Source organism: Bidens hawaiensis, unplaced genomic scaffold, assembly GCF_021521415.1.
Source record: "Bidens hawaiensis isolate Kalapana, Puna unplaced genomic scaffold, B.hawaiensis_p1.1 tig00025975_1, whole genome shotgun sequence".
NCBI lineage: Eukaryota > Viridiplantae > Streptophyta > Magnoliopsida > Asterales > Asteraceae > Bidens > Bidens hawaiensis.
Window position 1 is genome coordinate 75,441 of NW_027494172.1, and position 72,089 is coordinate 147,529.

The following is a 72,089-nucleotide window of genomic DNA, read 5'->3' on the forward strand; positions in this document are numbered from 1 at the left end:
TAAGAGTTGCAGAAGATGGATTATTTACGTGAGCACCTCCAATTAAACTCTCTTTAACAACTCCGCACTTTTCAACATATCTCACAACTATAGCCATTTGTTCTTTTTGAGACACATCACTAGACTCATCGGTTAACAACCCAAACACATCATCTTTAATTTCTTCACAAAGCATTTTAGTTACTTCTTTCTCAAAGAAATTGATAATCTCTTTATATATTTATGGAGCTGGTAACTTATTATTCTTTTTTGCATTCCCTAAACAATATTTACCAATATCCGGGTTGTTCTCACAAATCAACTTTAAAACTTCAAGAAAGAGACCTTTCGAAAAAGAGTCTTCAGATTCATTATGACCACGAAATGATAAAGTATTTTCTAACAAGAATCTAGAACTACAAACATAACCCAATAATCGCTACCAATTTGCAATCTTTTCTTCATTACTACGCTTAATGACATTCGCCTCATAGGATCGCTTTTGTTTCAAAAGATTTCCACATTTTTGCACCGAATTATTATGAAAACTATTAACTTCCCCAACATGTTCCTTTAAGGCACCTGGTTTACTCTAATTACAAAAGCCTCCACTAACAAAAGCCTCTCTTCCACCTTGATTACCAACACTTCCATTAAATAAGTAACAGCATAAGCAATATGTTTTTATGTTGTTACTTGTTTAGTGATATACTCCAACCAATCATATTTATCAAACCATTTGACACTAAAATGTCTCCAGCCAATAGAATATTTTTTCCATTTAAAGTCATGACCTCGTGGTTGAAAAGCCTTTCTTAACAAGATATGCTCTTCTTATGTCACCTATTTGATTAGGTTGATAACTAGAAATATGTGATCTATCAGCGGATCCGAAGAAAGATCATCCAAATTGATTTTTGAATGTATTGAAAGACTTGAAGCCGAAGAATATTTGAACTTGGACCGATATCTTCATTTTCTTGCAAATCACCAACCATGTTAGAGTATTTAAACTTGGTGACGAACCGATGTCATCGTTTTCTTTTCTTTGACGTTTAAAAGGTTGCTAATTTGTTTACTCATCTTCAAAGTTCCCTAAATAAAATTTGAACCACAAACCTAATATCAATTCCAATTTACACATAACACTAAAATCTAAATCCATAATTAATTCAAATTTAAACATAACCCTAAATACCTAATCAATTCCAATTTACACATAAAACTAAAATCTAAATCCATAATTAATTCAAATTTAAACATAACCCTAAATACCTAGCCAATTCCAATTTAAACATAAACCCAAAATCCCAAGTTAATTCCAATTTAAACATAACCCTAAATCCCTAAATACAAGAAATCTTACCTAAAAGATGGAGAGGCGAGAGGTGGAGTGGCCGAGTGAACTGGTGGTGGCTGGAGGTGGAGGTGGCTGGTGGTGGACTGGCGATATGTGGCGGTAGCCGTGCTACCGTGGTGTCGTGGTGAACTAGTGGTGTGTTGCACTGTTATGAACCGTGAGCAGAGTACCAGATCCGGTCTTTTTTTGTTTTATTTTTAACTTAAAAAGATTATTAGGGTTATTGAGTTCTTTGGTTTGGGCTAATTTAAGTGGGCTTTTGTTGGATTTAAGTATTAAATTGGTTGGGCTTAAAATAAAGCGAAAATTCTCAAAATAGGCCAAAAGAGGAGAGATAGTCTGAAAATAATCCAAAAGAAGTGAGAGATTCCTACAATAGTCCTTGAAAATCTATTATTCCATAAATAGTCCACCAAATCAATCGGAGGCGATAGAATTGGGACCAAATCCGATGGTTTTCGCCAGCCAATAAGGAAATGCCAAGTGTCCCACTACCCACCTACCCCAGATGATTTTCCCCTCAAACTAATTTGTCCAGATGGTGTTCTTATGAAAACAATCTCCCACCCACCTACCCCAGATGATTTTCCCCTCAAACTAATCTGTCCAGATGGTGTTCTTGTGAAAACAATCTCCCCAGCTTTCTTTCCACTATTTTGCAAACCCCACACACACTCACACACTCTGTGCTCTGCCACTCTCATCTCTTTCAAATCAGGCGCCACTTCGCCGGAAATCCATCTCCGGCCACCATGGGTTGCACCGCCTTCAAGCTAGGTAACGAAGACTCTGTTCGCCGCTACAAAGAACTCCGCCGTCTCATCAAAGAATCCGTCTACGCCCGCCACCACCTGGCCGCCGCCCACTCCGACTACCTCCACTTACTCAAAACCACCCTCTAGAAACCAAACCCTCAACGCCGCCCACTCCGACTACGAATGAAGGAATACCGTCTTCAACAAGTGGTGGCTTAATGATTGAACACTATAACACAAACCATCATCATCATATTTCAAATTCATCGAATCTTTGTGTTGTTTCTTTGAAAGAGGAAATGGGGGGAAATCTAACACTCTCTTGGCTTAGGAAGACATGTTTGGTGTGTGGAAAAGTTTAATCATTAAAACTCGCCGAAAACCGCCGCCACCGGCGGCGGACATGTTTGAGGGGAAAGGAAGCTGGGGAGATGGTTTTAAGAGGAGATTATTTTCACAAGAACACGATCTGGACAGATTAGTTTGAGGAGAAAATCATCTGGGGTAGGTGGGTAGTGGGACACTTGGCATTTCCTTACTGGCTGGCGAAAACGATCGGATTTGGTCCCAATTCTATCGCCTCCGTTGATTTGGTGGACTATTTATGGAATAATAGATTTTCAAGGACTATTGTTGGAATCTCTCACTTCTTTTGGATCATTTTCAGACTATCTCTCCTCTTTTGGCCTATTTTGGGAATTTTCCCTAAAATAAATAGGGGTAACATTATTTTATTCATGGGTAACAAAACACGAAAACTGACCAAAACTTTTTTTTTACACTACCGACAAAACGTTGAGGGGTGGCGGAGGCGACCCCTCCTCCTAAGCTATGTCCGCCACTCATCACAACTAAAGCTATTATAATAATTTTTTAAGCTATATTTTTCTTGTTATTATATAAATCGGTTATTTCTTGAATGGTGTGGGTATGGGTTTGGGTGTGTGGGGGGTGGGATGGGTTATATGGTCGTGTTAGCCAGCTGTAGAACCGACATGTTTCCATTCACCTACTTAGGACTTTCTATTGGTGTTAATATAAAAAAAAGATACTCTGGAAACGGATTGTTAACTGTTTCAATGCTAGGCTGTCGAATAAGAAGGCTAAGTTGCCTACGTTTGCGGGGCGAGTCACGCTTGTCAAATCAGTGCTTGGTAGTCAATCAGTGTACTTTCTCTCTTTATATAAGGCTCCTAGTCTTGAAGGTAGTAAGAGGAATTTCCTATGGGGTTCTTCCCAATAAACTAGGAAAACTAAGTGGGTTGCGTGGTAAAAAAATATATCATAACCGCAAAGGTAAATGGTGTTATAAGGGAAGCAAACTCGGCACTTCATGCAAAGTGGCGGTGGAGACTGAAGTCACATCCCTCACATCTTTGATCTACGGTGTTTACCGTCATACACGGCTCCGGCCATTGGTTTAAAACAATTCTAGTTAAAAGTGATGTCCAGGTTGTGTGGAAGGACATAACGAGTATAGAATAGGAGATGACCAAGGTTATCCATCACAAGCTTGTGGTGAATATCGAGCTAGAAACAGATGCTTTTTTTTACTTGATAACTTCCAAAGGCTGTTTAGTATTTGTAATTCCAAAAAGGCAACAGTGACAGTGTTGTGAGAAGTTTGGATCGACTATTTTATGGTCATTGAAGTGGAAAAAAAAACACGTTTTTAGAGCTAGAATGGAGTATTTAATGGATGTAGCGTGGTCTCGAGGAAAAACAAATGGAAGTGGCTAAGAGGTGGAGTAAATTATGAGTTCTACACTGTCACACCCCGACCATGACGGAAACGTCGGGGCACAACCGATTGTTCATCGCACACGACACTATTAAGTGACAACATTTAATCAACTCATTTAAATTCATAAAAACACAAAGAGTCACATAACTTGTTCATACAATAACCGAATTCAAATTATAGTAAATAATATAATGTTCGTTTTGCTAATATCCTAATAGCCTCGATAACGTTTTTTCTTCAAGTCCTCGAGTCAACCTAAAGTCAAACCTGTAACATTGCATAAATAGATTTTGTCAACACAAAGGTTGGTGAGCAATTTCATAGTTTTTGAACAATAGATATATAATATGAAATTCCACAACTTGTATACAAAACAATAAATAGTAGCAACAATTTAGGTAAATGAAATCGTTAATAAGAATACATTAACGACACCTTTCTATAAGGGGATGCCAAATATACTCGAATTTTGTATGAAATCGTTAATAAGAATACATTAACGACACCTTTCTATAAGGGGATGCCAGATATACTCGGATTTATGAATCAACCATCCAAAAGCGGTAAACACATTAGTATTCAAGCACATAAGCATATAATCACCAAATCGAGCATTTATTTAAGTAAAGTATACAATAAAGTTTGTGGTTTAAGACTCAAGTATAAATCATTTGGATTTGAATAAGTTTGCAATGTCACCCCCAAAATATAAAAGAGTGAAAACGGGGGATGAAAGTACTCACATTTAAGTAATAAACTTGAAAGATTTGATGATTTGGAGATTAACCGGAACGATGAGTTTAACGAACGAAGCCTAAAGGAGAAGAAGTCTTGTATTAGAAAAGTTGTCTTGGAAGTCTTTAAACGAAAATAAATGATAAGAAATGTAAACAATTTAAAGTTTAAGGTTTAAAATGTAAATATTTAAGAAATTATAATAATAGTCCTTTAAAAATGTAAGTTTGCTCGAAATCGGGTTAAAGTATCTAGCTCTTAATTTTCCTCAACCAATGTTAAGTAATAAGGTGGGTAAAAATGCAAGAAAGCAAGTCCCTTTATAATATAGATACTAAAACGGGTTTTAATGAGTGTTCGGGTGGTCGGTTCTTGACCAAACCCAAAGTCAACTTTCCCAAAATATAAATGTACGAGATAACTCAATAAATCTTAAAGAGACTTAACCAAGTATGTAGTTCTATTGTTTAAGAACTAACAACGTCCGTTAAGCGAGTGTTCGGTTTAATCGGTCCAAACTTTGTTATAAGATCAAGTTGGATTCAACATTCCGAGTACTTTGTGAAAATAATTAAAATCAGTTTATAAAGTATTTTTAAAGAAATATATAAGCTTTAATGGTTGAAAACACACTTGTGTGTCTTAAGCGAGTAAACTTGGTTTAGTTCGGTTTGGTTCGGTTTTTATCTTGGAATAAGGCCAAGAATGGTTACCACATGTCCAAACATCATAGAACTTGTAAAATAATTTATAAATAATAATACCAAAGTTTTACATACAAAAAGCCAACAACAAAGTCTTTAAACGAAAGTTCGGTTTCCGGTTCGGATCTTGTTTCGAGATAAGACCGAGGTTAGATTCTACAAACCCATAACCATGGAACTAATTAAAATGATTTTAGAAACTCAAATCTTACATAAAACATGTTTATACAACTATTTAAACAAACTAGTAAACAAGAGTTCGGCTTCCGGTTTGGAGCTATTTACGGAATAACCGAGGCTAGTCTCTACAAACCCATAACCATGGAACTCAAAATGTAAAATAGAACTAAGATGAGCAGAAGTTAAACAAGTATAACAAGTTTGATAATTAGATGCGAAAAATATATATAATCAAGGACTACTACGAGTCCTCCATATAGCTTTGTCTTATGGGCCGGACACTTAACCGACCGAGACCGGAGAAATGCCCACCGAAGGTACAAATGGTGCTATTATATATATATTGTATAACAATCTTCAAGTATAAATAAGTGTTAACAAGTTGATTATAATGTAAGACTATGGTCAGTTTGACTTTGGAAAGTCAAACTGCCAAAAAAATATGAAGAACACATTTGAATGCTTGAGAATTGAAAGAGAAAGAGATGAATGAGCAAAGATTAATGAAGGGGATAAGGGTGTATATATAGGGTGGGTTGAAAGGGTCAAGCATGGAGTGTGATATCAAGGTTTGCATGCAAGAGGGGTCAAGACAAGTCACAAAACAACAAAAAAAAAAAAAAAACAAAAATGGGGCTGCTGCTGATCTGCTGCTGGTCAGCACGTCGGTTCGCGTCCAGAATTTCGTTTTTGATGTATCTTGAGCGTTTTAAGTCCGTTTTCGAATCCGTAAAAGGGGTATTTCAAATTAGACAAGCGGGAATGTTTTAGTAACATAAAATCCAATATTGTATATATTTGAAATGTTCAGGATATAAATCGGGTCGGTTTACAACATAAAAACAAATACAAAATAAATACAATTTGACCCGAAATCGAGGGATGTCACATACACAGAACTGGTACAACTAGAATTGGATACGTGGGTTGCCGGGAATTATGGAGCTATTTGGAGTTTTTTGTGGAACAATTGGGCACCCTTAAAGGTCAACTGTTTTGCTTGTCAGCCGGAATTAAATATGATTGCTTTAAAACAAGCGTTATCTTGGCCGGGTGAGTATATTGAAAACATAGAGTTCATTAATGTAGTCCTATGTAGGATTCTACGGGTCACTTTCTGATCATGTGTCCGGAGGCTAAAGCAATTAGTGGTGGGTGTGCAGTTGGCTCAAGATTTCAGGCCTAATGGGAGCACATTCCATTCGAGATATATTAGAGTTTGTTGTTAAGCAAGGAAGTATGGATTGTTTGAGGAAAAGGATTGGTGCTGTGATCATGGTTACCATTTGGAACATTTGGAAGTAGCGAAATGGAGATGTATAACAATCAGTAAGTCTAGTTATATGGTGATGGATGAGATAAAGGAGGATCCCCTTCTTTGGCTATCCGTTCGTTCTTACTTAAACCTTTTCAGTATACATGTATAGGTATTGGTCACTCTAGGCTCTGGCTATTTATATTTCCTTGTAAGTGTGTTGCTTTGACTCCTTTGGTTCTCCGCTATGGCGCGCCTTGATTGTCTGTTTTAATAAAGTTATAGTTTCAAAGAATATATCTAAAAAATAATTATATCGTAAAATATATTAATCAAGACAGGAAATTTGTTTCCACAACTTACAAATGTTAAACTTTATTAATTACACAATAAATGAGAATATTTTTCTAAGTCATCCTCATTTCAGACGAAGAATCATTTCCTTAACTTTTCTTTTTCTTTACAATAAAAGAAATCTTAAATCATGAGCGAATTAAAAGTTGCATTTTACAGATTTGTCGTACGTGAGCATAACCATAATACCAAAGATACCTTAAGAGTAAATGGTATTTTGATTTAAATCACCTAACATTAAAAGTTAACTCCCATTCAAGCTATGGACCAGGTGTGTTACTTTCGTGCATACTATGTGGACAAAACTTGTAGTTTTCAATAAATGATGATCCAATCCTTAATTTTGTTATATCAGAGAGACCTTTCTAGTAATTTACTCATATTTTTAACAGCTGTGTTGCTAAACGTATCTCTACCCCAGGAAAAACTATTTCAGATTGCTTCAGATCAGAGTTTAGCGAGAGGTATGTAGGATTTGAGCATATCAGCAATCGTTGTTTTGGTCTTCCTATTTTGTGTTGATAAACTCGGATCAGTACTGGTCTTCCTATTTTGTGTTGGTACCCTGATAGTAGAACACATTAACGAGCAACACCCAATTGACCTTTCTCCTAATTTTACCATATAGTTCCCAAACACTAGAATCTTGTGAAAACGAGAAAAACCAAGATGAAAAATCTCATACTTTTGTACTTATTGAACCAAAACATGATGAGGGAATGTGAGGTACATTGTTTCTTTAATGACAGACACAGAGATGTTCGAGTGCGATGGTGGTGGTCGCCAAAGGCGATGCTGGCAAAGGAAAAGGATTAACGAAGATAAACCATACACTTACCGCCGTGGTGAATGAAGTAACACATCCTTTCATAATATCGTCAACGTACATAGCCGATCTTATTGTTCCCTGAAACATTGTTTTCGATATTCCTTGCAAAAATATTTTGGCTAAACGAGAAATAAGCCATGTTGCCATAAATTGTGGAGAACCTTGATCTGATTATGGCTAACTCATAAATGTATCAATCAAGCAACTACAGAATGTGAAACAATATTGTTGGTGTTGCTTGAGAGAACTTCGCATAGTGATTTACAAATGGTTTTGAGAAGGTATGTGCCAAATGAGGTAGTTACCTAACAAATTAAACAACTAAGATCTGCTCACATCAACGGTCTATATCGATTGTCTAGAACTCTTTTACTTATGTACAACTTTCTATGAACTTCCATGTAAGTCTACCTATCTCTCCAAAGAGCTATTTAGTGTCTTTCTGTATGGGCCTTCGGTTGTTAGTATTTTTGTATATTTTTCTAGAAGTTCTAAGCATTTCGATTGCATTTTCAGACGGGTTTGTTGTTCTTCACACCTAAGTCGTGACACCTTCATGTCATATTCATGATACTTATTGATCTTGTCCTTGACCCACTACAACATGTATTCGACATCCCAACACACTTCACTATCGGGCACGATCTTACATTTGACCAATTATTTTTTTATAGCGCCGTACATTTTGTTGTTGTATATCTGAAATGGCAGGACTCCTCGTTAAATAGTTCTGTTTCGTTTCCATAATCTTAGTTCTTAAATAACTTTGTATAGAATTTTCCATGAAACGGTGATTAAATATCAACAATACTTAAGTGAAATTTTAACAAAATTTGCAACAATTATATTAACTACAGAAAATAAGTTAAAAATATGGCTAGTTGGGCTGGAACCCTGCTACATGACCAATATTGTCTATTTATACATGAGTTTTGTCACACACATGCTTTCTGTGTATATTTTTTATATAAAGTAGGTTAAACTTATAAACATTTATAATGATAAGTGAAGACAAATTAAATAAGCAAACTTACTTCACATAACACATAAAATTAGAGTTTAATTTAGAATTTTTATGTATATACAGCATTCTATGATCTTTCATGTAAGTCTAATTCCAAGAAGATTTTGCGTCTTTCTTTATGGGTCTTTGATCATTGGTAGTTATGTATATCTTTTAAGAATTTCTTAGCATCTTGATTACATTTTTCGATAAGTTGTTAATAATAAAACCCAATCCCAGGAGGCAATCGTTAAAGAGTCAAAGGCAAATGCATTCCTTAACGTCAAAGGTAAATGCATTCCTATGGTGCAAATATAGGGGGAAACATTCAATCATTCAAATGCAACTTTCGGTGTAACTTTGATTATTTCTCATTAACTCTTTCCGCTAGCTCCTTGCTACTTTTGGTTTTTATATATATCTCAAACCGTTCTTAAAAATAAGCTCGTGAAGTCCTCATCATTTCGTATTCACGACACTTACTAAACTTGTCCTTGACCCACTAGAACATGTATTAGATGTCCCAACTCACTTCACTATTGTGCAATTTCTTCCATTCGGCCAATTATTCTTTATAGCTCAATGACTCGTCGTTGTATTGCTTGATATAATTGGGCACCTAGTAGAGTAGTTCAAACTGGTTTTCGTGATCTTAATTCTTGAATAACTTTGTCTAGCATTAACCATGAAACGAGGACTCAAAACTAATAGTATTTATGAAAAAAGTTAAATTAGCAATAATAAATATTGATAATTGTAGGAAATAAATTAAACATTCATGGGCTCACTCGGCTAGTCGGATTGGAAACCGGCTATATAACCGGTCTGACTTATTTATACATGATTTTTGTCGCATACATGCTTTCTTTGAGTCACTTTACACTAATCTACTTTATTTTCTTAAAAAAAAGATTAATTAGTAAATTTTAAGGCATTTTCTAATGATAGGTGAAGATGTTAAAAGTATATATTTGTATCAATTCGATTCTAACTTTGAATGTGGTTAATGTTTTATAGTTTGGAGTTAATTCTACCTTAAAGAATCTTGGAGGACTAGATTGTATGATAATAAGGTGAACATTTAGCAGCTTTGAACTTAAGAGACTGGAGACACATATTGTTTAATTTGGAAGTGCTATATAACTATAACTAAGTGTCGCGACTAAGATTTTACTAGTCTCATCTTCATATCTCAGCATCATATTTAGAGCTATCACAAATCTCTCATTCTTCATATCTCTCACAAATCTCTCATTCTTCAAATCCACTCTCATCATGCTCTCACAAATCTCTCATTCTTCATATCTCAGCATCATATTTAGAGCTATCACAAATCTCTCATTCTTCAAATCCACTCTCATCGTGCTCTCACAAATCTCTCATTCTTCATATCTCAGCATCATATTTAGAGCTATCGATTGAGACACCGTAATCTAGTATCTTCTTGTGTTTTAGTTGTAGATTTTATTCAACAAGGTCTATACTGATTGAGTACTTTTCTGTCGAAATAAATTGTGGTTGATGGATCGTTGAGTTTAAGTTCTAGTGTTTTATAGGTAATAAAGAAGCCTTTTGATATGTGGAGACATAGTCTATATCTATATCTATATCTATATCTATATCTATACTCTCTAATAAAAAGTTATAAGTTTTGTCATTTGTCACTCCCTTATTAAACCTCATCATTTTTCACAAATTTTAATAGTAAAATAATATTCATCATTCTTAAAATTAGTGCTTCAAAATTTGTTAATTTAATATTTACTTCATATTTTTTTTCAGATATTTGATATTTATAATAATCTTTTACTTTAAAGCTGTTTTAAAGACTATTGTATAACGATTGTGTATTAATAAATTTATTTTTTATTGTATATCGATTATTTATTAAATATTGTATTTTCAAAATATACTTATATAATACACGTGTCATAAACTAGTATGATATAAAATTACCTATCTAATAAATCGGAGAACCTCATCTCATCTTAGTGGATTAACACCTTACGAAAAAAAAACTCTATAACGGCAAACCTCATCTTTTAAATCTTAGGAACAAAAGAAGGATTATTTTCAAGAGATGTTAAATTTTAGGTTTATTGGATTTTAATAATCCCTATTTACTGTTATTGGCCGATAATAATCCCTATTTATTTTATCACCACTGTCGGTCCCAAATTTAAAAAAGTTGGCCCACAATGGTCCCCCGTTAAAAATGACTTAAAGCCCCCGTTAAAAATGACTTAACGATGTTATACTTTTTTCCGAATTTCAAACTAATATTTTAGGGCTTTTGATCGGAAGGACGATACGAGTCGATTGATGTAAAACTTCGTTCGAAATGGTGCTCCAAAACGACGAAACAATGCTACAATTCGGGTGTTTGAACTTATAATTAACAAAAATCAAGTCGTCTGGATCACCGTTTCGAGCTAAGTTTTACATCAATCGACCCGTACCCTACTTCCAATCAAAAGCCCTAAAACATTAGTTTGAAATTCGGAAAAAAGTATAACGCTGTTAAGTCATTTTTAACGGGGGACTATTGGGAGCCAACTTTTTTAAATCTGGGACTGCCAGTGGTGATAAAATGAATAGAGATTATTATCGGCCAATACCAGTCAATAGGGATTATTAAAATCCAATAAACCTAAATTTTATGAAACTTTGTTTTCTTTTATAACCAAAATATTAGAAAACACACTTAAGAAAAATATCGAATTGTAGTTGTTGTCAACCAAACTTTACATTTTGGCTAAAGTAGATTATTTTATATTGAGATTGTTATTTGACCGTATTATAACTAGAGGTGCGTTATCTTTGAGAGGCATAGTTTTGGGTAATTTGAATTGTGTATTTTGTGGTAACAGTATTGAAACGTCCAAGCATTTGTTTGTGAATTGCAAGGTTATTAAGGTAATTTGGTAGATAATACATGATTGGCTGAAATTACCTATCTGGGTTAATTTTGATTAAGTGGAAGAAATTCATGAATATCCAAGTAAGAACGCAAAGAACAAGGAGATGTGTCTTCCGGTGCAATCTATATCGGTGATTAGGGATGAGCGTTTTTTGTACGGGTACCGATTGGTACCGATACCGGAATCGGTACCAAGTTTTAAGTTTTTGGTATCGGTACGGTACCGGTATTTCCCGAATTTTTCATGAAATACCGGTACCGAACCGATACCGGTACCGAACCGAACATTTCGGTATCGGTACCAGTACCAACAATTTCCGAATTTCGGGATCGGGATTTTCGGGATCGGTACCGGTACCATCCCAATCTCATCCCTATTGGTGATAACGTGATGGATGATATGGGCCATATGGCTATGTAAAAACGAACGTATTTTCAATAATATTCCATTTGTATTATCAAAGTTGGTGAACTACATCAAATCGGCATCCTTCATGTGGGTGAAACAAAGAAGCAAAAGAACGTGCTCGGGTATTCGACGTCTAGATCAGTGACTAATCTTAAATGAAAAAGTGGATGGACGTAGTGTTCATCCCCGTGGCAATAGACAGAACGGTTCGTATAGCGACAGGTTTAGCCATTCGCCCCTCTAACAACCCTTCAATCTCAAGTATATTAAGATTCTTGAAGCCCGTCCCATCAAACCAATAGGTTATTTCGGTTTTGCTTTTTGCAATTTTGATATTCCAATTGAAAGTTTTTAACAAACAAGTTGAATCAGTTGTAGTTTCCATGATTCGAACGAGCATGTAAAATCAATTTTTGTTTCAATGATTAGAATAAACAGGTAAACCAATTTTAATTTCTGCGATTTAAACGAACATGTTTTTACCCAAATCATTTTGGCCTGATTCGTTTTCTGCCCCTACTTACAAAACTCCTGGATCTGCCATTGTCTCCATTCGGTTTAGATTAAAACTATAGACTAATCGCTCCAACGTTCGGCTTTAGAAGATGGATTTTGCCATTTGGGATTTCTTTCGATGTTGATGAGTGTTTATTCTCGGTTGTGTTGATACATTTCTATAGCTAATAATTAATCATATATAACCACATTATGAACCATAATCACTTTCAGAGCAACACATATAACACGACTACTGTTACCACTTGTAACTTCATCTTTTAATGAGGCAGCCAACACTTTGCGTTGCGACGATGGCACGACACGAATTCGGTTTGTATTGGTAAGATTCGTTGCAATACGTGCATTACATCAAGGTTACGTTCGTCATGTGAACAACACTCAACCTAAAAAATAAACTAGAAAACCCCGGAAACAGTACCAGCGTTCATACAATTTATAGGCTTGTTAGGGTACCGAGTACCAACATTAAATCCAAAAAATAAATTGGTAAACACCATAATATTATAATGACATTCCTACAACTTATGTTACAAAAAATAATATATTTAATATGACGTTAGTTCTAACGGTAAAACACGGGCATTGTAGTGACGAGTCGACACTAATTCAGTTGATACCGATTAGGTTCTTTATGGTTCCAAAACTAAACCCAATTAGGGGTGTTCGCGGTCCAGTTTTGACCGTTTTTAGGTTAAACCATGAACCAAACCTTTGATAACGATTTTTGATATCCAAAACCGAAACCAAAACGTAGAAAATAAAGCTGAGCTGTTAGTAACGATTTGGTTTTACAGTTTGAGCTTACTGAGCCTTTATAAAAACTAAATTAATATTAAATGGAAAAGATAATGTAATACACTTATACCTATTCAAAATAACCAGAAAATACAATTGATTTATAGTATCCATATAAATATACAAGTTTCCATATAATCTTTATCCAGAATAACCAAGTTTCCATATAATGACATGGAAGATAAAATACTGTAATATAAATATATAAAAACCAAAATCATATGTTGTAAAATCTAACGGTTTGGTTCGGCTTAATATGACTGGTTTTCAATATGGCTTAGGATCCTCCCACACCATTTGGGATTCTCACATACCATTTTTTTTCTATACGGCTCGTATAGGGCAATACTGTCGTATAGCACCTGAATCATTTAAGTTTGTATCGGAGCTTGTCGGTCATCGTTTGTAGTGCCTCGTATAGCCCTATACGGGCTATACGGGCGTATAGACAATTTTTTGGACACGATTTTAAATATTAATGCGTTAATATGTTACATTTTAATGTATTAAGTACATAACATACTTGGCTAAATATGATATTTTAGAATAGAATAAATTGTCTATTAACATTTACATAACATACTCGGCTAAATAATTTGTAGTTGTACCCCGAGAACATTCGTTTAAGATTATCTTATGTTACATTTTATAATAGTCTATACACAATAATTAATCAATGATTAAGCAAACAAGAAAACATTTGGCCAAAACATACTGATGGTCCACATCCATAAAAATAAAAGAGCACCCCAAACATTTGGAAAAAGTTTTCTATACGGTCGTATAGCCCTATATGACCGTATAGGTTTTATGGTGTGTCAACTAGCAATGCGAGCCATTTAACACCTATACGGCTCGTATAGGCCTATACAAAAAAACAGCTTTTTTCAACCTATACGAGCCGTGTAGGCATATGAGGGTGGTGTATGAGGATCACATCCCTTTTAATATAAACTGAAAACCAAATCGTTCACTATGGTTTATAAATTTTGAAACCAACCAACCAACCAACCAAGAATTAAAAAAAAACCCGGACGTGAACCAAATCATGAATGATTGGTTTAAACAAACACCCCAATAAATAAAAAGTCTCACGTCACGTGGCATACCTCCCAAATAATAACGGTAACGAAAGAAAGAAAGAAGACACCAACAATATATTTATTTCAGGTTTTCTTCTTCTTCTTCTTCTTCTTCTGAATTCGAGAATGAGCCTGTACCTTCCACCGACACCCACCCAAAACCCTCTACCGTCACCGGATCAGCTTCCATCAACGGCCGCCGAATACGCATCCGACGGTTACGAAACGGCAAGCGAGACACAAGTCCAAGACGATGCCGATCGTACGGATAAACCGGAAGCCGTTGAATCCGAAGTACTGTTAAAGGATCCGATGTATGAAGATGCTTTAAATGATGATGAACTTAAGCAGGTTAGGGTTTGTGTGATAGTTAAGGTTATGATTTTGTGATTACTGGTTATAGGTCACTTGTATTTGTTGTATATTGATGATGTGATAATATATGTATATACTGTTGAAGCATTTCCAGGATTAGGTTTTCACAATTGCCGCGTTTAAGCTCGTATTGTCATTTCCGGACATTTGGGATTAATTTATCTAGGAAATGATCCTTTATGTCTAAAAGCACATCTGCAGAGTGTTGTAGAGCTCGCTAGGCGCTAGTCGGTCGGTGGTGTGCTGACTAGGGATTAATTGGATTGGAACTTTATTTTCAAATGTACATATGTATGCCAATTTTTATATATATTAATTTTCGTTTTTGACCGATTTTGATTAATAGCGATTAATTGGCAATTAGTCGAAGGGTTTACCGACGATTAATTTACCTATGCGCGATTTTTACAATCATGCACATTTGACGGATTCTAGGTTTTCTAAACACGTTTGACATCTAGGTGTCATTCAACTCGAAGTTGACTTATTTGCGGCTAGCTCATAGGGATTAATAGGACGAAGAAGAATTTCAGGCACCTTATTTGATTAAGTTGAAAACAAATATGAGGCGAGTTGCGCAGGGTTCCTGTTGGATTTATTAAAGAGGTTCTTTCTAGAATGAAAAAATAAGTTTACTTAAGAGATATGTAATTAAGTATTTGGATTCATGAGAACCATGGATTTTGTTTTATTTATTTTTTCAGTGTCTAATGGAAAGCGTAGGCTGTAGGGTGTGCACTTTTTTCAGTGTCTTCATATGTGTCAACACAGTTTCATCAAGCGATGGATCATTGATGTCTTAACTGATTGCTAGATTTTGCCATTTGGTATGCTGATTGCTAGATGTCTAGGAGCTACTTAAGTATCACTGAATGTATGCTCCAGGTGTGCTCAATTGTATAACATTTAAGAGGCATTAAGATCTATAGGAGCTGTAGTTATGTTTGACAATTTGATTATGAAATTCAGATTTTCATCATATGATTGATGACTTCATGTAGATTCACACTGATGGTTGTTGTTGGATTAAGCATGTATTCATGATTTTGCTTATCTGGAACAATCTTTTAAAAGCATAAGAGAACTTGACCTTGTATGATTCTTCTAGTAGTGCTTTTGGGTTGTGGGCATGCTGGTTTGTAAAGCTTCTTGGGACATCATTTCATTACAGATTTAAAGAGCTTGTATCTCTGCTTGGAAAGTTAAAACTTTCTGATTCAATTCATTTCAAACTCTTTGATGATCTTTCTTCCAACATATTTAATGATTTAGTCAATTGGAAGTTTACTCCTAGTTTTGGTTTAAAAAGTCACATGAGGTGTTGCTGTATTTACTATCAAATAAGTTTTTATTTATAACCAGAAACTGCGTCTCTTTCATATGTTGTACACACCAACCTTTTTATCACGTAAGCTTTTACAATTTCTTCAACTTTACTATCATAAGTTTTTATTTATAACCAGAAACTGCGTCTCTTTCATATGTTGTACACATCAACCTTTTTATCACATAAGCTTTTACAATTTCTTCAACCCTTTGGTTTCTCTTACATATCAGCCTCATACAGACTCTACTTTCTACTTAAAAGTAGCCCCTGAGGTTTTTTCCAGCTTTTCTTTTACTTAAACCAAGGTCACCCATTCTTTTAAGCTCAATAAGGACACTAACTTTGCCTTGAATGAAGAAAATAAAGAGAGGGGAAAAAGTACTCTTACAAGAGTAGAAGGCATCTGAGTATTGCATCTTTTAGGTCACTTTGTGCGGAACATTAATGGCGGCTACATGGCTGAGTGGAACATTATATTTGGTCCATGTACTTACCGTTTGTGAAATTGGCTCAGGCAGTTATACACAATAGAGTTAGCTGAAAGGAAATTGTAGGAAGAGTCTTTCACCTGATTATGTCATTATACTGAACTTCTGGTGTTCGTTTAGCCTCCTATTTATCTTTATTCTTTCCACATGCAGAAAGTTTTGGCACAAATGAATGAAGCAAAAGTTGAAGGAAATAAGTTATTTGCAGATGGACTGTATGAAGAGGCATTATTGAAGTATGATTATGCAATCCAACTTGCACCTGAAATGCCATCCTCTTCCGAAATTAGGTCAATATGTCATAATAATCGTGCTACATGTTTCTTTAAGCTGGTAAGTTATTTAACTTCTCGATATCTTAATTTTAGTATATTATGAATGTTAAATTTTAAGCTCCGCATCTGCCAAAAATGTCCTAAACATTTAAATCAGAAATTCACAAATAAAAACCGTAACATAAACTTCTTTGATGCTTAAATGCCATGACTTTAGGATTGCATCCGTTGTAACATTAAAGAATTTATTGTCACGACTCACGTAAACATCTGTAAAAATGGTTTCCAGCATGCAATCACTTAATAATCCTTTTGTTGTACTTTCTTCTCGTAGATCCATGTCAAAATCAGTGTAATGATATGTAAGTCATGTTTTTGCTTATGATAGTAAAATTATCTATGCTATAAAGTAGCTTAATTAATTATATATATGTATATGTGCATGTGCGCATATCATTCAACACATAAATCAATTTTAAGTAGAGAGCTTTGAGAATCACATGAACAAATGTACTTGTTGCTTTAATTATGATAGTGATTTATATAAGCTAAATCCTGTAATCGATAATTAAGCCAAAAAACAGAACTTTAATTTAATTAATTCATTTTGTTGTGTCAAAATTTTCACTTTCATCCAAAAATTGACGTTTTTTTAATCTTGTTTTCCTTGCAAAATAATTTATATCTATGCACATTATATTGATTCTTTAAATTGAAAGAAATTAGGTGGCTATGCAACTGCATTACTGCTTCCCCGTTTCTCTCACTCTATGTAGATAAAACTACATACAAGTTCTTATGCGATTCTCACTATGTTGATATACACATTTTATAGGGCAAGTATGAGGACACAGTTAAAGAATGTACGAAAGCATTGGAATTAAATCCTTCATACATGAAAGCTTTAATCAGACGAGGAGAAGCCCATGAAAAGCTTGAAAACTACGATGAAGCTATCACTGGTGAGCACTCCTAGTCCTGTTTCTAAAGTATAATGTAGACCTAAGTTTGCTATATTTTTTCTAGAATAATAGTAAATTGCCTAAAAATGAGATCCCTTATAAGTCAACTCTATATTTATTGGGCAGATATGAAGAAAATCTTGGAACTGGATCCTTCAAACGTCCAATCTAGGAGAACCATTTTCCGTTTAGAACCATTGGCTATAGAAAAGCGTGAAAAAATGAAGGAAGAAATGCTCGGTAAGCCTTTTTCAGACATCCTTTTCTAATATTAATATTTTATCGTGTCAACTTATTGGTAACCGTGAGAACCGTTAGGAAAAACTCACAGGACCCAGGAAACTAGTGGAAGCTAGATTCGAACCCGAGGCCTGTGCTAATCATAATCTAAGTTTTGATTTATGTTTGCGCAGGGAAGTTGAAAGATATGGGGAACTCAATCATGGGACGATTCGGGATGAGCGTGGACAACTTTAAAGCAGTCAAAGATCCAAATACTGGCTCGTATTCTATCTCGTTCCAAAGATAAATAAAACTCGCTTGCTTGTAAACCGCTCACAATATTAAAATGCGAAAATAGCATCTGCGGTTGGTTTCCACTTATATTTTGCTCTTTAAATGCCACTGGCGCGAAGTAGTTGGCAGCTTTTAAGCATGCAAATTTTGTACTCAGAATATTTGCAACTTGATTAATCAAAACTTTTTCAGCTGTGTATATTTTTCTCTGTTAATTTCACATGGTTGCCGCCCTTTGACGGCCACACCACGCTGCCGCCCCATGACCACCGTTGACTAAGGTGTTGAAGGGCACTCTTAACTAAAAAAACCACTTAAAATTGTAATATTATATTCTGTTGTGAGTTTTTTATGAACATTAAAACCAAGTGACCCAATGGAACACACGAAACATGGTTACTATTCATGATATCATATAAACAAGATGGACGCTCGAGCCAACTGGTCTACCTTCTAAATGAGAACACACGCTGGCCCGACTTATGACTGATACTTTTAGTTGACCTCACCATGTAAGCACCACTCGGGTTCAAGCAAGCACCACGTTCTCATCTATGGTTTCATCCCTTGAAACTTGAAACAATTTGTTTGCTATCATTTCACTATGCTGCTCCAGATACTCTTTGCTGTTCATTTCTGTTAATCTGCATACGCAAACGATTACTAGATCACATAGATGCATAAAACTCAATCCTTTATAAAAGCTGGACCATTTACTAAACGGCTCGTGTTTGAGTTGAATTGTTTTGCCCGCTTAGTTATTGCAACATGCCAACCCGTTTATTACCTGGCTCGCAATTTCCAACATGACTCGAACTTGAAACAGAGATGACCAGGCTTTGGGTTGAGGCATATCTATCTATCCCATTCAGAAAACAGGTCGTGTTTGGGTTAACCTGTTTAGCGCATTTAGTTAAACAGGCCGACTCAATGAACCGTTTGTGACCCATTTTTTTTTACAATCCACTAACCTGATTAACACGCTTATAACTTGATTATTGCCCGCCAACTGGTTTCACATGTTTGAATAAAATGGGTTAAACGGGTCATGTTCGGGCTGAGCAAAGATACCCCTATGGCCCGTTCACAACTTGATTACAACGAGTTTGACTCGCTTAGGCAAATGAGTTAAAATGGATCATGTTTTTGGTTACCAATGAAACATACCTACTAATGGTACGATCTTTCGCAAACCCCAGTTCGTTATCGACGCAGAGGTCAAAATCGTCATTTTTCCTTGATCGCGAGGAGGTTCTAGGTACTCTATTCTGTGCATCCGCGATTGTTGTTATTCTTTCAAGGAGTTCAAAAGGAGTTCCCTCAGCAGTACACATCAACCTAGCTTTGTTTTCATACATAACCTATAATTGCAAAATGATAATATTATTTCACAAAGTGGGCCCTACACACGTGTGCATGAGTCACAAGAAACGAAACTAACATCAACCAACGTGACAAACCGATACGCTGCTGTTCTGTTGTGTAGCCCGAATATCGGGACGCCATCCAAAGCCAGGGTGTGAAAATTTTCTGCCATTGCAAATATGTTACTTTTGACTTTTTTAGTGCAAACATTTTGAATTTCAACTTTAAATTTCATATGCATTTTTTTAATATATTTATAATCGACATGAATATGCGTATACTATACACTAATATTCCGATGCTTGCATGTTTTAAGTTTAAACCTCAAGATTTTAAATGTCTCTCGAGTTTTGTGTCGGAGATAGTTTGTTTGACCTCAAAAGTCAAGAGCTTTCACTGGTTCCATCATATACTTTGACTTTTGAGGTCAACCTTTTGACTTTCAACTTCAAATTTTATAGAGATTTCCAACATTTAATAAATCAGCATTTCTCTGTTATGTAGGTTTAATTTGAAACTTTTGACGTGCCAAGCTATTTTAGTCTTCGCATGTCGATAATCCTCATCGATTTTATGGTAAAAAATAACTTGCTGGACCTCAATAGTCAAAACAAATTCTCATAGCATATTGATTTACTTACTACATAATCCAAAATAGTCTGCAGCACCAAGAGGCTTGTCACAAAGATCCTCAAACGGAAAATAGGCACATCCATTAGCACCCAAAGGTACCTATCCATCATTGCATAATAAAAACAAACTGAAAATATTCATCTACTATCAATAAAACTTGCGTGTTGATACTTTCACATACCTCTAGTGTTCTTCCCATAACAACTTCCACCTCTCGAGGGCAGGCTGTATGTTCGCCTATCAACTCTTTAAACCTTTGCATAAGGAAATCAGATGTACCATTTTGTATGAAGTAGAAACCTTCTTCGGCCTACAAGAAGATAATTTAGAAAAAAAAATGACAGAGGTGACAATTTCGACCCATTTGCTTATGAATTTATAGGTTTGTGTTATTTTTTCAATCTAGAACTCGCAGGTAAAATAAAAATCTTTAGCCCAGAGGAACATATAACCTCCTAAATCGCTTTATTTAAGACATTATATTAGTATTTTAGTATGTTTTAGCAAACTAATTACTTTTAAAGAAATAAAAAAATGATTAGAAAAAAAAAGGTATTCTTGTTCAATCCAAACCGTTTTGACCGACACCAGATATACCTGTTTCGAACCATTGCCCGACCCGCCCATTTTTTCACCTCCATAATATAAGGTATAATATGAGTTTTAAGGTTTGAAAAAGTTGGCATTACCGAGGTCTTTCGTCTATAGTCTACAGACGAACCAATTTCATGTGTGGTGCATCTTTCCTGCATCCATGAAAATTTCAACATTTCACATTTTGACTTAAAAACAGACAACATTAAACTACATTTCTCATTGTTAAAGGGTCTCTTTAGACATTTATATTGTTTAACTAGTCAAAGGGTGAGATTACCTTGAGTGTGGAGATGAAGGGTAGGAAAAGATCTCTTTGCAATCCGCGTTCGTAAAGATTATCTGGAGCACGGTTTGATGTAGCAACAAGTATCTATACTCGCACCATAAATACATGAAAACAACAACATTTAGTTACATTTAAACATTTGGTATGTTTATAAAATAAATGAATCTAACTTTTCATAAAATTATTTCACTTACAACACCATTAGAAAAAAGATGTTTAAATAAGCGGTTTAATATTAAAGCATCGGCTACATCATTAACCTGACAAAAAACAAAATAATAAATAAATATGTCGATACGAAACAAAATAACTAAAGTGTAGTTTAGAGTTTAGACATTATAACGTACCATGAACTCATCTAAACATAGCAAAATAGATTCATGTGAAATCTCGCCTGCAACGACTTCAAGGGGATCGGATACTCCTTTATGCTTCTACATCACAAAAGAATTTAAGGTCAAAACTTATTAACTTTTTTTATTGAAATTTAAAATCCCAGCATATTTTTACATGTAATATTATTTGAAAAAATCCATTAAACTTATTACGTATGTTGAAGTCAAAATCTGTTGGTTTGACTTCAAAAGTCAAACTTGTGTCTAACCGAGTACAAGCAAATAAAAATGAACTTGTTTGACTTACCTGCAAGCGGCTGTGAACATTCAACATAAAGTCATGAAAATGAATCCTCTTTTTCCTCCAGTTACAAGGCCTGTGGACGGAAGTACATGTCAGGTTAGCTTTTATCACTGTCGGGTCAAAATGGTAAAATAAAAGAAATAGTCAAAAGAAAGGTGAAATGATCAAACAAGAGTAAACTATAATAACAATTTTTATTCTTACAACTGATCAAAAAATAAGTCCATCAACATTGTTTTTCCGGTGCCAACTCCGCCATAAAGATAAAGTCCTTTGACCGGTGAGACCAAAGATTCAGGCATAAAACGAGACCATAACCACCTACTCCTGAAATTAATTGAAACGCCCGTTAGTTGACTATATGTTTGACTTTTGAGTCAATGTTTGACTTTTTAGTGTCAAGTGACTAACAAGATAAAGTGTTAAAATTTACTTACCTACTGGTTTTTACCAGGATCCGAATCATGATCCAAGTGACACGCGTGAACCGAGTTACCGAGCTCATCGTATAGTCTTTGAATTTCTCTTAAGGTTCCTATCTACAAAAGAATTGCAACATTTGACTTGACACTTAACTCATTAAAGATGTTTGGCCACCTTTTTCAAATACCCTTCAACCACATAAAGAGGAATCTCTTGGACCATAACAACAACATATAGTTAGTTAGAATATTAATAATTGGCAATAGATAATGCTTGGAATCATTCCAGAAAAGAAAATATCTCAGTTTCTTTTTATTTATTTTGCATTTTTATAAAAGGGAAATGAGTTAAGTTAAAGATGAAAACTTTGACCTATTTACTTATGAACAAGTTAGATTTTGGTTATACTTTACATCTAATAGGTCAAACAAGTAAGAAACAACTAAAAGTAAACGGGCCAAACAGGTCAAAAGAGAAATAAAAAGTGTAATTTTTATGCAAAACCTCCTAAGATCATTTTATTTAAAAATTTATACGATTACAGAAATAATATAAATTTTTGTAATTATCAGCTAAAAGGGAAACGAGTCAAATGGGGTTAAAAATATAAAGAGTGTATAATGTTTTGTTTGCATAAACCTCGTAAAAGGATATTTTTTAATAAATTATTAGCTAAAATGGAAACGGGTCAGTCGAAAGCCAACTAAAGCGTGGTTTTTATGCATAAGACCTCCTAAAATCAATTTATTTTAAATATATATATTATACCAAAATAATACAAATTTTTTGTAATCATCTTTGGAATTAAAACACAAAAAATTAGGACAGAAAGTGTTTCGGGTCAACCCAAGTGCCCAACCCCTGTACCTAAAACTCAAATGTTTCGACGGTTACTAGAAAATACTAGGTAGTAATATGCACCTGAAAGTCATCACCATCTTCGAGTTCACCAATGCTTATTCTACGCTCATACTCAACAAGTGGGCCCGCTCGTTTAACTTCTGTTCATGACACATAACACATTTAAATCGATATGAAGCAACAAATAAATAAATAAAGTAGAAAATATTCAAAATTTTACAACCTTCGTAGTTTACTTTTGCTGCACCAGCAGATAAAGCTCTTGACAACATATATGATGAATTTCCATAATTACACGCACCATATAAGACCGCGTTGAAGTCAATAACGGTCTTCTTGATTCAAAATGGCGAAAAGCCGAGTGAATGTTGACTAAAGATTTGACCAAAGCTCTCCTCATCTTTGATCCAATGTTGTAATGTTGATTTACAAATTTAAATGTCGATTTAGAACCTTTAAATACCTCCAAATTCTGAAACAAGTTGGAAATAAATATATATAGACAATAGTTAAGAAAATATTAAAGTAAATGATACCAAAGCAACAATGCAGGTTTGACTTTTGAAGTCAAATATATTGATCTATAACTTCAAAATTAGTAAGATTGAGTTGATTATCGACATCGAAATTTAGAACTGTATTATCGTACGAAAAATGTATTACACTAGAAATTATTATGAGCCAAGAAGCACCAAAATATAATTGTTAATTTCGATTTTCCGGAGTCAGATGCTGACTCTACTTTTAATCAATCCAATAGTTTTTATATTTTAAAACTTTGATGTACCATTTAGATGAATGCTACCAAATTCTGAAAACAAGTTGCAAATAAGATATTAATTAGGAATACTTACATTAACTGATTTACAAAACTAGACTTCAATTTTGACTTTTGGAGTCAAACCAATGGATTTGTTATTTCAAAATTGTTAAGGATTGAGTTGATTTTTGACAAAGAAATTTAGCAATGCATTAGCATACAATAATATTACTATGCTGCTATAAGATATTATGAGCAACACATCTAAATATATCAGTGTAAATATTAAAATTTTGAAGTCAAAGGTGGACTCTAAACTGCATAGAAGGGAGAATTTGGTAAATTTCATATGTTTTATTCTTTACTTCAAGAAGAAAAAGAAAACATAACTTTCAGAAATTGACAGAGAATCATGTTTTAACTTTATTTTATGTGTAGCATTCATTGTTTTCATCATTTTATTTATGTTGCTTGGAAAACATGATAATTTAACCTTTTCCTAAATTCCAAGATAAATCACCATCAAGTATTATTATTAAATCTTGAATAAATGGAGGGTTTTGGTAACTTAATTGATGGAAATTAGTGTGATCATCAAAACATCATGAATCATGCACATTGATAGATTGATTAAATTTGCAGAATTTTCAAATTTGACCCCTGAAAATTCATGATTTTAACAAAATTAAGGATAGTTGTAAAGATTAAAAGAAATGTTTTTTTAATCAGTTGCCTCACTTTACCAACTTTTAACAATAAAATATTGACACCAAAAAGTTATGTAAAAAGTAAGAATTATAATATACTTGAACCAAATAAATTATAGACCATACCTAATTTTTGTATGATTAAATTAACTTATAGCTCAGAAACTGCAACTCCTAGAATCAGGGAAGATCAAACAGCAAAAGGTTGACATTTTGACCCGATTTTCAAGAACCTTGACCACTAAGAGTCAACATTATTGACTAAAAAATGAAATATTGATACAAGCATTAAACAAATAATCCTAGATATTTAAGAACAAACCTAGAGAAGGTGATTGATCAAATTAAATCAGGGAAGATCAAATAGCAAGTAGTTGACTTTTGTTCACCTAGTTTTCAAGAAATTTAATAACCAAAAAGTCAACAATTTTGACTTTGCAAACAGGAAAAAATAAATTCTTGAAATTCAACAACAAGACTATATTTTTAAGAAAAAAATAGTGATTACAAATTAAGTGAAGAAAATTGACAAAAACAAACAAGGAAAAAAAAAATCATATTTTAAAAAAAAAAAGTGTTTGCAATATTGGGAATTATTAAAAGAAAAATCAAAAAGCAATCTCAAATGTCTGATTGATAGAAATATTTAAAAAAATTCTAAAAATGTCTATGCATGCAAGAAACCATGTATTGCATAAAATTCAAGATCAAATCTTGATCCTAGTAAATTAAACATTTTTTAAAACTAAATTTACAAAAGTTATAGGATAAGGATGCAAGTAACCAAAAAGTAAAGAAATTAAAAAACAGAGCTTAATTAGGCAATCAAATCAAACTAACCAAAATTTTCAACATTTTTAAACACCAAATTTAAAGATTTTTATCACCATAAAATTAATAACAAAAAACCCAATTGAAATACCAAATTTTTAATAAAACCAATCAATAAAAATTCTTAATTTTAAAAAATTCTGCATGTTGAAAACAGAGCTAAATTGGGCACTCAACCAAAATGACCAAAATTTTCAAGAATTCAAACACCAAATTTTAAAGATTTTTTCAGAATATCACTAATAACAAAAAACCCAATTGGTATACCAAATTTTAGTAAAACAAATCAATAAAAATTATTAATTTTCACAATTTACTAACTTTAATAATATTTTCAAGAACAAACCTGAAGTGGGTTATCAAGCAGTCCACCACCCAGAATTCATCATATGAACTCTGCAAGATTCATCTTTATGAATATTCTGAAGAACCCTGAATTATGGATGATAATGTGTGAATTCTTTATTCAAATTGTGTGGGCTATTGGATGAAGAAGTAGATGATGATATTGGTGAATTTATTAAAGTTGAAAGATGATCAAGACCCATTTTGCCACGTCATGTGAAGTGAAAATGACAGAGGATTTATCATTAAATAATGATGGTAAATTGATAATAAATATTTTCATTATTCTTGTTTGAATGAGTTTTAATGGCAATGGCTTTGGTTTCCAATGATAAAAGAAGACAGTGGTTTCCTAGTCAACTATCTACGTGTCAAAATCTTTAAATAATAAATGCAACATAAGAAAAGTTAGTTATGTTTATTTTATTTTAATTATTTATTAGGTTAAACATCCATATATTACACGTGTTGGATAATGACAACTTTATAATTGATAAATCTCTAAATACTCTATAGTTTACATGACTAAAAGTTATGTACTACATATAATAATAAAAACTCAAAAGTTATTATTCACAATCTCTTAAAATACAAATAAGTTGCAAAGTTTTATATGTACAAAATAAATTGATGAAACATGAACAGGTCATATGTTACACGGCAACAAAGCATACGCAAATCTAACATACTTTTTATTTTATTTTAATCCACGTAACATATTCATTTATATGGTCTGAGATACTTGTTTAACTAATTGCTAGCTTCCTGAACCATTGATGACATCATTTAATGCCCAATTACACGTGCATCTCACAACAAAATATTGACCCAACTAACCATGATTCTGTAGCCAACACTCGTCTGATTCAATCCGGTTCGGTTTGTACATTCGTCATCAGCCAAATAGGTTAAAGGGACAAATATTTTTTTTTGTGACATGAATTGCTAATCGAAATGCTGGACACGGAGTGTTTCGGTTCCAACAATCCATACGAAATTAGTCATTTTAACCTGCTACACAACCCCGCTCATGTTTCTGATCTTGTAAATAAGATTTGCATGTTTTAATTATGGTAACATCCAAATATGTCATTGGGCAACGAGGATCTACTACATGCAACTTGAAACAAAATACGAATCAACAGTCAATATATTTCAGATCTGTAAGAAGGGTAGATTGGGCATTTGACCAATCAAAATCAATAAGATGGGTGGTTGAGCGGGACCTTATAGAATGAATCGAACTCCATTGCCAAACCACGAGCTAACATGTCTCAAATCCGGGTCACAAAATTTCAAAATATATTTCTTTTATTATACATCTTGAAGCTACTAGTACCAATTTTTTTTAGAAAGTAGTTAGGACAATGATAGTCTAAATAAATGTCAAGTGACACAATAAAACTTTTATTTATTAGAATATGAATATGATTTCATAATTTTTTGTATACAAAATAAAGTTATAGAATATAAATATATGTTTGAATATTAAATGCAGTATACTATTATTTAATTAAAGAAATGTATTTAAAATTTTATTTTTATTCCATATTTATTAGTTTGTATTTATTATACATTAGTAATTATTAGTTGTAAGTAGGGGATTAGAAAGACTCATGTGGTCCACATAGGATGTAAAGGAGTTAGAAGAGACCATGTAACATTAGATGTTTTTTTTTATTAGTATAGTAAGATAAGATCAGATTTTTGAAATAACAAATTTTATTATAAAAAACTAGCAAGATGCTAGAGAACAAACAACAAAATCACAAATTGCAACATGAAATTACACAAATCTTTCTATAAAAAACTTTTCCATAGATATCCCAACAACTTAATGTCTATCACCTTTTTCGAAAAACAAGCTCGTTTGCTTGAGAATATAGCCTAGTTCCTAGCTTTCCAGATACACCAACAGACCGTAAGAATAATTCCATAGCTCGTTTGCTTGACACCGATTTCTAACACATTGCCAAACTAATGTGCGAAGTAACAAGCAGTAAGAAGGTGGTGGTTGGTCTCCTCATATTCCCCACACAATCTACAGGTAACGGAACCCACTTCCACATTTTGTTACATAAGGTTATAAGAGTTGAAAGCCTATCAATTTCCGCTTTTCAAGCAAACATGTTTTATTTCTTATAAACCCAATTATTCACTTCGAAATGAACATGGAGGTCTGTAAGAATTTGAACACAAGAGATTTCATATATAGACGTGGGCGAAAACTTGCCTGGCGGGTCCTTGGTCCACCCGCAACGGTCCAAGTGTGAACCATAGAAGAAACTATTTAGTAAATTCAACCAGCTAGAAAGCTCATTGATTTCAGTTTGATTCAAGAAGACTTTTTTCCATATCCATTTCCGCCTTCTAAGATTCCATGTCGTCTCGTAACACGACTACACCAAACAAGATCCTTTTGCGCTGACAAAAAGGTTAGGAAAGATACTAGTAAAGGTTCCTGAGCTAAAAACGGGTCAAACCAGAAACAGGTGTCGTCACCCAACCCAATTTCTCACTAAATCAGATTTAACACATTTAGATTGGAAGTAGCGGAATAATTTTCCAATTTGGCAATAGAGCTCCAGGCCCCGGGTTGGTTTTTAGCATGAAATTAGCCAAGAACAATTAGACGAGTGCTTCAACATGATAACTTTTCTTCACAAACTATTTGGTTCGTTCTTAACTCTCCACCATCATTTCATGAGAAGAAATTTGCCTTTTAAAAAAAAGAAATATGAAAAAAGTATATTGGTTTATAATATAACTAGCTTTAGAAACGATATAAGTTAATGTATAAATTACAATGAATAATTTAATACAAATAAATAAAAGATAATTAAGTATCTTTATATTATGTAAAAAATGTATTACAAATATAGTCGCTTTATATCATCAAATGCATTTGAATTTAAAATCGAGAATGAGTTGTTTTACCATCGGTAAACAATAATGAAGCAATGTCACTGAAAGCAACATTTAAAACAATGAGGCATTTAGATATGAAAGATGTAGTTAAAGTCTTTCAAAACATGTTTTTCACTGCATACCCTAAACCTAAAACTAAACCCTAAACCATAAACCATACAGACATCAAATTTTCCTTTTTGAATAGCTTTCATGATGTCTCTTATACCAAATATAAAAAATAGAAAATTTGCGTATAATTTTTAAGACTTATTAAACATTGAATATTTGTAAAAAGTAAACAAAATTATTATAGTTTTCTTCAATATGAAGATGTCTAAAAAATTAAATGTTAATGTACTCTTTAAACATAAACTCTTTTATTACATTTTAATTTTAAAGAAAATATCTTTATGTCACGTAATTATTATATATATTAATATTTTTTTATATTAAGTATGTTTACAATATAATTTATAGCATTAATAATTCAATCAATGGAGATTGACCGATTAATACGGTATATTGAATTTATAATCAATACTATATTTAGAACCAAGATTTTTTTTCTTTTCCATAAATAGAAGAGAAGTGATTTGGGCAGGAATTTCATAGTGATAATTAACCTCAGAATGCCATGTATTCAGAATTATTTTCTTTTATTAGTATAGGTAGATATGACGTTTGCTATGTGTATTTGCTTGTATTGTGTGTGAATGCTAAAAATCAATTATTAGTTTTATTATGACTTAATTTTGAAAACGTTTACAAAAATTTTACAAAACTAGTTTGAATCCTCCATGCTGCGAGGGTTTATTTATGCTTTGGTTTTTTAATCGTTTTGTTATTTTATATTTTGTAATGATTTATTTTACCTTTTATCGTAATTTTGTTTTGATTTAATACACATATATAGTTTGTTACATTATTATATTTTTTAACGTTTTGGCTCTTTCAATTGAGATGTGTAGGTTTTCTTTTTTAGATTTTAACGAACGAACATAAACTAACATGTTGATTTTTTTAAACGAACAAACGTGAACACAAATATTTGTCTTATGAAAAAGAGGGTGTCGATGTATGTGACCACAATGGTTGATGCGTGAGAGGGGATGTTGACAATGCTTGGTGGTAATCAGAAGTTAGCCGGTTATAGAGAGGATAGACCGGTGACGGAGAATATGTAGATGATAGAAATTAAATTAGGGTTTAATGATGAAATAGAGTTTACATATAAGCGAGATATTATAACCCGTTTAAGGACTATCCGGATTTGGTGAGACTCATGACCCACGAAAATTATTGTTTGATGATAGAGAGGCTATTTCATACATAAATGAGATGCTATAGCCCGTTTAAGAGCTATCGGAGTTTTGTGAGACCCATGGCCTACAAAAATTATTGTTTGATGATGAAAGAGTTTTACAAATAAATGAGATGTTATAACCTATTTAAGGACTATATAGGTTTTGTGAGACTCATATCCACGAATTCAGGTCAAATGCATGAGAAACCTCAAATCATAAATCAAGCAATCTGATGGCTTAAAAGGGGTGGAGATCAACCAAAGAGTAACACATAAGATTTCTTGGTAAACATTTATATAGATCGATTATCTCGCATACCTAAAACGCAAATGATGTAAACACAAAATTAAATCTTCTCAACATGAACTGAATACATCTTTAAGATAAAAAACAACAAACAATCTATCATCATCCTCCAAGTATCCAAAGCTATTTATTCTTTTTCAAAGTATTATATATACTAAAATAATAAAAATAAAAAATAAAAACTCAATTAATAACCAATAAAACTATACCTCTCAATTATAACGTTGCAGCACGTAAAAGGAACACTTTCGTACTTGTTAGTTCTGGTATTTACATGGTGATCTTCATCTATTAGAAAAGTGTATTTGCACAAGCATATCACTTGTCGAGAGTTGTGGTTGTTCCCATGATAAGTCTACCGCAAAACATAAGTGAAGAAACGTGGATCTACTCACTGGTAGCAGATCTACTTTCCTCGGGTTTTGATTGTACTATTTCACCGATGGCTCTTCTGGATCCGTGTTCTTCCACCTACAAAATGAACAACGCCGTTAACTTACCCCTCAGAAAGGGACAGAGGGGTCCTCTTTGGGGTAACCCTCCGGCGTGAGAATAAGTATATGGTGGAGAAGATAATAATGTGTGTAAGGGAATCTCAAGAGTATTGCTTAATAGCTGAATACTCTTTGATTGTGAGACTGTGTGTTTGTATGTAACTGACTGTGAGTGAATGTAATTCAATATGATTGAATGTGATATCACTGCCTGTAACTGTCAATGATTGAGTATGAATGTCCCCATCAAAGTGGAGTTGATGCTGTATTTATAGTGCTAGGGTTTCCACTAATTGAGCTGAGATCAGATTAGGGTTTTGTTGGCCTCCTCCAATCGATTTGCGCCACGTGTCCTCGGAGACACCTGGTGCTTTTTCATTGGTTATAATCACGTGGTAACCCATGAGTCATGCTGAGCTGTCCACCTTTCATTTAGCAGCTGTCAACATCAGCATATCCTTATTCCTTAAAAAGATGCCTTCTGGAAGGTTGTCTGACGTGCACAATCAAGGTTGCCCTAATCCTGATTTGGATAAGGACGAGGTTGATTATGTGCACGTGTGATATGCGCCCATCCTGAGGATGCGCGAGGTCTTCTCTTTATTCTCACGCGCAGATATTTCATGCGCAGATGTGATATGCACGAGCATGTGATATGCGCCGCGCGCTGATGCGCTGCGCGCATATGTGATGCGCGAGCATATGTGTGCCTGGGCAGATGTGATATGCACTGTGCCTGGGCATATGATGCCTGAGCATGTTTTGTATGCGCCATGCGCATAGGTTTTGGCTTTGTGCCTTCATAATGTCTTTATCTTGTGGGTTGACCCGCCTTGCTCGGTGTTGAGGCGGGTACATACCTCTTCAAGCCCCCCCAGTCTAATGTGTATCTTATCTCGCGCTAGCGCGGTAAGATAGATATTAGACTTACTGATTTGGTCTTTTTAATGTGGTATTGTCGTTTTCTTGGTTGTTTCCATCGTTGCGCGAAGTTCTATCCATTTGGTTGAAACGAAGGGTCCAAACACGTGGTTAGTTGGTGGTGACGTGCGCCGTAAACGTGTCAGACGTTTCGTGTGCTCGAGGTGCTACAGTTGCCTTTCATGTCCCCTCACACAACTGTCTTGAACACGTGTCGCGCTCGCATTGGTTAGCACCTGCGAGTGGGCGCGCGTCTCTGCTCCGTGGCAGGTCGGTTACATTTTTATGTCCCCTCAACAGTGTTAGGGACACGTGCCGCGCCCTCGTTGGCTTGCACCTGCGAGTGGGGGCGCGTGAAATCCGATCAGTTGCCACATTTCTCTCTCCTGGGCCTATAAAAGCAGGCCCTTAGGAAATTTTTTATCTTCATCTTCATTGTTGCTAATTTTCGAGTTTCTGCCTTTCATATTCTGATTTGAGTGTATTCATCGTTTCGAATCCTCGATTATCTGCTGTTGCAATTGTATGTCTGATAGTTCAGACTCGTCTAGCCCCTCAATCACCTCTATTGCCTCTCGAAGACGCCGTGTGAAATCTGTGGTGATGTCGACATTGAAGCAAAAGGGGAAGGGGAAGAGGGTTGTTGAGACCACATCGGAGGAAGTAGGGAGGACCAAGGCCACAAAAAGGTGGAATGAAATCCCCTGCAAATTGAGGCAGGCCGATCTCGACAGCCTCATCGCCTCTCAGGGCTTTCCCACCCTGTTTGGCTGCATGTTGCCTGGGGCCGGGCAATCGGCGGCGGACCCGCCTGCCGGCTATATTTCATTGTACACCCATTTTTTCACCCACTGCAACCTTCGTCTTCCGATGACAAGGTTTGTAGGCGCGGTGTTACGTTTTTTCGGGATTCATATATCCCAAGTCCATCCGTTTGGACTTGTGCGCATGACTCATTTCGAGTTCATGTGCAAATCACAGCGCGAGGAGCCCACCCCTCGGCGCTTTCAATTTTTTTACAAGCCCAAGATCCAAGATTCTTGGATCTCCTTTATTCCTCGCAGTCAGAAGGTTAAGTGCAGCACCGTGTCATTCAAGAGCCTTCATGACTGGTCTGAGAGGTTCTTCTACATCAGGGCTGGTGTAATCCCCATCCGCATGACGATGCGCGCGATCAATTCTGCGCCCGCGGATGCGGATGTTATTAAGAACCCAACCGGCGCCTGGGTTAAGAAACTGACCGCCGAACCATCCCCCGCGAAGAAAATTCGCGAGGAGGCGCTGGTGGGGGTCGGCATGAGTAAGCTATGGGCCGACAGCGCGCTTGAGCCCGTTATCCAAGTCGACGGGTTGTGTAAGTTTATTTCATTGCTTTATTTCTTTTTCTGCGCGAACATAATTCTTTTGCTGATATCACTTGACTTGTTTTTGCGCAGTCACCAAGGATTATATCCACGCCGCTTATGATGATCAAGTGGAGGGTGGCTCCGTCGCGCTTGGCGCTGGGGAGGTTGGTTTCCCAGATCGCTTCGATGACATGTTCATCCCAGTGGATCTGGAATTTGACTTTGATAGCGATGCGCCTGGTAAGCCTTCGCACTTATGCTTATTCCTTTAGAATACCAAAGTTTATTAACAGTTCTGTTGCTTGTATTTGCAGATGCGCTCGAAAACTATGAGCTGGAGCTCGCGGAAGAGGAGGAGGAGGAAGAGGAGGCGCCCCTACTAAAACGCAAAGCTAAGGGGAAATCTGGCGCAGGGGCCAGTAAGAAACAGAAGAAAGATGACACCCCTGTCGTTCATCCCCATGCTCAAACGAAGGGACCTAAGGAAACCCAGGTGTTTACCACCAAGGTTTCTTTAGCTTCCCTGCCTGTGAGAGTGGGCAAACCTCCTGTCCACTTGAGGTATGGTGGCGTCACCTCCTCCGTTCGCGCGGCTGAAGAGAGAAGCAGTGCCGCGCCTGCAACAGGTATACTTTGCTTATCTTCATCTGATTGAATTGTTATTAAACCTTTGCTCCTTTGAATGTTTGCAGGACCGGCGACGGTAGCAGATCAGCCGCAGGCGCCACAAGGTGCTGAGGCTGCGCCGGGGGCTGCTTCGAAGTCCCCTGTTCTACCCTCTGAAAAGGGTAGAATGAACTTTATGGCGATGTTCGCCGCTGCGAACAGAATTGCGCCAAGGTATGTTTTGCACATTTGTCTTCTGAATTTTTTCTTTTGGATTCAGTCATAAACCATTTTTCCTTGTTGATTTGTTCATAGGAGTTGTAGCTGGCGCACAAGTTGCTGGTGACACTCCTGGCGCCGTTGCCGGCGCCGCTGGTTCTGCTCCTACTCCTGCTAGTGCTGAGTCTCCCCTTATTGGGATTACCAAGGAGCAGGAAACCGTATTGCGCGCCGAAATGGCGACGCCGAGATCTCCCTCTCCTCCTCCTACACGCAGCCCTCCCCGCGAAACTGGTTTGGAGCCCTCCAGGTCGCAGGAGAAGAGGCCTATTGAAGAAGATGAGGAGGATGAGGGGGCTCAAGCTGAGGACTCCTTGGGAGACCGCGCCAGCCCTGCGATGCCACAAGACTTCGCAGCGCAGACTTCAGGTGGGGCTGGCGCTGACTTTTCTGCTTCATCCCCGCAGGTATGTTTTAATTTGTTGCTTCGCTGCGCGTACCTCCATATAAATATGTTTATGACTTGGAACATTTCTTGTGTTTTGCAGGGAAGTTTCCACGTTTACCGCCCGAGATGGAATATTAATGAAGACAGTTCCTTCCAATCCATGGGCGTATGCGAGGACTTCTGGGCTCATGCCGTGCCTCCTACTGAAAGGAGGTATCAGGAGGAGCGCACCCGCGCGGACTTGCTGAATGACCATATTTTCGCTGGGTCGGCTTTCTTTGCTGCCTCCCAGGAGCTTCGTCGTGATTATATTAAAGTACGCGATGCTCTTGTGGAAGCCCAGCGAGAGGCTAAGGTGGCCGCTTGGAACCTTTCTGATGCTCGCGCACGAGCTGAGAAACTCCAGGCGGAGCTCAACGAAAACCGAGCAAGTGCCAACACCGCCTTTATTAAGCGCGGGCATGAGCTCCAAGCTGCGCAGGAGAAGCAGCAGGTGGCGGAGGCCGAAGTTGCCAAGTACGCGCGGAGAGTGCGTGTCTTGGAACAGCAGGCGGAGGCGCGTGACCAAGCTATCGTCCAGAGTATCACTGAGAAATCATCACTGGAGAGCGAGGTTGCGCGCCTGAAGAAGGAGTTGGCGGCCGCGCAGACCGATAGAGATGAGGCCTTGGCGACGGCAGCGTCCAGCCAGGAAGCACTTGATGCTGCGCAGGCGGAGAAAGAAAAAATTTTGGCGGCAGCAGCGTCTGATAAAGAGGAGCTAAAAAAGACCAAGGAAACTGTTGAGTTATTAAACTCGCAGGTTCCTGCCCTCGAGACGTCTGTTGCTGGCCTCGCGCAGGATCGCCAATGGCTGGTGTCACAGGGCATGACTCGTTGCGCTTTGGCGATGAAATATTCCGCCGAGTTTCAGGCCCTTGTGATGGACTGCAATGCTGCCGCGCGCTTGGTGGGTCGAGCTGAAGGGTTTACGGATGGGTATGAATACGGCATGTTGAAGAAGAACCCATCCGAGTACCCTTACAAGAGCGACGCGGCCTGCGCGGACATGGCCGCGGCGGGGGAGAAGTATATGAATACTCCCATCCCCATCCTTATGCAGGTACCTCGACCTTAATGAGTTTTTCTTGATTAATTTTCCAAGTGTTTTGTACTCAATACTTTTTTAATGATTTGCAGATAGCTGCGCTTGCTGACCAGCCCGACCTCGGCGCGCTAAAGAAGCTGCTCGATGAATGCGAGAGGGCTGGTGGCGATGATGGTGGCGCGGGGGATGTTGCCCCTGCCAGCGGCTCTGGCGCTGCGAAAGAATCTGCTCCTGACACCGTCGTGATAGAAAACTCCAATGAGGAGGAAGAACTTGACTATGGTCAGTTCGGAGATGAGGAGCAGGCCGCGCCAGATGCTGAGGGAGATGATGAGGGTGATGAAGCGGCTGACGTCGACGTGGAGACTTGAGAAGCCCTTCATCAAATTTTATATATATATATATATTTTTTGTACTTGTAATTTGTAACTCATCATACTTGTAAATTTCAATTGTATGGAATGAAACTTGTTTTCTCTTTTTCACATCTTGCGCATTTCCATTCATCTCTTCATGTTTGCTTGTATAGATATAAGATATGCTTGCACGTTAAAATAAGAACAAGGTTGTAAGGAAATTATTCACTTAACCATAGTCCTATTTTGTAAATGGTTTCGCAGTATCTTGTTTATGCTGACATGCGCGATATCTTTTCTCAATTCCTTTTTTGCGCGTCGTTGTCGCGCGGTTTTTATATGGAAGTATGAGTTTTAGCCATTACATGTCAGCATGTGTTACTCAGATATCCACTATGATTCCGCGCGCGACCTCGACCCGAGACCTTAACAACTATGATATGGCATGTACTTTGCCTTAGTTGTGCTTAAGGATTTTTATGATCAGGCTGCGCGGGATGTAAGATGGATGTTTGTGAGTGTTTTGAGCTAAGGCTCTTTGTTTTGGGCTAAGGCCCTGACGTTTTTAGAGTTAAGACCCATTAACGTGTTTGAGCTAAGGCTCGTATGTTTGGGCTAAGGCCCTGACGTTTTAGAGTTAAGACTCGTTAACGCGTTTGAGCTAAGGCTCGCGCATGTATGTTTTACTTCGTTTTATTTTGTTTTAAAGTCAATATAGTGTTGTCATATTGCTCCAAATTAATAAAGGAAGTGTGAAACATGTATGCAAAGGTAATAGAACAAATATTGAAAGATAGCGCGAATCATCATTCATGATGGCTTAAAAGCCTTGATTACATATTTGAACTTTTACATGAAGCATTTTCTAAGCTGTGCCGCGTTCCACGCGCGCGGTATCTTTTTTCCATTCAAATCTTTTAAAGTGTACGCGCCTTTCCCCAAATCTTTTGAAATTTGATAAGGTCCCTCCCAATTGGGGGACATTTTTCCTGGGGGTATCGCGCGGCTAGCTTCATTGTTTCGAAGGATAAAATCATTTTTCTTGAAGTGGCATTCTTTAACGCGCTGATTATAATATTTTTCCAGCTTTTTCTTGTATTTGACTTCATTGATGATAGCCGCTTCTCTGCGTCCTTCAAGCAAGTTGAGGTCCAATCTTCTTTCGCGCTCGTTATCAGTCTTGTTCATCATGAGTACCCTATGGGATGGGCATCCAATTTCTGCTGGGATCATAGCCTCTGTCCCATAGGTTAGGCTGAACGGGGATTCGCCATTGCTAGTTTTGCTTAATGTCCTGTGCGCCCACAGGACATTAGGTAACTCTTCGACCCAAGAATGGGATTCTCCCTCCAACCTTTTCTTCAGCCCATTTAACAAACTTTGATTCGCGCGCTCCACTTGGCCATTCCCCTGAGGGTGGTAGACCGAAGTGAAGATTTGGTTGATGTGCAATTCTTTGAGCCAGCTGGATATCTTCCTGTCAGTGACTTGTTTGCCATTGTCGCTCACAATTTCCATTGGAAGGCCAAAACGGCAAATGATGTGGCTCCAGATAAATTGCTTCATCGCCTCAGCTGTGATTTTTGCTAGTGGCTTGGCTTCAACCCATTTTGTGAAATAGTCTACTGCTACTACCAAAAATTTCACTCGCCCTTGCGCTTGCGGCAGGGGCCCCACAATATCAATGGCCCATTTGTGGAAAGGCCATGCGGAGGTTACTGGAATCAAGTTGTTCTTTGGCCGCATGGTGTTTGGCGCGTGGCTCTGACATGCCTTGCATTTTTGGATTTCTTTTAGCGCATCCAAGTACATGCCTGGCCAATAGTAGCCTGCGCTCATTGCCTTGGCAACCACCATGCGCGGGCCAGCGTGTATTCCGCAGATTCCTTCGTGAATCTCCCTAATCACATAGCTTGCTTCTTCAGCATCCAGGCATTTCATGAGCGGTCCAAGATAAGAGCGTCGATATAATGTACCCTCAAGTAGTTCATAGTTCTGCACCTTGTGTCTTATCTTTCTCGCCTGTGTGCGATCGTCCGGTAATTTCCCCTCCTTCAGGAATTCCATTATTGGAGTTATCCAGGATGAAGGGGTTGTATGAATTACAAGGACAGATTGCGTTTGCACTGACGGGTTGCTCATCACTTTCACCCTGACATCTTTGCCAAAGTGATCAAAATTAGTTGAAGCCATCTTACTCAACGCGTCAGCAGACTTATTTTCGCTGCGCGAGATGTGTATGATTCTGAAGAAGTCAAACTGCTCAACGAGCTTTTTTGCCTGCTCTAGATATAGAGGCATTGTGTTCTCATTGGCGTCATAAAGGCCGTTGACCTGAGCAGCTACCAAGTAAGAATCAACATGGGCCTCTAGCCTTTTAACTCCAAACTTGCGCGCAATGCGCAGACCAGCCAGCAGGGCTTCATACTCAGCCTCATTGTTGGTACTCTTGAAGTCCAATCTAATAGCATAAGTATATTCATGATTATCAGGGTCCACCAGTTTGAGGCCTGTGCCGGACCCTTCGCTGTTGGAGGCTCCATCAGTGAATAGCCTCCAAACATCTTCTTCATCATTTGCTCGCGGAGGGTCTACCTCGCGCTGAGCTTCTTCAATCTTTCCCTCTGGGATTTCCGTGATGAAATCCGCTAAAACTTGACCCTTTATTGCTGGACGGGGCTTATAGGTGATCGTGTGTTCACCTAATTCCAGCGCCCACTTTGTCAGCCTTCCGGAGAGCGCGGGGCGTCGCAAGACTTGCTGGATGTTGTAACCAGTCAGAACTTCAATAGGATGACCATTGAAGTATCTATGAAGCTTGCGCGACGCGTGTGTTAGTGACAAAACTAACTTTTCCATGATGGAATAGCGCGTCTCAGGGTCTGTCAGCACCCGACTCACATAGTATATTGGCGTTTGGATCCCCTTGCGATCCACCAATAGTACTGCGCCGATGGCGCGGTCTCCAGCTGACAGGTACAATGTAAGGGTTTCGCCAGGAAGTGGAGCTGTTAGCGCGGGCAGCTTTATGAGACATTCTTTTATCTCACTGAAAGCTTGCTCAGCCTCAGGCGTCCACTTGAATTGGCTCTTCTTCAAGCCGTTCCTCAAAGTGTTAACGAATGGAGTAGATTTGCTGGCGTGGTTCGCTAGGAACCTGTTGATTGACACCAATCTACCATTCAGCTTCTGAACCTCTTTCATGGTGGATGGTGAAGGCATGTCAAGGATGGCTTCCACCTTTTCAGGGTTCACCTTGAAACTATCCTTAGTGACCATTACACCAAGAAATTTCCCCTCTTCCGCGCCGAAAGTACATTTGCTCGGGTTGAGCTTCATGTTAACTTCCGTTAGGCGCTGAAGAGTTTCCTCGATGTCTTTGAGCATTTGTCTCTCCTCCCTGCTCTTGATCACCAAATCATCAACGTAGACTTCTAGATTTCTTCCGATTTGTTCACTGAAAACCGAATCCATAAGTCTCTGATAGGTGGCGCCCGCATTCTTTAAACCAAAGGGCATTTTTGTGTAACAAAAAACACCCTTGTCGGTTCTGAAGGCAGTCTTGTCCTCGTCCTGTGGTGCCATTTGAATCTGGTGATAGCCTTTGTAGGCATCCAGGAAACATTTGAGCTTGAATGGCGCCACGGAGTCCACCTTTGCGTCGATGTTATGGAGGGGGTAACAGTCTTTCGGACATGCTTTGTTGAGGTCCTTGAAGTCAATACACATCCTCCATGACCCGTTGCTTTTCTTTACAATCACAGGATTGGCTACCCACGTCTGGTATCGGATCGGGCGGATGATGTTTGCGCGCAACAGGTCCTCCACTTGCTCATTCATGGCCTTCGCCTTTTCATCCCCCATGATTCTCTTTTTCTGAGCAATTGGCTCCACCGACTTTAACGTGTTAAGAGAATGTTGCGCCAAGTCTCGCGGGACCCCCGTCATATCGGAGTGTTGCCACGCGAAAACCGACATGTATTTTGTGAGCAACCTTTTCATTCTCAATCTCGTTTCGTCTGAAATGGTAGCGCCAATTGTGACCGTTTGCTCTGGGAATTTTGGGTTTAAAATCCACTTCTCTGGCGTATTGTCCGCCATTGGAAGTTTCATTCTCCCTTCCCGCGGCGTACTTGTCACTGCGCACAAATGATCGCGGTAAACAAATGTTACGCCTGTTGGTGTAGGGAAACCCAATGCGCCGTGCGCTGGCGACGGTACAGCATTAAATTGGGCAATCGTTCCCCTACCCAGGATCATATTGTGGCATGACGTGGTGGGCAAGACCAAGAAGTTGACAACTTCGGCTCGCTTGTGCTCCTCATCCCCCATAGTTAGTTCAAACTGAATCTGGCCTAGGGGATGGATGATTTCATTTGAAACACCACAGATTGGTGCGTTCACAATTTCGAGCCGCGCTTGGTCTGCCGGGTCTAACTTTCTGAAACATTGCTCATACATAATGTCAGATTCGCTTCCAGTGTCCACTAGGACCTTTGACACTTCGTAATGAGCAATGTGTGTGGTGATGACGAGAGGACTGCTTATTGAAGGGCCTCCCCTGATTCTTGGGAAGATGACTTGCTGCTCGCGCCAATCTCCGTGGATTTGCGCGCTTCTCTTTTTTGACGTCTGCCCTTGTCGTCCCCCTTCAGCCACACAGATTCTTTTGTATTTCTTGCTGGCAGAGGCTCCTTCCGGTTGCTCATCTTCTATTCTTTGGTTTTTTACCAAGTGAGCCAGCCTGCCTGATTTTACATCCTTCTCGATCGCATCCTTTAAATGATGGCATGCGTCGGTGTTGTGGCCCGGGGACCTGTGAAATTCACAATATTTGCCACTGTTTTGCGGTCCCTTGTAGTGTAGTTGCTTGGGGGGCTATTGGTCCTTTCAGTTTCGCGCCGGCCATATTTTGTAACGTGAGATCGTCTGGAGGAGTTTCAGTCTGGCCGTGAGGGGTTGTGACGAAGGGACGGCTGCTGGTGGTACGCGTAGAATCACGCGGAACCCTCATAACCTGCTGTCCGTCGTTAACACCCTCACGTTCAATATCCTCCAGAGCTTGATCAACGTTACGAACGCCAGAAACCATGGTGATTGATTTTTTTTTATGTAGATCTGATGAGATCTGATTGCCGATGTAACAGTGGATGGCGCCAATGAAGAAACGTGGATCTACTAACTGGTAGCAGATCTACTTTCCTCGGGTTTTGATTGTACTATTTCACCGATGGCTCTTCTGGATCCGTGTTCTTCCACCTACAAAATGAACAACGCCGTTAACTTACCCCTCAGAAAGGGACAGAGGGGTCCTCTTTGGGGTAACCCTCCGGCGTGAGAATAAGTATATGGTGGAGAAGATAATAATGTGTGTAAGGGAATCTCAAGAGTATTGCTTAATAGCTGAATACTCTTTGATTGTGAGACTGTGTGTTTGTATGTAACTGACTGTGAGTGAATGTAATTCAATATGATTGAATGTGATATCACTGCCTGTAACTGTCAATGATTGAGTATGAATGTCCCCATCAAAGTGGAGTTGATGCTGTATTTATAGTGCTAGGGTTTCCACTAATTGAGCTGAGATCAGATTAGGGTTTTGTTGGCCTCCTCCAATCGATTTGCGCCACGTGTCCTCGGAGACACCTGGTGCTTTTTCATTGGTTATAATCACGTGGTAACCCATGAGTCATGCTGAGCTGTCCACCTTTCATTTAGCAGCTGTCAACATCAGCATATCCTTATTCCTTAAAAAGATGTCTTCTGGAAGGTTGTCTGACGTGCACAATCAAGGTTGCCCTAATCCTGATTTGGATAAGGACGAGGTTGATTATGTGCACGTGTGATATGCGCCCATCCTGAGGATGCGCGAGGTCTTCTCTTTATTCTCACGCGCAGATATTTCATGCGCAGATGTGATATGCACGAGCATGTGATATGCGCCGCGCGCTGATGCGCTGCGCGCATATGTGATGCGCGAGCATATGTGTGCCTGGGCAGATGTGATATGCACTGTGCCTGGGCATATGATGCCTGAGCATGTTTTGTATGCGCCATGCGCATAGGTTTTGGCTTTGTGCCTTCATAATGTCTTTATCTTGTGGGTTGACCCGCCTTGCTCGGTGTTGAGGCGGGTACATACCTCTTCAATAAGCAATGTCCCCTATCAATTATCATTAAAGCAACGGAACAAATTGATTTGTTTTATAGAAGATTATTAAAAATTTAGGGATAATTTCATATGTATACCCTTCAAAATTTATAAAATTACATATTTTCTCAAAATACAAGTTCTATATGAAAATGTGTAATTTTACAATTTAGAGGGGATATATGAAATTGCCCCTTTGTTTTAATAAAAAGAGTAAACTATGGTTTTTGTCCATGTGGTTTGTCTGAATCTGCGGTTTTAGTCTAACAGCTTTAAATCTGCGATTTTCGTCCATGTGGTTTGTCCAAATCTACGGTTTTAGTCCAACAGCTTAAATCTGCGATTTTGATCCCGGTGGTTTTATTTCACTTGCAATTAAACCCGAACCCTCTAACCCCATTAAGTCTGGTCGTTAAACCCATCAACGTGCCCCTCACGTGAGGGGCAATTTTGTCTTTTTTCTCCCCAAATAAACCTCAACCCAAATTTGCAAGCCCTTTTGAGTGAGGGGTTGAGGTGTATTTGGGGAAAAAAAGACAAAATTGCCCTCACGTAAGAGACACACTGATGGGTTTAACGATCATACTTAATGGGGTTAGGCGGGTTTAAATGCAAGTGAAATGAAACCACCATGACGAAAATCACATATTTAAAACTGTTAGACTAATGCCGCATATTTGGACAAACAACAAAGACGAAAACTACAGTTTTCTAAAAAAAAATGAACAAGAAAATGATTAATTGTTGAATCATATGAAATTTAAAAAGCAAGTCAACAAAGAGATCTGCCCAATTGCTGACTCTGGGCCACGTTTCCAAGCCCATTTCCACTCAATACTTGAGCGGTTGAGCCTGTCTTAATAAAGCAATCCACAACCCGAGCCTTTTCAAACCGGTCCATTTATAGGTCCAAATATTTGTCCTACACCCATTCCCCACCGGGTGGACCTACGTCTATGGGTGCGGGTTTACGGGAACCCACTGAGTTTCGGATTTTATGTAGAACACCGCTATAAAATATGAAATTGAACCCATATATAAATAGTTAGTGAACCCAAATCATGGTGTGATGGTAAGCACCTGGCAATACTACCCGGAAAACCCGGGTTCTATTCTCTCTTCAGTCGTTTCTTTATTATTTTTTTGGTTTTTAACTACTTAATTAAGTAGGGTTAGTGTTCTATTATTGGTTGGTTCTTCAATTTTTATTATTGAATTAAACGTTACAAATCCTAACACGCACTGCCTTAAATCTCTTACTCGGTAGGTAAGTTTTTTTATTATGTATGTGCGCACCATCTTTTATATCTGACAATTTGATTCGAGTATTTTTGTTTATTTGTTGAATAATCGAACTTGAAGGCCATGCAAAGAAGCTTTTAGGAGATGGGCTTTAGTAGACTAATGGTGATAAGTGGATAAAGCTTCGAAAGCTTGCTAACGCCGTCTTCCATGGCGAGAGCTTAAAAGTAACTGTTCTTGACTAGAATTTGTATCATAACAATATAATTATGTGGTGGACCTTATCCGACTCGAACCCTCGAGCCAATCCAAACGATCAAACCGACCCAAAATTTTTTGTGTCAGGTCATATAAAATTAAAGCAACTAAAAGCAGTGAACCCACTAGAAAAACATCCTAGATCCGTCACTGCCCACCGAGCCAATGAGTTTGCCATGCAATGATTAAATCACCTTGGCGTTACGGCTTAGCATAAAGCGTCACCACCATTTTGCAAGTAAAGCGAGGTTCATATCCCTAGACCCTAATGCAACCAACTCCAAGGCCACCCAAATCTTTAGCACCTATAATTTTGTCCCAAGGAACTCATCGAATCTTTTTGCGCGAATTATTTTTATGCAGAACTCATTTCCAGCCTAATTGGTTTAATAATTTTTTTTTATGCAAAACTCATTTCAAGCCACTAAGCAGTTAAGTCGATTCGTAAGTTTATTTTTATCTTGTTATACTAGGCTACATGCCCGTGTGACACATGGGTTGAGAAATTAATTTTTAATTTTTAAAATATATTAATAAATATGATGTATGAAAGTTAAAAACAAAAATAGCATGTAACCAATTAAACAAAATGAAAAGATTTGGACACGTTTCGCTTCCATGTTATATTTGTTATTGTGTAAACACCACGTACAATTTACTACTATGATGACCAAACATAAGTCCACGTCTCCCCTTTTAGAAGCATTCATAACGTTTTCGTTAGAACTGTCATAAATATTTTTGAAGAAATTTATCAAAAATCCCACATACCGTTAAGATTTTGAATCGGGTGAAAATAAATCATTAACCAGCCTACTAATAGGTCTGCTTCACAAGTTGAGGAAGATTTAGAATAAATTTTATATTTATTCGGTCATGCATTATATTAGTTGATAGTTGTACCAAAAAAGACACAACATTAAAAACTTGAACCTGAATCGCAAATAACATCTGATATAAAAATAAAGTTCATCTAACCATGAAAACAATTTGGCACAAACAACGGAAACATTAACTTAAAACTTAATAAATGATAAGACATTCAAGTTAACAAACTAACAAAATCTCATGAATCAACTTGTTGTGAATCATGGCCCATGACTTCCAAATTTCACTACACTCGCTTACGGCTTTTGTATTTTGTTACTGGCTTCCAGATCTATAGAGAACAACAGTCTAACTCCAAAGGAAACTGATAAAAACCAAATAATACAATTAGTTTCATTCATAAGGACAGCTAAAACCGATATTAAGTACACGAAAACTTAATACAGATATATACAGCTGTTTTATTTTTTTTAATTTAATTTTGACGAACTCATATGGTGTGAGGTTAAATAGTTCGCCATAAAAAGTTTATGTTTTATCTCTAGTGGGTAGAACATATTGTTACTCTTAACAAAATTACAAAAACAAAAAAATTATTCAGTTGTGTTAGAAAAGAAGTGCTAAAACCAACATAACGTACATTTTCAAAACTTTCCCAAAGGCCTGATGCAAACATGCTAATACGTACACCTAAATTTTTAAATATGTCCAAAAATTGAATATGATTAAAATAAAAGTGTTTTCAGTGGTCAATGTTCTTACCTGAGACATTCGAGGTCTCAAATGTGAGGTCTCGTTTGATGCACAATGTGGCATGCACCGAAACTCTTTCTCCGAGTAGTGTCGCTAAGCTGTGGGTCAAACAATTTTTACGGACGCCAGTTTTAGTTTTCTAAAAAGTTGAAAGCAAATAAATTTGGAGGTTCTCTTAAATATTTTTTCAAACACCATGCCAAATCTACAAACTTGCAATATGCCAATATGATACAAAATTTTACAAAAAAAAGTTGACTTCTAAATAAACCTGTTAGTAGTTTCTGAAAACCTATACTGCCCTGAACAAAGGTGATCATTTTCTAAAAAGACCCTTTCTGGTCTGACTCAAAATCACCATTTTGTTAAAAAGATTCGTTATTATGATCATATTCTAAAAAGACCTTTTCTAATACGAATCAAAATCACCATTTGAAAAGACCTGTTATGGCCTGAACCAAATATGAGTCGAAACAAATATGTCCCGAACCAAAATGAACATTTTTATACAAAAATAAGTCCTTTTCTAGGGCGAACCGAAACTACCGTTTCCTTAAAAAGACCCATTAAGGCCCAAACCCATTATGTTTATTTTGATAAGATAAATATAATCTTTTCATGCGTAGGCTATGTCACCTGTGACATTTGTCAATTTTCGGTTATTTTATACTTGTATTCTTAATGTAAACTCGACCCGTTTTGTATCCCGAACCTTTCGAAATTATCAAAATGATAAATTTTATGTTACATATTTGTTTTATAGTTGTCGGATCTAAAAAAAACCACCCTTTTCGGTTCTTAAAATGCCCCGAAAACTCTCAAAACGAACTCCAGGGACTAAAACTACCAAAATGGAGACCTAAAAGAACCATTTGTAGTTTGTGCTTTCTTGGGTCTATAACCAACCCATTTTCATGCAACACACTTTATGAAAGACCATTCAACTTACCCTATACATGCACACCCATCTTCTTCATTTGTGCTTGTTCATATCCTCATTTCTCTCTCAAATTCTTGAATTCTAAGGTTGTTTTTCATAGTTTAACTCTCAAGGTCAAACTAAGCTAATCTTTCATTTTAACTAACTTCTCGATACTTAAAGCTTGATGTTACAACATATAAAACATATATATAATATACACTCCTTGTTTACCTTCGGTCTTTCATTTCTCCAGTCTCGGCCGGTTGAAATGTCGGGCTAGTAAGGCAAGGTTACATGGAGGACTTTGTAGTCCTTGTTTATATATTTAACAAATCTAACCATATAACTTGTTATACTTGCTTAACTTTTGCATATTTTAGTTTATTGTTCATATTTGTCAAGTTCCATGGTATTGGGTATGTGGTGACTAGCCTCGGTTTCATCACGAGTTGAGAACCGAACCAAAAACCGAACTTTCGTTTAAAAGCTTTATTGTTAACTTTTTGAATGTAAAACTTGAGTATTATTATTTATAAGTTATTTTACAAGTTCCATGGTAATTGGGTATGTGGTAACCAACCTCGGTCTTATTCCGAGTCAAGGACCGAACCAAAAACCAAACTAAACCGAGTTCACTCGCTTAAGACACACAAGCAAGTTTTTAGCCACAAAAACTCATATTCTTCTTCAATATTATATTTTAAAACAATTTTAGTTATTTTCTAAACATACTTGGCATGTCGGTAACCAACTTGATTTTATAACAAGTTCGGACCGATAAAGTCGTATACTCGCTTAACGAACGATAAGGTTCTTCACAAAAGAACTACATACTAGGTTAAGTCTATTTTGATTTTATTGAGTTATCTCATAACATTTATTATTTTGGGAAGTTAACTTTGAGCTTGGTCAATTATCAAGTCTCGAACCGACAAACCCGAACACTCGTTTAAACCTCGTTTTGGTATTCTTATAACCAAGGGTTTTGCAATATTGCATTTTAACCCACATTATTACTTAACATAGGTTGAGTAAAAAAAAAACTAATGAATAGAATACCGAGACCCGGTTTCGAGTAAACTTATTTTAAAAAAAACTTGTTTCTTTAATTTTTCAAATATTTACATTTTAAACCCTAAACTTTATTTATTTACTTTATTTGTCATGTATTTTATTTTAAACCCTTCCAAGACTACCTATTAACACAAGACCCGTTTAATATAGGTCTTGCTCGTTTAACCGATCTCTCCGATTATTCACGACACTATCTTTTAAGTTAATTGTTAATGTGAGTACTTTTTCATCCACCGTTTTCCATCTTTCATTTTGGGGGTGGCATTGCATACTTATTCAAATTCAAATGATTTATACTTGAATCTTAAACCACAACACTTATTGTATATGTTTACTTAAATAAATGCTCGATTTGGTGTTATATGCTTTACATGATTATGTGTAAATTCTTGAATAATAAGGTGGGTAGCCTCATCAAAGTATGATCATACGTTAATTCCGAGTATATATGGTAGCCCCATATAGAAAGGTGTCGTCAATGTATTCTTATTGACGATTTCATTATTGTCGTCAATGTATTATTGACGGTTTTATTATCTAAATTGTTGCTATTATTTATTGTTTTAATATACTAGTGGATTTCATACCATATACGTATTGTCCAAAACTATGAAAATTGTTCACCAACCTTTGTGTTGACAAACTCTATTTTATGTAATGTTGTAGGTTTGATGTTAGCTTGATTTGATTACTTGAAGAAACTTATCATCTTGGCTTTAGGATATTAGAAAATGAAAGAACAAGTTATTTGTTTATCTATCTATTTGGCATTTTGTATGAACAATTGTTGTGTTATTTATGATGATATGGATTTAAATGAGTTGTTTAAATGTTGTCACTTTATAGTGTCGTTGTGCAATGAATAATCATGTCACGCCTCGACGTTTCCGCCTTCATTGGTTGGGGTGTGACAGATTGGTATTAGAGCCATCGACTATAGGATAGGTGGTTAGACGTAACAGCCTAGTATAGTTTATGCTCTAGGGTCCCTATACGTGTGCTCATACGTGTTTACCCTACTTGATTGTTTATTACATTTATTTAATTATTTATAAACTTGTTTAAAAATCTATCTAATCATAAATGTACACATACACACACTTTCAATAGTATTCTAAGGTATTTTTACCTTAAAACAAAACATTAGTTTTTATATTGTGTTTTATGGATCTCAAGCTTAACTTGGATCTCGTTGTTTACAATCTCCTTAAAGCTAGGTTCTATAATTTGTTTTGTGATGACCGAAGGGAACGAAACCACTTGATTCGATCATTTGACAAAAAGATTCCAAGGATCGAAGGTGATTTACTTACCTGGGATTATTGGGTTTAGTGTTGGTTTCTAGGTCAAGCAACTCGAGTTATATGAGCCGACACTATAAGTTATCGAATGCGAGCGTTCCGGTCGCCTCCTTATTATTGGTGTTGAAAACATAAAAGCCACGGTGGTACGTGGATAAGTGTTTTTAACATCTCGTTGTATCTCCGTTTTATTGTATGTTATTATCATGATTTGAGTCAACAACATGAAAGACGCGGTGATACGTGCACATGTTCGACTCCATATATATTACTTTTACATATGTTTTTATTGCCGGGATATCAAATCATGATGGTTCATGTACGATTTTTTCAACACCTCAAAACGTCCAAATTTTAAATTCTCGAAACTTTGAAACATATACTTATATATACGTTTTTATATTTGGTTTATGTATAAACTTTATTTCTACTAACATTCTCATCCTCATGACACTAGGATTCACATAAAAAATGGTTACATACATCTTCTATTTTAAACTCAATGCCCTTAAACTCACTACAATTCTTTATAATTTCTAGAATGCCTCCGCTACGACGCCATTACTACAAGGACTCTAAACGCAAGATGGCCGCTTTAGTATCCGAACAAGTTGCCGTTGTGATTCCCAAACTCCTAACTCACTTGCAAGCAAACCAACCTCCACCCGTTGTAGCACCTGTTGTTGCACCCGTTAAACCTAAACCCGCTCCCTACTTGTACAAACAATTTACCGGTGCTAACCCAACCAAATTCCTTGGTACGAACTGTGCGACTACCTTGTTGCAATGGTTTGAAAAGATGGAAATTGTGTTCCGACACAGCGAGTGCCCCGAAGCAAAGAAAACTAATTTTGCTTCGAGCATGTTTGAGGAAACCGCTCTTACATGGTGGGGTAGTGTTATGCATCTCCAAGGGGCAGAAATCGCCATGGCTCTCCCATGGACCGAGCTTAAAGAACTTATGATGAAGAAGTTCTGCCCAAAACACGAGCTCCAAAAGCTCGAAGCCAAGTTTTGGGAACTTAAGCAAGAAAGTGGTGATAGCGCTGCTTACTCACTCCGCTTTCACGAGTTGAGCACTCTTGTTCCTCACTTGGTCACCCCGCTCGAACGTAAAATTGACAAATACATCGGGGGTTTGCCCATGCTAATCCGTGACTCGGTAATGAGTAGTAAATCGGCAAACCTTGAAGACGCTATTACGCTAGTCGGAGCCCTCTCCGAAAACCATGTCAAGGCGGGTACACTTTCGATCAAGAAAAAGTGTGACAAGAGTAAACCCGAACCAACCCCTCAAATCAAAGTTGATCCACCTCCTCAAGCCATAAATTACTCCAACTCATCCCACCAAGCCAAGAAGAAATTCAAGCCCAATCACCGAAACTATGCCTTCACCACCCACAACAAACCCAACAACAATCTCAAGCTCCTCCAAACCGAAAACCCTACACTGGTCCTCATCCATTATGCAACAAATGTCAATTTCACCATCCCTCAAACATGACTTGTCGCCATTGCACCGTTTGCAACCGTTATGGTCACTTCAATACCACATGTCGAAACACACCTCGTGGACATCCCGCTCCACCAAGAAACAAACCCGCAAAACCCACAACAACCCCGAGCTTGCTATAATTGTGGAGACCCTAACCATTTCCGCAACAATTGTCCCCGAATTGTTTACGCAAACCAAGCCCAAGCCGTAACCGTGCCTAATTACCAAACCCAAGCTTACCAAGTCCAAACCTACCAACCTCAAATCCCACAACTAAATGCACCTCTCATCCAACCAATTCAAGCCATCCAAGTACCTCCTCCTCCACCCCAAGCGCCGCAAGGAAATCCCGGTAACCAAGGTCATGCTTTCATGATAAACGCCAATCAAGCTCAAGTCGCAAACGACGTTGTGAACGGTATGTTTCTAGTGAACGAACATTTGGCTTCAATTTTATTTGACACTGGTGTCGATAGGAAATTCCATCACAATCAACTCTCTAGACCTTTTTCTTTCGAAGTCGCCAACGGAAATTCCATCACAATAAACTCGGTCATTCGTGATTGTATTCTCACTCTTTGTAAGCGAAATTTTTCGATCGATCTTATCCCGATGCAAATGGGAAGTTTCGATGTCATAGTAGGCATGGATTGGTTATCTTTGCACCATGCCGAAGTCATTTGTTACGATAAAATCATTCGAATCCCGCTTGTAAACGGTAAAACACTCAAGGTCCACGGCAAGACTACTCCTAAAAGGCTCAACCTTATGTCATACTCTCAATCCCAAAAATATTTACGCCAAACGTATGTTCCGTTCCTAGCTCAAGTGGTGGTTAAAGACCTTAAGGAAAGAAAAATCCAAGACATCTCCATCGTCTGTGACTTCCTAGATGTCTTTCCCGAAGACGTCACCGGTCTTCCACCCATTCGCCCGGTAGAATTCCGAATCGATCTTGTGCCCGGAGCAATGCCCATAGCCAAAGCTCCTTACCGTTTAGCCCCGTCGGAAATGCAAGAGTTATCAAACCAACTCGAAAAACTTTCCGACGAAGGCTTTATTCGTCCAAGCTCTTCTCCTTGGGGCACTCCCGTCCTCTTTGTGAAAAAGAAAGATGGTTCGTTTCGTATGTGCATCGATTATCGTGAGCTTAACAAACTTACTATTAAAAATCGTTATCCTTTGCCACGTATCGACGACCTCTTCGATCAACTTCAAGGCGCAACGTGTTTCTCAAAAATCGATCTTTGATCGGGATATCACCAATTGCGTATTCGCGAAGAAGACATCCCAAAAACCGCATTCCGTACTCGATATGGACATTTTGAATTTCTAGTCATGCCTTTCGGTTTAACCAATGCACCCGCGGTATTTATGGATCTCATGAACTGTGTTTGCAAACCGTTTCTAGATAAATTCGTCATTGTCTTTATTGATGACATCCTCATCTTTTCCAAATTCAAGGCCGAACATGAGTATCACTTGCGTTCCATTCTCGAAGTCTTAAGAAACGAACGACTTTACGCCAAATTCTCAAAATGTGAATTTTGGCTAGAGAAAGTTCAATGTTTGGGACACATCGTCAACGACAAGGGTATTCATGTTGATCCCGCAAAAATCGAAGCCGTTAAAGATTGGAAGACTCCGTCTACACCCATGGAAATTCGATCTTTCCTCGGTTTGGTCGGATATTATCGGCGTTTCATCCAAAATCTTTCCAAGATCTCTTTACCCCTCACTTCCCTAACTCACAAAGGAAAGCCTTATGAATGGGGATCCAAACAAGAAGATGCCTTTAATACTCTTAAACACATGCTTTGCAATGCTCCTGTTCTAACCCTTCCTGATGGAAACGACGATTTTGTAGTATTTTGCGATGCTTCTCATCAAGGTCTCGGTTGCGTTCTCATGCAACGAGGTCAAGTTATCGCGTATGCTTCAAGGAAACTCAAGGTCAACGAGAAGAACTACACGACTCACGATCTTGAACTTGGTGCCGTCGTTTTCGCACTCAAAATTTGGAGACATTACCTTTACGGAACGAAATGTGTGGGTTTTACTGATCACAAAAGCCTTCAACACATTTTTGACCAAAAAGATCTCAACATGAGACACGACGATGGGCTGAGTTACTTAGTGACTACGATTGTGAGATTCGCTACCATCCCGGTAAAGCGAATGTCGTGGCCGATGCCCTTAGTCGAAAGGTTAATGTCAAGTCCGTCTTGCTTCTTAGCGTCACCGTTCAAACCGATCTCAAAGCCAAAATTTATCAAGCCCAACGTACCTCCGTTGATGAAGTCAACATGTACGACGAAATGTCATGTGGAGCCGAGCTTTAACTTGAAACAAAACCCGATGGCTTATTGTATTATCTCAATCGTTTATGGGTTCCCGATCGTGATGACCTTCGTACTTGCATACTCGACGAAGCTCACAAGTCACGATATTCTGTTCATCCCGGCGCGGATAAAATGTATTTCGATCTTCGTTTTACCTTTTGGTGGCCGGGTATGAAGAAATACAAAGCAACGTAAGTTTCGAAATGTCTTACTTGCTCTAAAATCAAAGCCGAACATCAAAAACCCTTTGGGTTACTCGAGCAACCACCGATTCCTATATGGAAATGGGAAGACATTGCTATGGACTTTATAATAAAACTACCCACTACTCAAAATGGCAACGATAGCAATTGGGTGATTATTGACCGATTAACCAAGTCCGCTCACTTTAATCCAATTCGAGAAAAATACTTCGTTGAGCAACTTGCCCAAATCTACGTTCGCGAAATTATGTGTCGCCACGGTTTACCTTTGACTATCATCTCTGATCGTGATGCTCGATTCACGTCTCATTTTTGGCTATCACTTCAAGAAACCTTGGGAACTCGTCTTGATCTTAGCACCGTTTATCATCCTCAAACGGATGGACAATCCGAACGTACGATTCAAACACTTGAAGACATGCTTCGAGCGTGTGTACTCGATTAAATCCTTCGATCATATTATTTTGTAGTTAGAAATTCATTAATGTAGTTTAGAAAGTTCAAAGTTATAATCAATAATTTGTTAATTTGTACATTCGTATATGTGATTTGAAATTCGTGAAACCTTGCAAACGATCCCGTATTACGTGGTTTTTTTTTTCAATTTTCTTTTGTAATATATTTTCGAATTTAATTTTATTTATTGTAAGAAAGTTAATAATATATACTTAGGGTTTGATGATTGAAGTGTTTTACAAATAAATGGGATGTTATAACCCATTTGAAAGCTAACTGGGTTTGGTGAGACCCATGATCCGCTTATTTTTTACTATAAAATTGTTTTTTAATTATAAATAATATTTTTAAAAAAAAAATATATCTTTGTTTTATAGGATTTTATATCAAATATTTGGTGAGATTAAATTTTAATATAATGAGATGTTATAACCCGTTTAAGGATTATCTGGGTCTGATGATACCCATACCTCTGAAATCGGGTCAAATGTATGAAAAACCTTCATTTATAAATAAAGCAATCTGTGTTGGAGTATTTTTTGCTCATGAGAAAGTCCAACAAATATTTATCATGGATATTATCATTATATTTTTGTGTAACAAAAGAAAAGAAAAAAAAAAGTAAAGTACATAATATGTTTTCGGTTACTGTTGCTCCACCGAATATAAACAAAAACTCAAATTGGTTCTTTGATTTTTTGTGGGCTTTGGGCCTTGTAACCCACACAATTAATTATTGTGCTGTTTTCTTTCTTAGGCAATCTGTGTTGGAGTATTTTTTGCTCATGAGAAAGTCCAACAAATATTTATCATGGATATTATCATTATATTTTTGTGTAACAAAAGAAAAGAAAAAAAAAAGTAAAGTACATAATATGTTTTCGGTTACTGTTGCTCCACCGAATATAAACAAAAACTCAAATTGGTTCTTTGATTTTTTGTGGGCTTTGGGCCTTGTAACCCACACAATTAATTATTGTGCTGTTTTCTTTCTTAGGCTCCAAGATTTTCACAAGAAATAAAAGAGGTTTTGGCATTGTAATCAGCCGACATCGTACACGAAGTAAAGGTGTGAACAAACTTTGGAGTTTTTTGTGATTCCTCTTTGGCCGATAATTACAAAGAGAGACGAAGACAAGTTTTGGTGTTCCAAGGTTTTGGTGTTTTGTGAAGATAAGAGACGTGCCAGAGATCGATTCATTTTCTCGTTGGTGATACCTCTTACTCGTTTCTTTTGTAGTTTTATTCCATATACTTGAAGATTGTTTGTACCAAGTGTATGATGATTTATGTATGCCTCTAGTTTTACATAGAGAAGACTTTTTGTATTGCTATTATTGGTGATAGTGGATTTAAAGTGGCTTTAGTAAGTCCGTGGTTTTTACTCTCGCTTTGAGAGGTTTTCAACACTAAATTTTGTGTGTCCGTTTTACTTTTAATTATCCTATTTATTTGCATCCTCATTGGTTCATTCGGATAGGGAAAAAGTTTAGCCAAACAAAGATTAGTTCCGCAATTTTTGTTTACCGTTCGTGGCTAAGTGGTCGTTTTTCCCAATAGAGTGGTATCAGAGCTTTGGCTCTTGTTCTTGGGTTAAGACTTGTTTGAACGATGGAAGCTAATATAAGTAGGATGGTCAATATGAATGGTTCTAATTATCATGTATGGAAAGGCAAGATGGAAGACCTTTTTTATGTGAAGGAGTATTATTTGCCTGTGTTTAATATCGATAAACCTGAAGATAAAACTGTTGAAGAGTGAAATATTTTGCATAAGAAGGTTTGTGGGTATTTTCGGCAGTGGGTTGATGATAATGTTTTGAATCATATTAGTGGGAAGACTCATGCTCATACTCTGTGGACCAAGCTTGAAGAGTTGTATGCTCGGAAGACCGGGAACAATAAGTTGTTCTTGTTTAAACAGTTGATAAATTTGAAATACCGCGATGGAACTCCTGTTACTGATCATTTGAATGCTTTTCAGGGTGTTATTAATCAGCTTGCAGGTATGGGTATTAAGTTTGAAGACGAGATACAAGGTTTATGGCATCTTGGTACGTTACCGGATTCTTGGGAGACTTTTAGGACATCGTTGTCCACTCTACAGCAAACGGTATTATTACTATGGAATTGGCTAAAGACAGTATTTTAAATGAAGAGATGAGAAGAAAGTCACAAGGTTCCTCTTCACATTAAGATGTCTTAGTTACCGAAAGTAGGGGGAGAAGCCATAGTAGAGGTCCGAGTAATAGAGCAAAGCACCGCAGTAAGTCCAAAGGGAAGTTTGAAGAATTTGAGTGCTATCATTGTGGTAGAAAATGGCACAAAATAAAATATTGCAGACAATTGAAAAAGGAGAACAAGAAGGCTAATTACAATAATAAGAGGAACAACCATAAGAAAGATGACGGTGATGAAGGTACTTTTGAAACTAACACTGCCACCGAAGAATTTCATATTTGTTGTGACTATGATAGGCTGAACATAGAACGTGATGATTCGAGTTGGGTTGTTGATAGTGGTGCTACTTGTCATGTGACATCACAAAGGGATTTTTATTCATCTTATATTTCTGGTGATTCTGGAATGTCAAGATGGGTAATTGATATGAGCTAAATTAGACATACTTTTTATACTATTTACTACACTTTGAATTAGTTTTGAGTTAGTTTTTATTTAATATTGCTCATAGTTGGCTCATATATGGATTTTAAAGATTTAATGAGACGATGAGCTAAAATTGATTAAATATAAAGACGTGTGATCGTTAAGCGGCATTTCAAACAAAGTAAGAGAATTTGAAAGTTTTTTAATAAATAAAGAAAAAGAATTTAATTAAAATTTCTATCAAGTTCACATCACGTAAAATTTAAAGCAAACGTAAGTTTTGTTAGTTCATAATTATTAAATGAATTAAATTGGCACATAAACATTAACTGTTTTAAATTCCCATCATGAAAGGAACAATAGTAGATATTTTGGTGAAAGCATTTATGGGCTTAAGTAGAATATGGAAGTAAACGAAAGCTTGTAGGCCCACTAAATGAAGTGATTTGGGCTTCGATTAGAGTTAAACATTGGATCCTAGCAATTAGTTGGAGGGCACGCCATCTAAAAAAATATTAAAAAGGACAATGAAGAAACACTAACCGGACCCCGGACAGATTACTGGTAACCTGGGGGTTGGATAGCTGTTTCCCACGAGGGGTTAGACCCTTGGAAGATGGTTCTTCTGATAACCTGCAAAACAGACACCGTGAGCTCGTCACTGAGAAGGGGGGGGGGGGGGGTTCCTCCTTGTGACCACCCTCCGGCGTGAGAATCAGACTAGATTGCTCTTTAAATATAAAAGTCTATTAAGAGATTGCTAGATAACTGGATAGCAGATATCAGGTATATTATGATGATAATATGATAATGTAATGTTGAGATGATCATACCATTTGGGGTATTTATAGCCGAAGGTAGGTTTCCAAGGAGGTATGGCCGGCTGCAACAGTGTTCCTGTTCATCAACAGTAGCCTACGCACGTGCCCTGCTGTTAGTTGGTGGGTAGGCAGCGGCTGATAGTGACCAGGCCTGCTGTATACTATTCCCTTTCCACCAACTGCCGGCTACGCACGTGGTATGACAGTAGTTGGTGAGTAGGCAGCGGCTAATAGTGATACAGTACAGGAGCATGCTGCTCGCCATACTGTATCAGTGAGCTGTCGTATCTCTGATCAGATCTTTCGCCCATACCTCGTCAGGTACAGTAAAAGGTCCTTCAGTATACAGACTGGCTTATTTGGGCGGGAGTATTCCCCCTCCCGCCTCTGTGCGGGATTGCTCCCGGCTTTGCTCATTCCTTCAGGTGACACTGAATGATCGAGAGCTAAGTACCTAGTGCGTGTAGCCATGCTGCGCGGGTGGCCTTCCCTCATGGCTTGTATCCGAGGCTGCGGGAACAGGCGGAGTCCTTCACCATGGGGGGCATTTCCTGCGGGAACAGCTTGCGTACTGCGCGTAAGGACGTTACGTCTGAGCATGGTTGGTCCTGCGGTTCCAGTTGGTCTCTGCGCAGACGTCCCTGTTTAAGGTGAGTCTTGCGGGACCAACTGGGCTCTGCTGGGACCTACCTCTTCAAGTCCCCCCAGTCCAATGTTCTTCTCATGCGTGTTTAATAAAGTGAGGTGAACTTTTGGACTTGAACAAAGGGTTTTGAAAAGGGTTTTGTAAGGTTTTCCATGGGGATTCTTTCCGCGGAAGTCCTTGTCACTTGCAGAAATGCCCGAGTTTCCTGCTTGGTCTTTGGGTATGATGCGGGTAGGTCTGTAACCTCCTCGCAAGTCAGGAGCATTGAGTCCCAGTTGTATGGATTTTCCATGAGGTTTTGGTAGTTTTGAACATAGTGATCAATTATGTTAAGACTACCAATTCCATCCTGGAGCTTCAAACAACGTAGTTCTCGACGTTCCCGCTATGCGGGGATGTTATTTCCGTTTCCGCAAGCATTGCCCAGAAGATCCTTCTTGGTTTCAATTCCCAGCGGAGCGCTAGGTATGTGAAGGGTTTTGCCTTAACACTGTACCTGCGCTCGTCTTACGGTTACTTTACTTCCAAGGTATTCCTGGCGTCAATTCCCTGCGGGTGCTAGGTATGTGGAGGGTTTTGCCTTTACACTGTACCCGCACTCGTCTTGTAGTTACTTGGTTGCCGAAGAATACTTGGCTTCAATTCCCTGCGAGTGCTAGGTATGTGAAGGGTTTTGCCTTAACACTGTACCCGCTGCCGTCTTACGGTTACTTGTTTGCCAAGGTTTATTTGGCTTCAATTCCCTGCGGGTGCTAGGTATGTGAAGGGTTTTACCTTTACACTGTACCCGCATCCGTCTTACGGTTACTTGTTTGCCAAGGTTTATTTGGCTTCAATTCCCTGCGGGTGCTAGGTATGTGAAGGGTTTTGCCTTTACACTGTACCCGCATCCGTCTTACGGTTACTTGTTTGCCAAGGGGTAAGGGGTATTTTCCCGCTTTCCTTTTAATATTTTCAAATTTTTTGAATTTTGAAATTCGAAGAGTTGGTGAAAAGATAAGAACAGTCCAAACCTCTGAAACGTCGTGCGACGGTTTCTTCTGACTGTGTCAGGACGTGCAGGAAGTTATGGTGACGTGACAGAACATGGTCATTCCAGACGCTTTTCCTGGCGCGTGGGCACGATTTTTCGGGCGCGTGGCCACGAAATTACTGGCACACGTCCTGTCAACAGCTGTTGCCAGCCTGCTTTTTGCCACGTGTCATAGTTTCATTGCACCTTCGATTTCTCTCTCCTCCGCATTAAATTCACCGCATTAATTGCGATTAGTATATAAAGGGGGAGAGGCCTCTTTGTAATCCACACTTTCACCTCTCTTCTTCTTCTTCTTAGTGATTTCCGGCAAATACTCCCCTTTTTCAGGCAAGCATTTTCCCGAAATCACTCTTCTTTCTGCAAAAATGTCTTCTCATGATGCTGAAGCTGTAGCCGACGATAGGAGTACTGCTGGCGAGTGCCAGTGTGCTCTACCTGTCGATCAGTACCAGTACATCGTCAGGAAGTTCATGCTCGAGTCTCTCGAGCCTGAGTTTCCTGAATCCCACCAGACTGTGTACGATGCCCCCAGTGGCAAGATCGGGGTATATGCTGCATTCTTTGTTTATGGGAACCTTAGGTTCCCATTGACAAAGTTTGTGTACCGTGTCCTGGAGAGGCACGGGGTACACCTGACCGAGGTGCATCCGATGGCGATTGCCAAGGTCCGGCACTTCGAGTGGGTGTGTCGGATTCTGGGTATTGAGCCCTACGTGGACCGCCTGATGACCTTTTATACTTGGAGGTGCGTCCAGGGGTGGTACAGCCTGACAACCCGTATTAAGGGTTTGAAGATCTGCGTGACCGAGCGCAGTCTCCGATCGTGGAAGCGGGAGTTCTTCTACATCTCTGCCCGCGCCATCCCCATTGCTATGAAGTTCAAGAAGGGTCAAGCGCTTCCGAGCCTTCACGCTTCCAGCTACCAGGAGGCGGAATGGTTCGCGAAGATATCCCGGGTCCAATCTCCGGTTTACCGGTTTGCGGAGTCCGGGATGGTGCTGCTGGGGATGAGCCGGGTATGGAAGGATGCGTCCCGGTTTCCCATCCTTCTTGAATATGGTTTGAACTCTATTCCTTATGGTATGTCTTGTCTTTCTTGCTGATATTAGTTAATTTTCTAACTGTTTCTTTTTCTTTCAGAGGGGAATAATTTGGAGTCGCTCCTGTTCCCGCGGGAAGCTGACAGTCCCGTGCGGGTGGGCACTCGTGCTCTGGACGACAATGAGTTGCCCATCCTGGAGCAAACGGCGGATAGGTTTGTGGAGGTCTATCCGCCGGGCCAAGAGATCCTGAGCCACCGGCGGCCAGGTAAGGAGATATTCTATCCTGAACCCCTCAATGCTGTACCCGTTGCTGGAAATCCTTACATCCTGTCTTCTTCTGAGGAATCCGCAGATGGTCCTCCCCTTGTGCGGAAGAAGAAGGCTGCTGCCGGCGTGAAGGGGAAGGAGAAGGCCTCCACAGCTGATCCAGTGGTTCTCTCTGACTCGGAGTTAGATAGTGAAGAGGTGGCGGGGAAGCCCGGTGGTGAGGAGACCACTACTCCGGAGGCTACGACCGTTACCTCCGGAGAACCAACGAAAACGACGGTGACTGGTACCAAGAGGCCGGCTCCATCGGGTTCCTCCCCGCCCGTCCGTACGTTCAGGGTCAAGAAAACCCGTAAGTACAATCATAATGTCTGCAGATTTATCGCTATAAATTTATCTAACACTTTCTTCTTTGTGCAGGCGTGGGTGTTGACGCATTCCGGGGTGAAGCGCAGGGGAGTATCCCCCCGCCAATGACGGTAGGCTCGGTCAGCCTTCCTGAGGCGTCGACCCATGCGCCTGCGCCTGCATCCGCTGGTCCAGTTGCTCATTCCTTTGAGCCAACTGTTCCGGCAGAGATGACGTCACTGCCGGCTGTGAGTGCGATTTTTACAGCATCCTTCACGGAACCGGCGGTTACTGCTGCTTTTAAGGAGGCGGCGACCGCGGCGGAGACCACGACGGCGACCACGGCGGCTGCCACCATGCCCGCGCCACCGGCACCGACAGCCGGACCATCAGGTACGCGCAGGGCTTCCCGCCGATCTTTGCCACCTTCCCATCTGCCTGACCTGTTGGATGGATTTCCTTTAGGTTCAGGTGATGGGTTTGGCGGATATCGGCCTGTCATTGACCCTACAGGTGCGTAGGGTTCCTTTGTTTTTCCCCTTTTTTTTTTTTTTTTTATCTTTTCCTTACTGTTTTTGTTTCTTTTGCAGTGTCGGATTCCAATGAAGTGTATGTTCCTCGATGGAACATACACCGAGGAACAACCCTTCGCACACCTGTGGAGTGCGTGGACTGGGCTCGCCACGCTGCTCCTCCGGGTGCGTTGGGGGAAGCCATGGTTAGCTACCAGGAGGGTAGGCTAACTAATGAGCTTCGGGTTCTCCAGGCCCGGATGCAGCCGCGCGTCGAGCTGCTTTGTCGTGAAAACGACAATTTAAAAGCAGCTCGCGCCAAGGACATATCTGAGGCGCGTGCTCTTCGGGAGGAGAACCAACAGCTGGCGGCAGCTGCCGCCGACAAGGAGAAGGCCTTCAAGGCCCTCGAGGTTGAAGTTCAGGCGCGACTCGAGGCCCGCTCCAAGGCTGCCCAAGCTGTGAATGAACAGCTTCGGCTGGCCAGGGAGACTGCGCGAAACGCAACCGAGAGGGCTGCCAAGGCTGAAGCCGTTGCTGAGCCTTTGCGTGTGGAGAATGAGGAGCTGAAAGGCAAATTAGAGGCTCTCCAACGCGCTCATGATGCCTTGGCAATGGAAGATGCCAAGAAACTCCAGGAAATCCTGGACCAGAGGGGGGTGCTTGACCAGACCCAGCGGAAGCTTAAGGGTGTCGAAGAGGCTGCCGCAAAGGAAGTTTTACTTGCCAACCTTAACAAGAGCGAAGCCGAACGCGCCCATAACGAAGCTCAAGCTGCCCTCCAATGGCTTCTTCGAGAAGCGTTGCCTCAGGTATGTTTAGTTTTATCTTCACGCTTTTCTTTTGTAAGAAAAGGTTCTAATACTTGTGTTTTCTTTGTAGGTTGTGCGTCGGGTCTTTTCAGAGACCTCTTACGATGATGCTATGACCGCAGCCCTCAACGCTTCTCATGAGGATGGGGAAAAGGCCGGCTTCTTGCTTGGTCTAGGGTTTGTTGAGAAAGGCGTCCCGCCTTCCAACTTCCCTTTGTTCAATGTGGATACCGAAGCCATTTATGACCAAGCATTGAACCAATACGCCGCCTTCCCGCATCCAGTGGTGGAGAAGGTGGACGAAGTGGCTGCTGCTGATGATGGGTTAACTGTCCTCAAAGCGTTCCTCGAACCACCCCGTTCTTCTGACGGAGCGGGTCCAAGTGGAAGCGGCCCTGAAGCTTGATCCTGGAGATCCCTTCCCATTGCTAAGATAGACTTGTATAGTTTTTTTTTTTTTTCTTTTAGGCGGGTAGTTACCCGGCCATTCTTGTAATATATTCTTGAAATATTAATCTTTTTGGGTATAAGATTGTTATTTCCTTCTTTGGGTTCCTTGCTTTATAAACTTATGACTTGCATACTTAGTTTAAATTAGCAATTTTCCAAGTGTTTAGAATAAGAACCTTTGAACGTGGTTGATAGTGGGTTAAAGTTTCGCTTCCTCCTTCGTGATTGTGCGGGTAGAACCGTCACTTGCACTTGGTAGGATGGCTAAACTTTAACTTATATCTGACCTGCGTGTAGGTTTTCCTTTTCGAAATTTCTAAGGCATTAAGATAAGTTGACCTTTGAACGTGGTTGATAACATGAAGTCTTGCTTCCTCTTTCGTGATTGTGCGGGTAGAGCCGTCACTTGCACTTAGTAGGATGGCAAAACTTTACCCTTATCTGACCTGCGTGTAGGTTTTTCTTACCTTTTGAGGATAAGTTAACCTTTGAACGTGGTTGATAATAGGTGTGAAGTTTTGCTTCCTCTTTCGTGATTGTGCGGGTAGAACCGTCACTTGCACTTAGTAGGATGGCAAAACTTTACCCTTATCTGACCTGCGTGTAGGTTTTTCTTACCTTTTGAGGATAAGTTAACCTTTGAACGTGGTTGATAATAGGTGTGAAGTTTTGCTTCCTCTTTCGTGATTGTGCGGGTAGAACCGTCACTTGCACTTAGTAGGATGGCAAAACTTTACCCTTATCTGACCTGCGTGTAGGTTTTTCTTATCCTTTTTTAAGAATTTTGTTTTGAACCGTTCGACGCGCGGTTGTCGATAGGTTATTATTCAGTTTTCTTAATGATTCATGCGGATAGACCGACACTTTCATTTTTGGGTGCTGAACTTTTTCCCCTTCAACTGACCTGCGTGAAGGTTTGTCACGTTGCTGGGTTCGTGCGGGTAGGACCGCCTTCCCATGCAATAACGACGTAATTATGCGGTGAAAACCGGCATATTAGTTCAGAAAAGTATAAATGTAAAATCATCAGCTTCGGTGTTCTTAAAGAGAATCATTTCCATTAGAAGTGGCTCTTGGCCTTTTCTTTACAAATTGGAATTGATTTACATGCAGACTGTGTAAATGAGCTCTCTTCCATGTTGGGATGGGAGTGCCATCGAGCCGATACGCACCTGGTTCGGGATCTCGTTCTTTACGCAGCATGTAGTCTCGATTTTGAAGCTGGAATTGATTCGTGTTTTTCCCAGCTGGGGTTCTATACGCACTCGCCTGCTCAGCCTTTATTACGCCACGAGGTGCGCGAGCGTCCCATCTCTGACAAATGCTTCGACCATATCTTTTACATCTATGCATTCTTCAGTGTTGTGGCCCTTTGTCTTGTGAAAGTCACAGTATTTGCTCCGATCGGCATCGTGACGATGTCGGATTATTGGAGGCTTTGGCCATGGGAGCTCTTCTGTGGCGAATATCTCAGTGACGCTTTTGGTGAGTGGCGTCCATCTGGAGTTCCGGTGCGACTGTACATTATCCCTTCCGTCCAACCGATGTTGCAAGCCGGATGAGGTGTCAAAGTTTACCCTTGACTGCCAAATGCCTAGCTTTCGTTTTTTATTTAGTCGGGCGGTGAGGACGTTGTCTTCTCTCGTCCTCTGGGTGTAGAGGTTTGTGCTCTGTGAGAGATCTCTACCCAGTTGCTTCTCTGTTTCCGCATAGCGTTTTGCTGCTGTCATGATGCCATCCCATGTGGATGGCATGCCATCTTTACCCGTTAGGGTGCGGATGAGCTCTGGGTCATGTGCGCCCTGGATGAAGGCAGCGCGAACGAGATCTTCGCTGATATTGCCCAAACTTAGCTTCTTTGAGTTGAAGCGAGTGATGAAGTTTGGCAGAGATTCATCTTCCTCTCGTATGCATTTGAGGATTGTCCATTGCTCCTCGGTATACTTTCGTTGCTAGCTGAAGTGTTGGCTAAACTTCTGTTGGAAGTCTGCCCAGTCGTAAATGTGGTTGACCGGTAGACGATCGAACCATGCTCTAGCAGCCCCCACCAGCGTCATTTGGAACATGTAACACCACGTGGGTTCCGTCCAATTACTGACGGTTGCCCCCGCTATGAACCTGTTCAAATGATCGTCTGGATCAGATATACCGTCATATGTGCCTATGTTAGGCATTTGTTTGGCACTCTTTGGGGCGATTGCTTCAGCAATGTCCCTTGCAAATTTGGACGTTCCTGCATTTGCAACGTTTGGTCTGAACGTTTTAGAGAAGTCCCGTGGACTTCCACCTGTGTTTTTTGGTTTGAAGGCTTGTCCAAAATGCCTTTTCGGTTGGGATTCTGTTTCCTTACGCTTCCCTTTTGCCCTATGGCGAGGGTTCGCGTCGGAGTCGGATTCCTCCGAGTCATCCTCCCAGTATTCGAATTCGTCGGCCTGTTGCACGGAACGCAAGCGTTCGTCCAACTCAGCCTGGAATTCCTTTTGTCGTGCCTCCGCCCATGCCTTAACTTCATCGAGAGTCTGGCGGGGGAGTCTTCGTTTCTCAAACTGGATATCGGTGGATCCCAATAGGTGATCATTTACTGCACTTGCCCCAGCTTTGGTAAGTGGGGTAGTGTTCGTAAAATTTACTTCACTTGCCCCCGCTTCGGTAGCCGGGGTAGTGTTCGTAAAAACTGTGTTGCCGGTGTCCATCCCAGTAGCTGGGGTTGTGGTTACCGGAATTTCTCTAACCATCTTTGTAGAAGTTTGAAAAAACTGGAGAAAAATAAAGTTCTAGCTTTATGCACGGATGGCGCCAATGAAGAAACACTAACCGGACCCCGGACAGATTACTGGTAACCTGGGGGTTGGATAGCTGTTTCCCACGAGGGGTTAGACCCTTGGAAGATGGTTCTTCTGATAACCTGCAAAACAGACACCGTGAGCTCGTCACTGAGAAGGGGGGGGGGTTCCTCCTTGTGACCACCCTCCGGCGTGAGAATCAGACTAGATTGCTCTTTAAATATAAAAGTCTATTAAGAGATTGCTAGATAACTGGATAGCAGATATCAGGTATATTATGATGATAATATGATAATGTAATGTTGAGATGATCATACCATTTGGGGTATTTATAGCCGAAGGTAGGTTTCCAAGGAGGTATGGCCGGCTGCAACAGTGTTCCTGTTCATCAACAGTAGCCTACGCACGTGCCCTGCTGGTAGTTGGTGTGTAGGCAGCGGCTGATAGTGACCAGGCCTGCTGTATACTATTCCCTTTCCACCAACTGCCGGCTACGCACGTGGTATGACAGTAGTTGGTGAGTAGGCAGCGGCTAATAGTGATACAGTACAGGAGCATGCTGCTCGCCATACTGTATCAGTGAGCTGTCGTATCTCTGATCAGATCTTTCGCCCATACCTCGTCAGGTACAGTAAAAGGTCCTTCAGTATACAGACTGGCTTATTTGGGCGGGAGTATTCCCCCTCCCGCCTCTGTGCGGGATTGCTCCCGGCTTTGCTCATTCCTTCAGGTGACACTGAATGATCGAGAGCTAAGTACCTAGTGCGTGTAGCCATGCTGCGCGGGTGGCCTTCCCTCATGGCTTGTATCCGAGGCTGCGGGAACAGGCGGAGTCCTTCACCATGGGGGGCATTTCCTGCGGGAACAGCTTGCGTACTGCGCGTAAGGACGTTACGTCTGAGCATGGTTGGTCCTGCGGTTCCAGTTGGTCTCTGCGCAGACGTCCCTGTTTAAGGTGAGTCTTGCGGGACCAACTGGGCTCTGCTGGGACCTACCTCTTCAGACAAGAACGGCAGATTGGTAGAGGGGAGCTGCCATGGAATTAATTTAGAACCCTACACAGGGGCAGCCACAAAAGAAAGGAGCAAAGAGAAAGAAAGCCATTGGTTTAAGTAAAGAGTGTTTGGGTTTAACACATACTCAGCCAAACATCATTATTATTTGGTTTGATTTTATTGTTTTCTTTATGAATTCAGTTTTTAAACCTTATTTATTTGTTTTGTTCTTGAGTATGGTTGTTGGCTAAACCCCTAAGCCACCTAGGTTTATGATGAACTTTTGTTGACGTTAGATTTTAGTTTGGATTCTGTTTTTGTTTATGGTTTATGATTAAGTAAGATGTTTATTGTTATTCTTTCGATGCATATGTGTGCTTAGGATTATTTGGTGAGTTTTATTGTTTCACAGTTTCCTTGGTGATTGTCTGTCATATGATAGGATTCTGTTAAGTCATCTACTGTGTATTTTTGACTAGTTAATGGTTGATATGCATTAAAACCATAGGAACAATACTAATAAATTAAATAGACCTAAGTGTGTTGCTAATCTAAATATATGTAAGGCGATAGATTATATGATAAGTCTTGGTTGTTTAAGATTGCTAGATTTAGTTCTTCGTAAGGAGTCCGTCTAGGTTTGATTTTTCAGCCATGTTTATCTAGTCGAGTGAATGCTTTAAACTACCTTTGATTTCCGCGCTGTAAGGTAGGATTTTGTTTGGAGGTACTTTGTCACACCCCAACCTAAGGCGAAAATGTCGGGGCATGATCCGATTACTCACAGCTCGAAGATACTATCATAATTATAAATGACAACATCTAATTAATTATTTTAATTCAAATATTCACACACGTTTACAAACATTACAAAGCAATTCAAATATATAAACATGATTTAACGATCGTCTTCATTATAACCTATGGTCTTGACTAAATATCCATACTTCAATCTAAGCAACCTGCACATGCGTAGAAAATGGAGTTTGTCAACAACACATGTTGAGTGAGATGATCACCAATTTTGAATCATTATATAATAGCGCATATACATATATATATATATATATATATATATATATATATATATATATATATATATAGTTGATAAATGATAAATGCGCAAACCAACCATGTGATAATAATCAATCGAATCATAACAATCAAGCATATAACCAAATCGTGTGTGCCAATGAAATCGTTGCCAAGCGAATCGGGCATTGATTACAATGACTAAGGTTGTCGTTTTACCTTTGCCAAGCGAATCGGGCGCCGGTTACTAAGACGAGCGTATGATCATAGTAATGAGAACCCTCTACAAGGGGATATGTTGGACCTCTCCGAACGTTATCAAGTGAACAATTAAACATGTAGCAAATAGCATTCAACTGATATTCACACAATGATTATATTTGCGATTTTGTGTATATATATAGATAGAAAATATGAATAAATACGCATATGTCCCAAAAACATTTGAAAATAGTGTATAAAAAGGGGAATGATCAAACTCACCTGATCGATTAAGCCAAACGGAAAAGAATACGACAAGAACGATAATCACACTCCTCGAGAATTGCCGACGAGAATTCTAATTAAATGATATGATGAGTGAATTATAGATGATATAATACATATAATAAATTTAGGATTTCGATATGATTTGAGTTACAATTATGTTTGGTATTTTATGGATTGAACGATTGATCACTACGAATTATTATTATTTAATTATAAAAATCCTTGTTTAACGTATAATCGAACTTACAAATAATTAGTTTAATAAATATAAGTTGAGATCTATTATAATAATAATCGTTTAAATATATAATTATCATAAAATTTATATTTTGGAATCTCAACGAAAATTCGATGGTAAATATATAATTAACACATTTTAACATGTTAAATACGTTTATAACGATTTTGTTTAAAACAATATATATATATATATATATATATAATAAATACGAAAAATTTATAATGATATTTTATGACGAGGATCATCGATATTGGTATTAAGTTTTAATAAAGTAAGTGTTGGTTTATTATTATTAAAATACATACATACATATATATATATATATATATATATATACACACATGAAAACTTGTAACGAGATCCATTAACAAGAAACGTTTAGCTTTATGATGTCGGTGTTTAAATAAATAATGTTTATTTAGTATGTAATATTAATTATAATATAATATAAATCATTAAAAGTAAGTTAAAATAATAAAAAAAATAAAAACACCAAAAAAGGCCGGCCGGGGCTCGAACCCGCGCCTATGGCCGGAACTATATTGAGCACACACACCCTAGCCAACTGGGCTAGGGTGTTAGCTGGTTATTGTTTGTAACTTGTTAGATATATACTGAACTAAGCATACCCAAGTTTTAGTATAAAACCCTAATTATCTAATCGTTCAATCTGTTCATCAATGGTTTAAATTAATTTAGGGTTTACGATTACTGATGACCGACGAACAGATTATAAAATCCAATTACCTTGAAAGAAGATAAATCAAGGGACAACGATGAACTAAGTGGTCGACGACAAGAACCAGATGGAACAGGGGCTACGGCTAAAAATAAACTCAATTAGGGTTAAGGCTTTCAGTCGCTGGGCTATGGAGGAGGTGCAGACGAGATCAATTGAAATCCGATGAAGCTTAGATTATATAATCAATTTTAGGTTTAAGGCGGTTTAGGTTTATAAATAAATTCGTATCATAAACGATCTTGTTTTCCTAATTAACTATGACGGTTAGGCCGGTAATGGTAAGATTAATCAAAAACTTGATTCAATTCCTAACTTATGACGAAAATTATGCATTAAGCAAGCTAAACGGGTCCACAGTTTGGGTAAACGGGTCTTGGGTTACGATTACGGGTCATGGGTTATGGGTTATGAAAGAAATATGTGAAAATTGAACTTTAGTCCTTGAAGAATTGTGGTGGAAACAAGTAAAGGTTTAAAGTTTAGATTTTGGGTTAAAAGTGTACATTCTCCAAAGTTTAATTATATATTAAATAAATATAATAAACAAATATAATACCGTATAAATATTTCTCGATAAACGTGACACTTTTTATTGTTTAAAATTTCCCGAATCATAAAACGAGTCGGGTAAAAGATACAAATTCGTTCGTTGGAAAACCCGAGTTGTTACATACTTGTCATAAAATAAGTTAGAGACCGTAAGGGAGTCTAATTAAACTGGTATTTTTAAGAAATTAAGAGAAATCCATAGGTGTCGTCTTGAGAAGGGTCAGGGGTCCTGCTCAGGTTTTCTTTAAGTGACAATTTTATGATCCCAGTTTCATAACATGCATTTTCCAAGTAATTGACAATTGATACATTAGGGATTCTAGCGTAGGTGGTTGCCCATCATCATCTGTATTAAGTCCAAGTTCTAACTTTAGTCCTCTTTAGTTTTATTAATTAGTTTAAATTAGTTTATTAGTAAAACCGCCTCAAAATAATAATAAATAAATAGTCGTGTTTGTAGTTAAGTTTAATTTAGCTAGTTAACGTAACTAAAAGAGTCTCGTGAGTTCGATATCCGGACTTACTTAGCTGTACTAGAGTCAACTGGTTCACTTGCCGGTTAGTAGATTTAGTTAAGTTAAGAGTCTAGAATTTATTACTTAGTGTCTAGATTAGCGTTTATTTAGTTAATAAATTAATAACTACTTTTAGCACATCAGTAATAATGGGCTATCAAAGATCGTTGGTGTTGGGGATGTTTGCTTGAAGTTTGATACTGGGATGGAGTTGATTTTACATAATGTAAAACATGTTCCAGATATTAGACTTAATTTGATATCTGTGGGCACATTAGATGATGATGGTTTCCATAGTACCTTTGGTGGTGGAATTTAAAAACTCACTCGTGGTTCGTTGATCGTGGCAAGAGGTGAAAGAAATTCAAATTTATACATGGCACATCCAAAGATTTCTAGGGACTCGGTTCATTCATTGACGAGTTCTGATGTGACCGATATGTGGCATAAGAGACTTGCTCATATGAGTGAAAAAGGTATGTCTATTTTATTGAAGAAAGATTCCTTGTCCGGTGTGAAAGATGTTCATTTTAAGAAGTATTCTCATTGTATGAATGGTAAGCAAAAGAGAGTTTCTTTTCATATTCATACGCCTCATAGAAAAGAAAGTATACTTGACTTGGTTCATTCAGACGTATGTGGTCCTATGAAGACTAGAACACTTAGGGTTGCTTATATTTTGTCACATTTATTGATGATCATTTGAGGAAGGTATGGGCTTATACTTTGAAGTCTAAAGATCAGGTGTTTGATGTGTTTAAGCAGTTTCATGCCTTAGTTGAGAGACAAACTGGGAAGAAGCTCAAGTGTATTCGAACAGACAATTGAGTTGAATATATTGGTCCTTTTAATGCTTATTGTAGAGAGGAAGGGTATTCGACACCAAAGGTCACCTCCAAAAACACCCTAGTTGAATGGTTTAGCAGAACGGATGAACAGAACATTGGGTGAAAGGTTTAAGTGTTTGCTTTCACATGCAGGGTTGCCTAATTCCTTTTGGGGAGAAGCTTTAAATACGGCGTTACATGTTATTAATCTTACTCCTTGTATTCCTTTGCATAATGATGTTCTAGACAGGGTTTGGAGTGGCAAAGATGTTTCATATCGTCATTTGCGGGTCTTTGGATGCAAAGCATTTGTTCATATTCCCAAAGATGAAAGATCAAAGCTTGATGTGAAGTCCAGACAGTGTATATTCCTTGGTTATGGGCAATATGAGTTTGGATACAGGCTATATGATCCGGTTTCAAAGAAGCTTGTAAGAAGTCGTGATGTTGTGTTTGTGGAAGACTAGAGTTTGAAAGATATTGAGAAGACACAGGTAGTTCCTCAGTACACTAATGATCTTATTGATCTAGATCATGTTCCTACTCAACATACTGAGTCACATCACGAAGATGATATTCAGAATGACGAACATCATGGTACCGATAATGTTGATAATCAAGAGCAGGCAGAGTTGGATGAGGATATTCATCCTGAGTTACCAGTAGATATGCCTGTGTTTGTCCCACTCAGGCGATCAACCAGAGACCGTCAACCTTCTACTCGTTATTCAACTGGTAAGTACGTCTTACTCACATATGGGGGAGAGCCCAAGTATTACAAAGAGGCCATGGAAGATAAGCATAAAAGAGAGTGGGTTGAAGTCATGCAAGATGAGATGGATTCCTTGTATGAGAACAATACTTTTGAGTTGGTGAAGTTGCCTAAGGGAAAAGAGAATTGAAGAACAAGTGGGTCTACAAACTGAAGAGTAAAGAACATATCTCACGGCCTTGGTATAAGGCAAGATTGGTGGTCAAAGGGTTCAGTCAAAGAAATGGTATTGATTTTGATGATATTTTTTCTCCGGTCGTGAAGATGAGTTCCATTAGAGTGATTCTTGGTTTAGCTGCTAGTCTTGATCTTGAGGTTGAGCAAATGGATGTCAAGACAACATTCCTTCATGGTGGCTTGGATAAAGAAATCTATATGGAGCAACCTGAAGGTTTTTAGGTTAAGGTAAAGAACTATGTTTGTAAACTTTAGAAAAGTCTTTATGGGTTGAAGCAAGCGCTGAGACAGTGGTACAAGAAATTTGAGTCTGTTATGGGGAAGCAAGGCTACCGAAAAACTGCGTCTGATCACTGTGTTTTCCTTAAGAGGTTTGGTGATGATGATTTCATCATATTATTGCTTTATTTTGATGATATGTTGATTGTTGGCAGTAATGTAGAAAGAATTGTTCAGCTGAAGAAAGAGTTAAGCAAGTTGTTTTCTATGAAAGACTTGGGGACAACTAAGAATATTCTTGGCATTCGGATTACTAGAGATAGAGCTTCAAAGAAATTGCACATGTCACAAGAGCAATACATTGAAAAGGTGCTTAGCAGATTCAAGATGTCTAAAGTTAATGTGGTTAGTACACCTTTTACTCCCAATTTTAAGTAAACTGAAAAAGATTGCCCTAGTTCTGAAAAAAAGATTGAAGAGATGGATGGTGTTCCATATGCATCAGCGGTTGGAAGCTTGAAGTATGCAATGGTATGTACACGGCCTGATATTGCCAATGTAGTAGGTGTTGTTAGTCAGTTCTTGTCAAATCCGGGTAAGAAGCATTGGGAAGCAGTTAAGTGAATCCTTAGATATCTACGTGATACTTCAAAATTGGGTATAACATTTGGAAATGAGGAGCCGATGCTTGTTGGTTACACGGATTCCGATATGGCAGGAAATAAGGACAACATGAAATCCACTTCTGGATATTTGATGTAATTTGCAGGGGGGAGCCGTGTCATGGCAGTCGAGACTGCAAAAGTGTGTTGCCTTGTCTACAACCGAGGAAGAGTATATGGCAGCAACAGAAGCATGCAAATAATTATTGTGGTTGAAAATATTTATGCAAGAGCTTGGCTTTATGCAACAGCGCTACATAGTTCTTTGTGATAATCAAAGTGCTATTCACCTTGCTAAGAATTCTATGTATCATAGGAGAACAAAATATATTGATGTGAGGTATCATTGGATTAGAGATGGTATTGAAGACAAGTTGTTTGAACTTGATAAAGTTCATACCGATGATAATTGTTCCGATATGTTGACCAAAGCTTTGGCAAGGGAGAAACTGAAAATATGTTGCTCGCTCGCCGGGGTGGTGAGTTCTTTCTCATAGACAAAAAGGGGGA

General features: G+C 38.5%; 1 protein-coding gene and 2 pseudogenes across 3 annotated transcripts in view; 1 reads left to right on the forward strand and 2 right to left on the reverse strand.

Annotated features, from left to right (window-relative positions):
• The window catches only part of LOC143572581 (uncharacterized), a 611-nt gene extending 436 nt beyond the window's left edge, over window positions 1–175 (reverse strand). Inside the window, exon 1 of the mRNA XM_077057705.1 lies at window positions 1–175. This exon is cut by the window's left edge and continues 50 nt beyond it. Within this exon, the coding sequence (XP_076913820.1) occupies window positions 1–175 (175 nt within the window).
• Window positions 176–1,352: 1,177 nt separating this feature from the next.
• LOC143572582 (uncharacterized) lies at window positions 1,353–18,585 on the forward strand (annotated as a pseudogene). Its single transcript, XR_013142282.1, has 6 exons — window positions 1,353–1,438; window positions 14,712–14,974; window positions 16,967–17,146; window positions 17,924–18,050; window positions 18,177–18,290; window positions 18,464–18,585. The product of XR_013142282.1 is annotated as an uncharacterized LOC143572582 (transcript).
• Window positions 18,586–19,033: 448 nt separating this feature from the next.
• LOC143572576 (uncharacterized) lies at window positions 19,034–26,078 on the reverse strand (annotated as a pseudogene). Its single transcript, XR_013142281.1, has 15 exons — window positions 26,015–26,078; window positions 23,594–23,842; window positions 23,431–23,510; window positions 22,528–22,625; window positions 22,291–22,413; window positions 22,090–22,159; window positions 21,795–21,881; window positions 21,642–21,707; window positions 21,439–21,531; window positions 21,254–21,310; window positions 20,746–20,874; window positions 20,573–20,663; window positions 20,008–20,096; window positions 19,734–19,927; window positions 19,034–19,210 (listed from the first exon to the last, which is right to left on the reverse strand). The product of XR_013142281.1 is annotated as an uncharacterized LOC143572576 (transcript).
• Between the last annotated feature and the right edge of the window lie 46,011 nt (window positions 26,079–72,089).